The sequence below is a fragment of the Solanum dulcamara genome, chromosome 9 (genome assembly GCF_947179165.1).
Source record: "Solanum dulcamara chromosome 9, daSolDulc1.2, whole genome shotgun sequence".
Classification (NCBI taxonomy): Eukaryota; Viridiplantae; Streptophyta; class Magnoliopsida; order Solanales; family Solanaceae; genus Solanum; species Solanum dulcamara.
In genome coordinates, this window is record NC_077245.1 from 71483055 (window position 1) to 71537785 (window position 54731).

At 34.8% G+C, this 54731-nt stretch overlaps 2 protein-coding genes across 2 annotated transcripts; one reads left to right on the forward strand and one right to left on the reverse strand.

The window, feature by feature from the left end:
* Positions 1-1293: 1293 nt before the first annotated feature.
* Positions 1294-35901, forward strand: LOC129903214 (tRNA ligase 1). Its single transcript, XM_055978722.1, has 27 exons — positions 1294-1577; positions 3801-4244; positions 4328-4378; positions 4702-4784; positions 6934-7033; positions 8980-9058; positions 9709-9832; positions 12285-12391; positions 17039-17167; positions 17946-18007; positions 18088-18252; positions 20169-20329; positions 20436-20467; positions 21604-21761; positions 25662-25741; positions 26381-26446; positions 26531-26817; positions 26961-27068; positions 28190-28287; positions 28626-28686; positions 29433-29509; positions 29618-29689; positions 29809-29885; positions 31821-31901; positions 33574-33676; positions 34352-34510; positions 35243-35901. Exons 1-27 carry the CDS (start codon positions 1413-1415, stop codon positions 35633-35635), a joined length of 3522 nt encoding a protein of 1173 aa, XP_055834697.1. The 5' UTR covers positions 1294-1412; the 3' UTR covers positions 35636-35901.
* A 414-nt stretch (positions 35902-36315) lies between these two features.
* Positions 36316-39122, reverse strand: LOC129903215 (adenylate kinase isoenzyme 6 homolog). Its single transcript, XM_055978724.1, has 3 exons — positions 38863-39122; positions 36743-36888; positions 36316-36649 (listed from the first exon to the last, which is right to left on the reverse strand). Exons 1-3 carry the CDS (start codon positions 39061-39063, stop codon positions 36463-36465), a joined length of 534 nt encoding a protein of 177 aa, XP_055834699.1. The 5' UTR covers positions 39064-39122; the 3' UTR covers positions 36316-36462.
* Positions 39123-54731: the final 15609 nt, after the last annotated feature.

Below are 54731 nucleotides of genomic sequence, written 5' to 3' on the forward strand. Positions count from 1 at the left end.
GGGGAAGACACTATACTCGATATTATAGCTCACATAGTTTATGTCGATTGGCGATATCTCTCACTATGACTCATGATTCTTACTATGCTATATTCTCATGATGACTCTTTCATGATTTTCGTATGAATATTGCATTGACCATGTTCTATGCTTCAACCGATGTTTTAAGGGATTTCATTATGTTTTAGCTTGGTCATTGCATTACCACGTTTTATGTCATGCATTGCACATTCTCCACACTCAGTACATTCTATAGTACCGACACATACTTTTGTGCCCATATTGTATTTACAATATAGGTTTTGACGTTCCTCCTCCCACACGTGGCTAGAAGATCGATTTTGCGTTGCTTTATAGTTTGGCGAGTGCTCATGCTCCAAGAACGTTGCCATGATACTTACATTCAGACAATATTTCTTTTAGTTGTTGGTAAGTTAGGGCTTGTGCTACACCTCATCTATTTACATAGAGGTTATGTTAGGCTAGTATTGTTTATTTCCGCTTTTCAAGTGTTATTTTTAGATTCTGAGTTTGATTGAGTTTGCTATGATATGATGGTTTTAAGCTTGATATTACGTATTTCTCTTATGCTGATTTTATGTTATTCTAAGTCATGCTATGTTATGCTAAGAGACTTATTTAGAATTTCTCGAAATCCTATTCGCCGTGTCACGTCTAGGATCTAACTTGGATCGTGACATTTCAAAATTTAAAATTTAAAATGAGAGGAAAAACTTTTCAAAAATTTTAAAATATTAATATACACTTCAAAATTTATAATTACTCTAATCAAATTTACTTTTTATTTAATTTTATTTGACCAAACCAAAGTCACCAAAAACAAAAACCAACCCTTAAAAAACACCTTTTGTTCAATTATCTCAACTAAACGAATGCCCAACCTAATTAAGCCCGTTTGGATGGGCTTTAAGTCGGTTAAAACTAAGTTAAAGCCCCTTTTTAGTTTTTGGACGTGTTTGTCTAATGCTAACTTTAAGCCATAAAGTTCTTAAAGTTAGTCAAAAATGAAAAGTTAGGATTTCTAACTTTTTTTTCTAAGTGCTTAAAGTCATTTTGTTTGACCATGAAAATTACTTTAATATCCCATATATTTTAAATAAATTCCCAAACTACCCTTTTTATTCTTTTAACCTTAAAATTCAAACACTTATTTTCAACATAAACACTTTTATCCAAACACTCAACTACTTATTTAAAAGCACATCATACATAAAACTTACTTTTTTTTTTTTTTTAAGCCCTGTCCAAACGGGTCATTGTGCCAAACTGCCAAATAGTTTACTGTGTTGCCCGTGGAACCCATTGATTCAAGACTGCCTCAAGGCGGTAGCCGCTCTTCTCCCCCCTGAAATTTCTGGCGGTTCAGTCTTCCTTTTTTGGTGTAGTACTGAATGTCGGTTTCCCATAGGATCGTTTACTCTTTCACTTCCAAGCTCTATCTTCCTCTTCATCCCTCTTCTTCTTCTTCCTCATCCTCACCTTCTAGAATCTTCCTTCGCTTTCAATCTGGTTCATTCAGTACCATGCTATTCTCTTCACTCATGCCCAATAATCAGGTATTTTATTACTCTCAATTTATGTTATGCTTTACGCTTAGTACTAAAAATTCAGATATTAAAAGTATTATAACATGTAATTCCTTCCCTCATGTAAATGTGATGGAATACATTTTAAATGTTTGGTCAAATTTCATACAGTTTGAATCTTGAGAAATCAAAAATGTCACATTAATTGGGGGACGGAGGGAGTATGTTTTTCTACATTTATTGGGTCATTGATGTAAGTTTTGATATTGGTATATTGGCCTTCTTGTTTTTTGAGTTTTTTGGGGTATGATTCTGAATGTCCAATTTTGAGATTGCATTATAAAAGAACGATTTTTTTTTCCACATAAATTGGGAGGGACAGAGGGAGTACTACATTTACTGGGTCAGGTGATAAAGTTTTGATATAGGTATATTGACCTTCTTGTTTTTTGAGTTTTTGGGTATGCTTCTGAACGTCCAATTTTGAGATTTCATTCTAAAAGAACGATTTTTTCACATAAGTTGAGAGGGACAGAGGGAGTACTACATTTATTGGGTCATTGATCAAGTTTTGATATTGGTATATTGGCCTTCTTGCTTTTTGAGTTTTTGGGTATGCTTCTGTATGTCCAATTTTGAGATTGCATTATAAAAGAACGAGTTTTTTTTTGTTTTACGTAAATTGGGGGACAGAGGGGGTTTATTTTTCTACATTTATTGGGTCATGGTTCAACTTTTGATATTGGTATATTAGCCTTCTTGTTTTTTGAGTTTTTTGGTATACTTCTGTATGATCAATTTTGAGATTGCATCTAAAAGAACAGCTTTTCACGTGAATTGGGGGACAGAGGGAGTTTGTTTTCTACTACATTTATTGGGTCATTGATCAACTTTTGATATTGGTATGTTAGCCTTCTTGTTTTTTGAGTTTTTGGGTATGCTTCTGAATGTCCAATTTTGAGATTGCATAAAAAAGAACGAGTTTTTCACGTAAATTGGAGGACAGAGGGAGTTTGTTTTTCTAGTGCAAACCAGAAGGACTGGGGCTGTTGGATGTCATTTGTTGGGTCATGGTTCAACTTTTGATATTGGTATATTAGCCTTCTTGTTTTTTGAGTTTTTGGGTATGCTTCTGTATTATCAATTTAGAGATTGCATCTAAAAGAATGAGTTTTTTCATGTAAATTGGGGGACAGCGGGAATTGTTTTTCTATATTTATTGGGTCATTGATCAACTTTTGATATTGGTATATTGGCCTTCTTGTTTTTTTTTTCCTGAGTTTTTGGGTATGCTTCTGAATTTCCAATTTTGAGATTGCATTCTAAAAGAACGAGTCTTTGATAATCTTAGGCGTTGTCACTAAGATCTTTTTGGTTAAATTTAAAATATTCTATTTATGCAAATGCAAATGGAAAGGGTTGAGCTTGTCACACAGGGATTGCCTAGTGCGGTTTACCTCTCGCGTGTGATTTGCGAGCTATTGCACAAGAGTGGGGTTTACCTTGTGTGCACCCAAAGAGTAGCGGCTGCGGGTTCATAATAATTAGAGATTGGTATAGCTGATCCAATTTGTTCAGGATTGAGGGGTAGTTGTTGTTGTTTCCTGAACTATTAATCTTGGATGTTGCCATTATGATCTTTTTGATTAAATTTTTAAACATTTCTATTTCCGTGAATGCAAATGGAGAGGGACATAGTCTGAGGATTGGTATAGCTGACCCAACTAGTTCAGGATTGAGGGGTAATTGTTGTTGTCTCCTTATGTGTTAATATTTTTCATTAAGAAATCCAATAGTTTCTCGAAATTGGAAGTCGTATTACTACTGGCTAACTAGGAAGGAAAGTTAAACACCAATGTGCAGTGTGTTCTCTTTTTATTTTCTCTTATTTTATATTCTGTTTTGAAGCTTTGTTTATGTTTTGTGCTTAGATAGAAACCCCTCTTTTATGTGTGGTTCGCTGATTTTATCTAAATCTTGCTACTTCCTTGAGGAGTTTCAAACCACGGCAGTTGTGTCAAACCTTTTCTTTTTCGTAATTGTTTCTCTTTGTGACATCATCACCTCCACCTTACATATGTGAGCTTCTTGTGCCACTATACTTGTGTTTGTAGTTTAGTTAATTATGCAGGACTAAGATAGCTGTGGAGTATGCATTCCGGCAAGTTTGTTCAACCTTTTTTGTCATATATGTGTCTGTAAGTGCATCTAAAATTTGGATGTAGTTTAATCACTTTAATTTCTGATTTGCAGAGAAGGGGTGGTTATAAAGAAAGAGAATCGCAAGTGAGGCCAAGTTCCAATAGTGTACCTGGCTCGTCTTCAAATGTCGAACCTGTATCTGCTGCAACTACTGAAGCCATTACCGACCATCTAAAGTCGTTGGATATTACTGAAAGCGGTGCACAGTCTAGTGTTCCAGTCGCATCTCTTCAGTTTGTCAGCATTGGATTAACACCCCAGTCACCTGTGCAGCATCAAAAAGTCATCTGGAAACCCAAATCATATGGAACAGTGTCTGGAGCTGCGACGGTTGAAGCTGAAAAAACACCAAATGAACAAAAGAGTGCTCTTTTAAGTAAATTATTCAAGGGTAATTTATTGGAAAATTTTACTGTAGATAACTCAACATTCTCGAGAGCCCAAGTAAGGGCCACTTTCTACCCAAAATTTGAGAATGAGAAGTCAGATCAGGAGGTAGTGATCTCTCCAACTTCCCTCTCTCTGTGGTTCATGCCGCTTAAAAGTGGCAGTTCATGAATGGTAGTATGGTTTTTCAGATTAGGACAAGGATGATAGAGATGGTCTCCAAAGGCTTGGCTACAGTGGAGGTATGATTCAAGCTTGTTTGGCTTTTGATGTTATGCTAATTTAATTTTTCGTTTATTCTTTTTTATGGGGAAGGTACATTTTCCTTGAACAGGGCTGATTTTGAGTTTAGTTTTACCTTACAATTCTCGGTCCTTCATGAAAACATCAGTTAAGGAAGTTGGATGCTTATAAGATGAAGGCACAATTTTCACTACCTTGGTCATCATTGTAGCTGGGTTATCTTGTCATAATCTCTTTTTGTAGTCCTTTCTTTAATTGTTAAAGCTTGTTTCTAATAGGTATTTTTTATGCTAATTATGCGGGGAACTGGTTTTTTTTCCAGGTCACACTTAAGCATTCTGGATCTCTTTTTATGTATGCTGGGCATGAGGGTGGAGCATATGCCAAGAATAGCTTCGGGAATATGTATGTTTTGCCTATGGTTACGACATATTTTTTGGTTTAAACATCTTCCTCTCCTTTATGAACATGCAATTGCGGATCCAGGATTTGAAGTTTATATATTCCTACAATGATCTCAAATTTATTTACTATATTAATTAAGTTCACAATCAAAAGCTAGTTGGTTCCTATGAACCTGTAGTAAAGCTTTGGGTCCGCCCCTGGGAAGAACTTTGAACTTCATTAAAGTAGTCATTCATCCTTTGTTGTTTTTGATGCAATTTTTCTTTGTTTCTTTGTTAATTTTCTTGTTTAGTTTGCTTCTTTCCTTCCTTCTACTTGCCCTGATATGAGCCATGTGGCTATAGTCTTTCTATCTAATCCCTCTAATTTTCTAGTCTCTTAAAGGGTGAATTGTATATAATTTTTGTCAAGGATGAGCTTCCCTTTTTGAGTGGGAATCATCCTATATGATGTATGTTAGGTCTCTAACTTAGATCTCACCTTGCTAAGCACTAGCTATGGTGCTCCCCTGTATTTTGCTATAGGAGGTAACGTCTAAGTCTCCCTCCTATGTATTTCTATGTGATTATAATAAACATGGTTAAAAGGGCAGCCCGGTGCACTTAAGCTCCCGCTATGCGCAGGGTCCGGGGAAGGGCCCGACCACAAGGGTCTGTTGTACGCAGCCTTACCTTGCATTTCTGCCAGAGGCTGTTTCCAAGGCTTGAACCCGTGACCTCCTGGTCACATGGCAGCAACTTTACCAGTTACTCCACATGCCAATTACCATCAACAATAACATATCCAGTGAAATCCCACTAAGTGGGGTCTGGGGTGAGCAAAGTGTACACAGACCTTACCACTAACTCGTGGAGGTACAGAGGCTATTTCTGAAAGACCTCCGGCTCAAGTGCATCAAACCCAATTAAAAGAAGAATAAAACAATGAAAAAAACATATCAATTAATAAGAAAAGCAGTGTAAAGTCTACAAGAAAGAACAATAACAACATCAAAATAGTGTGATAATCGAAACACAATTAACAACATATGACCAGAACTACAAGGTACAATTAGTAATACGACATGCACTAACAAGTCTTCACAAGTCAAGACAACAGTCTACCCCTACTAACCTTCTACCCTAATACGCGACCTCCACTCTTTCCTATCTAGACTCATGTCCTCGGTAAGATGATGCTGCACCATGTTCTGTCTAATCACCTCTTCCCAATATTTTTTCGGCCTACCTCTACCCCTTCGCACACCTCCTACAACTAGCCTCTCGTACCTCCTCACCGGGGCGTCTGCATGCTTCCTCTTCACATGTTCAAACCATCTCAATCTCGCTTCCCTCATTTTGTCCGCCACAGAGGCCATTCCCATTTTTTCCCGGATAACCTCATTCCTAATCTTGTTGCTCCTAGTATGCCCACACATCCATCTCAACATCCTCCTCTCCACAACATGCATCTTCTGAACATGTGAGTTCTTGACTGACCAACACTCTACCCCATACAACAAGGACAATCTGACCACCAATATGTATAACTTACCTTTAAGTTTTGGTGGTACCTTTCTATCACACAAGATTCCAGAGGCGAGTCTCCATTTCATCCATGCCGCCCCAATGCGATGTGTGACGTCATCACTTTTGTATACAAAGATTATTGGTGTAACTAGTGTTTTTTTGGGTAATCTTAATTGTACGCTCAGTGGTGGTTGCTTCAAACAATTTTATGGAGTCATGGCTGTGCTATTGTTAAAAAGCAATGGAGTTTGAGGGACTTCCTATGACATTCAACTTCTGCTTTTAAGTGTGATAAACTGATCAACTACATTCTGGATGGTTTATATTTTACACCGATGCTTCTTATTTTGTGCAGAGAATGATATAGGCCTGTGGGCTATGTCGCTCGGACTCTTCAAAGTGCTTCCCTGGGTGCATATTCGATCCTCCAAAAGTAGTGAATTTTTGGAGGACCGACATGGGTGTGGGAACTTTTTGACAAGTCTGAACAACATAGCCTGTGGTACCATTTACAGCAAAATCATCCATTCTACATTTCCCTGGCCTTCCATATTGTTGGTCATCTATTACCTGGCAGTCATTATGGTGGTTAAACTCTTTGAATCTCAACTAAGGCTTGCTGTAATATTTGCATTTTGTAGCTATACTGCCGTTGGTGTTTTTGTTCTTGGTCGGATGTTTCGTGAGGCATGGGGTACTCAAGCAAGCAAGAAGCAAACAGAGTTCAATGAGTTTCTTGAGGTATTGAACTAAATCTTAGTCCCAATGTAGGAGTATTCATAGTACATACTTTATAGACATTGCTGATCCTTTCAGTTCAATGTTTTCTGATCATGAATGAGCTTCAAGAAACTCATCAATGATAAATATAGTTTGAACTAAAAGAGCTTGCTGCTGTACAGTTTCAAGGAAGACTTGGTGTAGTTTATCAGTAGAAAATAAATTTGCCTTTTAGTTTATTTTCAAAAACTTTAGCTTTTTTCAACCCCATGTACTTGAAAATCCTCTTTATCTGACTACTACTGAAATGATTTCTACTGCTTTCTTCTATTGTTTTTACTTGTAGTAGATCGTTCCTCGAATTTATTGTCTTTTCTGATCTCCTCTCTGTTCTATCTTTTCTCTTTCTGGCCTTTATTCTGTTTAATGTGCAGAATTAATTGGATTCGCTGACTGATTACAAATTATATGCGTATCCATTGTCTAGATCAGATAGAGTGTCCAACCCTGTTTTTCATTACTTACGAAAAATGTTATAAAGTCATCAAATTAGATTTAAAAGGATCTGCTTCCAAAGACTGGATCGGAAGTCTAGGGTTTCCGTCATCGTGGGCAGAAAAAAATTTCTGCACCTCCACCCTCATTGAAACACAATTTCTGGGAGTAGATGAATTCATATAACCCAGCCAGCTGAAACTCTTAGTAAAGTGAATCCTGGTGATCATCTAGTACTCCTTAACAAGCCTGGGATCTGCAGGGTTGACACAAAAAGGGGAAAGGTTGAAAGAGTTTGTTTGGTCGAGAGGAAGAAAGTGAAACCAATATTTTGGGTAAAGAGGAGAAGATCGTTTCTTAGTTGATGGAAAACACATCCTCCATGGTTCAAAATGCCATAGAATATGGGTAAAGGATAAAAATTGGTTGGATCGAAGTGCTTCTGGTTAATAGCTTGTGTGGAAAACTTTGAGCATGAATAGAATGTGCAGTGATGAGCAAGGTGGAATTAGGATTGGAAAAAGCCTAGTTTTGTATGAGAAAACAGAACAAAAAGACAGAAGCCCGTGGATTAGTTTGATAACATGTAAAGCCTGAAAGCTATTCCCATTCATGTCGCAGTTAATGGCAACCGTCTCCTCTTTTTCTATTACAAGAAGTGGAATTAGCCGCCCCCATGGCTTTGGTCAGTGGTAACCAGATTTGTCCATTGACGAAGTGTGTTATTTAAGTGAAGAAGGGTATAGGGGCAGACCCATTATCTATTGATTTTCAAACCGTGACTATTTCCCCTCGGGGATTTTCTCTGGTTATTAAAAAAAGAAGCTTGAGAATTAGTCTACACAGGAACTGATTCAAATTCCTAACTAGGAGTTGGGCACACAATCCATTTTTTAAACAAATTTCAAATTTCTGAACTGTGTCTAGACCAGGATCAAATTGCCTTTTCCAGGATTTTACCTAAGTATGTTACTCTGTAAAAGCATTGAAAATGCTATCAAACTTGAAATACTAGAAAATGATGGTTATTTGAGAATAAAAAATAAAAGAGTCTGAGATGAGACTTTAAAAAGTTTACTGGCGTTGGTAAACCTCTATGTGTGAGCAGCTGTGTAGAGTAGTTGCACTAGAGTCTGAGGGAATAGTTTTGTTCCCTATATTTTAAATTTTGATAGTGCAATCATTTTATTGGTGCGATAATCTGGTTAGTGTGGTTGATTAGGTCGCATACTATCACTGTTAACAGGATATCACTTTATTTGGAACAATTACTCTGAGAATATTACTAGGATGTAATGCCAATAGTCAGAGCTCTATCCATTTCATTCTCAACTGGTGTTAATTTTACTCTCTTGCATCTTGTTTCATTTTTCTCTCTACATTTTTTCACTCTAGTTGCAAAACCATTGTGAAAAAACTCTTGCTATGATTTCTTATAGAAGATCCAAATTAATAAACCTTGGATGTTGCAGCGCAATCGCATGTGCATATCAATGGAGTTGGTCACAGCGGTGTTGGGGGACCACGGACAACGCCCACGAGATGATTATGGTGAGGTTTCAAAGGAAGCTTAACAATTCCATGAAATTATATCCTTGAAAGTGGTCATATGTCTTGGTTTCAAATGGTCTTCAGTCTTCTTCTTCTTTATTTTTTCCTGATAACCGTGGTGTCCGGATCAGCCTGCAGCTTTGCGCCCACCTTGACTAATTCCATGGGTCACATGTATCGAGTAACTCTGTCCCCAAGGCTGGGACAGACGGGAAGAAATCACCTAGTGTTTTTGCTTTTGGTGGGATTTGAGCCTGAGGCCTCATGCTCCGCAACCCACTTCATTGACCACTAGGCCACTCCTTTGGGTGCTCTTCAGTCTTTCAAAAGAGTACTTGACTATCTTTTGGGTGAAACTGGCTCTCGTCTATGTGTTGGTCTCGAGAGATGAAAATATTAGTTGTGTTGAACTTTCACAACTTAAGGATCTGTAGGTGCTTGCTATGTAGGAGAATCCTTCATAGTTTTGGAGGTTACATGAGAATGTGGATTTATGTACAGTCTGAGCACCACATTCTGATTTCCAAAATGTACTTGCTTGTTGACAAGGTTGTTTATGGTCATGTGTTTGTAATTGACTGTTGTGACTTGCGACATCTATCAGACTGCCACCTGTTGCTGATACTTTTTTCCTATCTTTCTTTGAACAGCGGTTGTGACTGCAGTCACGGAGTTGGGATATGGAAAACCAAATTTCTATTCAACACCCGATGTAATTGCTTTTTGCAGGGAATGGCGATTACCAACAAATCATGTATGGCTGTTCTCAACAAGGTATGCTTTTAAGTGTGTTCTGGTTTCATTCTTATTGTGGAAAATATTTGTGTCACAATTGATACAAGCAACCATTGGGTTTATGACATTTAGTTTGGCAGTGAAAGTACAGCAATTTAGAACTGACTTGTGGAAGGAATATTGTAAAAAAGTTAACTGGACATTGAAGGTTATCTAGCAGCTGCAAAAAACAAGATTTTGAGGATAATTAGTTGAAGACTTGAAGTATGGATGTCTTAGACATGGATCTTTTTTGTAGTATAGCAATGTAAACAGTAGGGCAGAGGAGGAGTAGGTCTATGAATACTTGCTAGTTTTCCATAAGAGCAGAATATATAACCTCATAGCAGCAGGTTTGCAATAGGAGTTGGCTATCCAGGTATCACATTGAGGCCCTGTATGGGGTTGACTGTGAGTGGCGTAAGAACAAAGCTGTGAGACTATTGGCTGATGAGAAACCCCATGCAGCATGATGGCTTTGTGCTGATGATACTGGTTATGGAGCTATCTTTATGCTATGTTACATGGCTGTTCAGATACGGGTACTTCAAATTTTAGTATTGATTCTTTTTAAGGAATCACACGAAGTAGCCATATCTATGTTGCACTCATTTGACATAAGTCCATCAAGACAAATCACAAATGAAGAGTACATATATTTTAGGCTATAAGAAATGACAGTTAGCAGTACACCAGACTTTTAAAAGGACATTTAAAGGTATCAAGCTTTCAGATGCTTGTTCTTAATCTGTAGTGGGACCATGGTCTTCTATATTGGGCTATCTGTTATCCTTTAGGGGTCGTTTGGTGTGAAGGATAATACCAAATAATCCCGGGACTAAATTATAGTGGCACTTAAGTTGGTGTGTGGTTGACAAGTCTGGGATAACTTATCCCGGGATTAATAAATAGTACCGGAATAAGTTATCTCTCCTCTTGGGTGGTATACTAATCCCGAGATAAAATAGGTAAATGACAAATATATACCTTTAAATGTTTTTTATACCTCACTTTTCACATTTATATATATTTACATTATTTTTAATACCATATATAACAACATTCACTCATTTTTATGATAATTATTCATTTTTTCTATTAAAAATTACACTATATAATATAATTTTTATTAATAAATTTATTTGACTATTTTTAAATACATACGGACATCATGAAAATGCACACATAAAAATATAAGGTAAAGAAGATGAAAGTTTTATTTTAAGAATGAATATTGAATAACTAAAGCTTGCAAAGAAAATATAAAAAACTAAATAAAGTGAAGGGTATTTTTGTAAACAAACAACCTATTCTTAAAATTTATGCAATGCATATTATTTTGAATACAACAACCAAACACTCAATAAGAAATAATCTCAGCATAACTTCTCCCATCATAACTAATCTCATCATAACTAATCCCATCATAACTTGTATTCAAACCAAACGACCCCTTAGTGTTTTACTAGTATTAGGAGTAAACTTCCTTTCTCTCAGTTCGCAACACTGTTCACTGACATATATCACAGGTGCTTATAACTAGAATTTCTTTTAACCTTCAAGGTTTACCTAACCATGTCATGTTGCTTTGGTTTGAATTGTTTTTTATAGGGTCATTATTTTATTGATATAGATGAGATAATCCTGCATAAAAATAGTATATGAGAAGTAGAGAGTGCCACACAAAGATATGATTCTCTAAAAACCACATCCAAGTTATTTCCACACCATTTGCCATGGTAATAATTTAGAAGTGCTTCACAACTTTCTCAAACTTTTTTCGAATATAGCTCCAAGTAAAGTAAATTATTTTCATGTTTCTCAAATTCTCTGCTTTAATGACAATTTCTCTCACTGCCAACCAATCTCCCCACGAAATAAATTGTGGGAGCTCTAAGAAACCACTGCCCTGGTAAATTATGCTCATATTATCTGTCCTCAATATTCTACGGTAGAATGAATTCACTGAGAAGAGGAAACTGTTTCAATCTGCCTACTTCGAGGTGTTATGAGTCATCTGTGGTATTCTCTACTTAGATAGCAGCTCAAGAAGAGTATGGAATTCCCTCACCTACTGAATCCAGCAAAATTTCTTCTGATTTTAAGGTCTCAGCAGACTTTTACTTTCCCATAAATGGATACCTGTGCAATGGTCATCAATGTTGACAAAATATACACAAGATAACAGGCTGTAGCACCAGTTTTTGTCGTTGGCTTCTGTGAAAAGCTAGGTCATGTGGCAACTCTAATACCCATTCTGAATTGCTTTCTTACTAATTGAAGATGGTTGTAATCCATTTATTCGCTCTCTCTGTCGATTTCAGAGGGTTGTTGTTCCACATTGTCTCCTTTTCATTAAAAAGAAGAAAACATTTAATTTGGGTATGTTTCTGTGTTATTGGAGTATGAGAGACTGTCTATTTCTGAAAGATCCCTTGGTTTCCATGTGAAGGAAATCAGTGACTTCCTTCTTTGCTGCGTTTGATGCACTCTGTGAGGAAGGTACTGCAACCTCCGTTTGCCAGGCTCTTGACGAAGTTGCTGATATTTCTGTACCTGGTAAGTTTAACATTGTACAAAACATTATTTAAATTGTTCAGCTGATTTCACTTGATTGGTCATCTTCTCTGCCATTTCTGTGGACTGTTTAATGCAGTCTGATTCCTGTTTTGTGCGACTCTAATTGTTTTAGTTAGGTGGTTTTCTGTATGAGTGTATTCTCTTTCACCCACCCTCCACTGAGATGATGTAGTTTGACTAAGAGTTGGGTGCAGAACTGCTTGGAACATTAGTTTGAACTCGGAAAAAAGTGGAGTAGGTAGTTAAAAAGATGTCAGATGATCATCAGGATATAAAGTTGTAGTTAAAAAGATGTCAGATGATCATCAGGATATAAAGTTGTAGTTATACTTATGTATGTCGCTGCACTTTTATAGAAGGAAAATGTTTCTAAGTAATGAAGTAACTTGTATTCAAGTAATCTGGAGGAAGAGTTTGGTTGGATGCAGTGCCATGCATATTCCAAACTCCTTCATATGCCATATTGTCGTCATGGCATCTCATAATCGACCATGGAAATCACTGCTGTAGTGCTGTGATTAGCAGGGTCACATTAAGACTTAATATAGACATACTGTGCAAGATTACTACCAAGTTAATTGCCAAAATTTCCTTGCCATAATGAGGAAGGAATGAGATTGTTGGAATCTCGTATTTTCTGTTTGTCGGTGATACATTTTTGTTCAGTGATGCAATAATTTCCAGATGCAATAGTTAAGGCAAGTGTTACTCATATATATATATATATATTTTTTTTTTTTGGTACCGATAAATTCATATATTTCTCACAAACAGGACATAGGTTGTACTGAAAACTGTACAACCATATTTACAATATTTACTTCAAAATCCTGCTAACTCCTACCTAAAGTGAATCTAGAACATCAATTATGGAGTAGTGTCATTTGAACATATTTGATTATACCAAAAACATAGTATGTCACTCATCATAGATTATTTGTTTGAAGATTAATTGACAAAGTATGAAATCATAACGACATAAAGCATGACACAAATTGAACATGTAACTGCAGAAATCACATTTGCTTATTTGAGAAGGTCGAAGAAATGTTTAGCGGGGTGGTACAATATTTACTTGAAGGTGTTATTCGGATATACGTTCATCTTCTCTGTTATATGCTATCTTCATCAAGTATCTGTTGTTACACCAAGAAACTTGAGAGGCTTCAAAAAAGAACATTTTCTGGAAACAAATGCCGAGATGAAAATTACGTTATGTACTAAAGGAGATCACATCTCTTATGAAAGTAGGGGGACCAAGAATAAGATTTGACGGGACTCGAAAGTGGATTTGAAGATTCGACACCAATAAAGGAGCACTATGCAGGATATTCACCACAAATAAATGCAGAATTCAAGTATATAGTAGATACAGGGACTCTATTATAGTTTCTAGAGTCTTCAGATTTTTTGCTAATTAAATCTAGATGTAGCTTGTAATTATGGCCTCATTGGCTTTGGAATCAATATAAATTTTAGCTTATCAAAATAAATAAATAGAAAATTCAAGTAGGTTGGGCAGAGAGGAGAAGACAATAGGATCTATATGGGGGGAGGGGCATGGAGGGGATCATTTTGATGAAAGGTAAAAATATTATTAAAAGACGGGCATCAAGGTGTTGAACATGGATTGGTTTGACCTAGACCTCCGAAATGTTCGACTATTTAAGGCACAACAATTCTAACCATATCAAACTAGAGACCGATGATTATTGCACAACTACATCTACACAAAGTAGAGGATAGAGGATCTTTTTGAAGTTTGTGGAGCTCAGAAGACATTTGTAAGATTGGTGATTTAAGAATTCCAACTGAAAATTATGATCATTGGACCACATAGAGGTGGAATAAACAGAGTGAACAGTTTTTTCTTTACCATAAAGCTTTGAGGATATTGTTTCCCATATGTGGCTAGCTGCGTAGTGAGCTATTGTTTTATGAATATAGATAGATTCATATATCATATGTCTTATGTGTTGGGTATGTATTGTGTGGTACTTGTACTTCAATACTTTGTTAAGTTTCTGTGTGTTTTGAGGCCTGTGTGAAGACCTATAGTCTTGTCACACCCACAAAAAAAAAGTACGTTAAGGAAAATGAAGGATTTTATATAACGTTGTTCTCTTCTTGCATATGAGAATATGAGTAAGATATCATATATTATATGTGTAAGAAGTGGAAGAAGAGGTAGATTATTTACTTGTCTATTACTAATTTAAATGCAGATTGTTGGGATATAGTTTTGGATCTCTTTTTGGCTTGCTTATGGAGCCTGAATGCCTTCAAATGTTGGTTTCTTAACTGGGCCTTCAAAAGGTAGAAAAAGAAAAAAAAAAGGGAAATTTTTCTGTAGAAATTGAAATAGATACAACAATTTAAAATGTTCTCAGGCACGGATACCGAGAGTCTGACCTAAGGACCCTTCTGGACTTGGGCACCCTTTTCCGGTGGAATTCCTCTGCTAGAAACTTCCTTTGTGTTTCTATTCTTCCTACCCATCCGCATGGACAAAAGGATTTACTTCAGATTAGGGGGAAAATCCTATGATCTGACTGAAACTAGGTCAACCCCACAGATTTTTGGTACGAATGGGTGGAGAGTGCAAGGCTTTATATGAGAAGAATGAAGCTTAGCAGGTGTGCACTCCTATGGTTATGCAATAGGCTCAAAGAAGCTTCAACCATTAAAGGAAAGTCATTTAAGACTTGGAAATGCAAAGATGCAACTACCAGCTTTTATTGTACCTGAAAGTTCAATAAATATGGAAAGTTTATCTCTGTTGTCTCAGTAAATGGCATGGCCAGAACAGTGATTATATTACCAGAAAACTCATTTAATGAGGTCCCACTTCTATGGGACTCAGGGGTAAGGATAGTTACAAAGAAATAATTCAAAGAAAGAAATGGAGTGCTGGAGAACAGAGCTCAACTCAGGCGGCTTTCTCTAAAGGTGAAAAAGGACCCCTTAGTAGTTGTTTAGTGGGAAGATTCCCAGGGTGCGACGAGATACCCACCAGAAATGATGTTACGAGCTGGGCGTAAAAGGCAATGGATGGGCATTCACAATCTGTAGATCTATGACATGAACGGAAACCAGTTCCTATTTGAGTTTCAATCGAGACGAGATGCAGAGCGCATACTCATGGGAGAATGGAGTTGGAAAAATCACATTCTGCTTCTAGAATGGTGGACACTGACGACAGGAGCTTTTTCGGCAGAAACTAACTTCGAGTGATTCTGGGTTCGTATTCTAGGTCTACCACTGCAGCTTTGGAATGATAAAGTGATGAAACAAATTGGAGATCTCTGTGGGGGATGGCTGGAAACAGAGGAAGAGACTCAACTGAAAAACTATCTACGATGGGCTCGAATTTGAGTGTGAGGACCGCGAGACAAGATTCCTTCTTCGGTGGAGACTAATGATGGCGAAATCATATTTACACTGCCGCTATGGGTTGAAGCTCTGGCCACATATAGGAGGAAGGAAGAGGATGAGCCCAATATTCGAGGCAGCAATATGAGAATTGAGAAAGGAAAGGCTATAGAAAACCCTAATCTGCAGTTGATAAGACATATGACAGAATAGGGAAATCTTTTTCAAAAGATTGTCCAGCGGTCCTTAACAAGGACTTTGGCACTTCTACTAGTGGGAGCCACACGACTCTTGAAGGAAATGTGTCAACACATGTGTATGGAGTGGACCCGGACAGTCATAACAATTTTATAGGGCAGCAGCTTTGTCGGAATGGTTGTGGGGCTATTAAAGCCCAAATCTTGATTCACCAAATTTCATTAAAGGGAAAAGTGTGGAGCCCATTTTAAAATTCCCCTAAATAAATCATGAACACACTCTTTTCTCTCCAAATTCTCTCGACTAAACAGAGCTGGAGTTGGTTATGAGAATGGAGAGAGAGAAAACACACTGGAGCCAGAATTCAAGCAAAGAACAGACGAAAATTAACATGCAAAGTAAAGGAAGAAGAGAAGAAAACGACCTTACCCTCTCTATGGAAGATGCACACGAAAACAGTGAGGAGTCTGGAGAAGAACAAAGAGAGATAGATGTCAGCGAGACATCTTACAGTATATGGGGAGCCAATGGCAATTCAGATGGAAGAACCTTTGTCAGAAACTATCTGGGTGCAAACCAATGTTCTAAAATTCAGCAGGAACCTTCACTCTCTTGCTCTTTAAAGGCCTTATCTCTATAATCCATCCTTGCCCTCTGGGTATGTCGCCAGATTCATTCTCCTACTACAGACAATTGTCACGACTCAGCATCTTTCTGTTTATTTCTTTCAATGAGTAGTTTCATTTTGCTGTTTCTTTTCTGGATCTCGAAGAGCATTTTAATTAGAGCATTGATTGTGTTGCTAAAAGCAAAATGCTTCATGTGCTTTTAAACTTTGATTGCTGCTAAAAGTTTACAACCTTTTGGGAAGTGAAATGACAATCTTAAAATAGCCATTCCTTCATGCTATTATCGGTATATTTGCGATTGCCTTTTGGATATCTTGTAGCAGTTTTTCTTTCAATCTGTTCATTTGCCCTCTGCAGTATTTGTTTATGTTGTTTGTACTCGTCTTTGAAGTAGTATTTTTCTCCTTCATACTTCGGTGATGTGCAGGATCAAAAGACCATATAAAAGTGCAGGGTGAAATTTTGGAGGGCCTTGTGGCACGCATTGTAAAACGTGAGAGCTCAGAGCATATGGAGCGGGTTCTGAGAGATTTTCGTCCTCCGCCATTAGAGGGTGGTAAGCTGATTTTTTCTTATATGATCCTACTAAATACTCTATACTGTTATTTGTTGGGGTTAACATGTTTTATTTGTATGCTTAAATGAGTAGTGAGAAGATTGTTTTATTCGTGGTGCAATTGAATGGTTAAAGAAACCTAAATGACAGTATGAGTGACCCACATCACCTTGTGACTGAGTTTTGAAATGTATCTCCTATTCATCAACTAGTCGTCTTAGTCTCCTGTATTACACCCCCCAAGTTGAACCGTGAATATATTGCAAGATCATATAGAATATGCTTCATCAACTGCACGAACAAATGCATGACATCAATGTTGAAGTGGCTCAAGTGGACTTAAGGCATCAGATGAACTATAGAAAGAAGACGTACCTAGTAAATAGAAATAAGTAATAGAAATATCCCCTCTCGAATAATTCATGCAAGGCAGCTACACAAGTTCAACTCTTTCAAATTTCTTTGGTTGTGTCTGCTTTTTATCTTTTTCTACTTTTGTGTGTCCTTGATGTGAATTAAGTTTTTACATTTTGCTAGATATTTGGAACATAGGTCCTTCGATGGGAAAACTTTTGCAATTAGTGGATAATCCTGCCAGAGATGTAAAGAGCTCCTAGTACTTTTTTATTTTATTTTGTATAATATTGGTCTAAGCCTTTATGGAGCGACATAGTCAATGAGGATTCATACTCCCAACTTAATTGGGATTCAGGCATAGTAGTTGTGAGACAATTGGGTTTAATATTATTTTTGATGTGCGTTTGTTTCGTTTTTCCAGAGGGTTTGGACCTGGGACCTACGCTACGTGAAGTTTGTGCTGCAAATAGATCAGAAAAGCAGGTAAATGTCAATGTGCTTCAGCAGCAAAGAGTAGTTTGATGTAACCAAAGTACCAAACTCTATGTCTCTTCTCTGTGCAGCAAATAAAGGCACTTCTTCAGAGTGCTGGCACGGCTTTCTGTCCGAATGATTTGGACTGGTTTGGAGATGAAGATTCTGGCTCACATTCAAGAAATGCTGATCGATCTGTTGTCTCAAAGTTCTTACAATCACATCCTGCTGATCTTTCTACAGTAAAAATACAGGTTTGGGAAAATTTCTGAAGTGAATCAATTAAAAGATCTCCTAATTAATTTGTCGATGTTACTGTTGGTTGTTTATTTCTTGATAGTCATTGCTGACCTAACCAATAGTCATCACTGACCTAACCAAATTAGTCTCTTCTTACAGATGTTATTACAACCATATTATAGTGGTATCAGTTTTGAGAAAGAGAGCTAGCTAACTTGCTACCTAGTCGTATATTTACCCTAGTTTTTCTTCCCTAATAATCAACTTATCAGATCACCCTCTTTTTGTAGAATGTTCAACAAAACCTCATTTTAGCATAATTGTTTTTACGATGATGATTGCTAATTGTTTCATGTTGACAGAGATTTCATATCTCCCACATGTGATTCATCCTAACAACTATCGATTAGGTTAAAGAAGTGCCCTTACACATGAAAAAAACTAATTAAAGGGGCAAAAGAAACGAAGGCCAACACATTGACTCAAGAGGGGGGCAAAGAGATATTCGCCTTTGACTTCTTCTCCGCCTAGTGGTGTATATTTTTGCTAAAGCAGATGAAGAAAGAATACAGAAACCATGTTTGGTAGTGTAGGAGAAATAAATTGTAGTATAGGAGATAAATCCAAAATGGAAGACGTGTGAGAAAAATTCACCAGAGTTTGTTATGAGGGTGATTATTTTACTTGTAAAAGAAAACCAAGGGAGATAATACATCCTAAAGGGAAGTTATAATAGTGGAAGTGTAAAGTTTAAGGACGTTACAATATTCTGGATTAACATGTAAAACACCCAAATCTAGTTACTCACAGAATACCCTTGTGTTTTGTTTTGGTTTTAGAGACAAAATCATACTGCTTTTTGCTTGGTCCCAGGCATTCTTGTGGTGCTTAATAACAGTAGTGGGAACATGGGGAAACATTGCAATTCAAGTAAATTTGGAGACATAAGAAAGTGAGAATAACTGCCCCTTCAAAGGAAATGTTGTGTAACTTGGAAATTAAGCTGATTTGGAATTTGTGGCGCACTAAATGGATTTCAAATACCTGACTTTGTATTTCATGTTTTCCTGTCACAAAATCCTGTAGCTTTACTTCTATGTTCTCCCTTCTTAAATCATGTTGTGGTTTAATCTGACTTGAGTTATAAATTGCAAACCATTTTATGGTTGTGGTAGTACCCAGAGTGTGATGATGAGTCCTTAGTTTTTGGGTGTCGTGAAGGAGCCAAAGTTGAATATGCAGGTTTTCATTGTCCTTTTGGTGGAGTGTTCCATTAAGAAAGCTTTGATTACAATCAAAAAAGGGAAGCACATCAATCAATTTAACTTAGGGAGGAGTATTATTATGTTGTAAATTTGCTGTTGATTGTTTTAATCTTCCTTTACTTTTGCTCCCTATTTTAGATGACTTTTGAATCTATGTATATGTCTGAATTCTCTATCTTACATCGTACTTGGTCAAGGTGAAAATGAATGGTTGCCAGAGGGGAAGAAATATTTTACTTTCTTTTACTTGCACAAATCAACAGGAAGGGATGAATGAATAACTTCCCTAGGATTAAGTAAACAAATCAATGAGCCCGTCTCTCTCTTCTTGCATCATCTTCCCATCTTTCTGTGAGGTTGAACATGGTTTTCGGGGACAAAAATTGTGATATTGACTAATTATATGTATCTTTTATTTCATACATGAAAATGTTTTGGTTTCTTCCTCTCTCTGGCTAAATTGGTCCTGTCTTTCCCCCCTTATCGTTTGGAAAATACACTGACATTCTGATTATGCTCATGGAAGTATGTGGATTAGTCTTGGTGTGTGACTTAACTGTTTTGTGACATTTTCTTGATTCCAAAGACCTGATAGATAGTTGTAAGATTTTAGTTATCTCTTTAGTTTCAACTGTAATCATCATTTGGGATATATTCATCTTCAGGAAATGGTTCGTTTGATGCGGGAAAAGCGCTTTCCTGCTGCTTTCAAGTGTCATTATAACTACCATAAAATTAATGATTTATCGAGTGATAACCTGCCTTTCAAAATGGTGATCCATGTTTATAGTGATTCAGGCTTCCGCCGGTACCAGAAAGAGATGAGGTCTATTTTTAACTATTTCAATAGAAATTTGTCTAATTTTTAGCTTTTGGGTTCTGCTGCATATCTCGTGTGATTTTCTTGATTAAAAAAATTCTTGTCATGTCAGGCACAAACCAGGAATGTGGCCTTTGTATCGAGGTAATATTTGTTCATTTATTAGTCTCAGCCAAAACTGGAACTGATCTGCTCGCTGCTAACTTGTAAAGCCTTTAACATTGAAATGAGACACCAGGTTGGTCTAATCATGTATAACATTGAAATCGAGTCTTTGGTTGGTCTTTGCGTCCTGCATAGCTAATCATGTATAATTTAGTACACCAATTACCAATTGGTATCATTTTTTAGCTAATAAAACATGGATAGCAATATATGGACTAAACAAAAAATATAAAATTAACCTTTATCTTTCCTTTAATCCATCATCAACACCCTTTCAATTTTTTTAAGTTTAAATATAAATCCATATTTTAAATCTTCCCCTATATATTCCATTTTTAGTACAAACAACCAAACAACAACTACGCTTCAGTCCCAAATATGTTGGGGACGGCTATATGGATCCCCACTTCTCCATTTAAGCTCATTTCATATCATCATCATTCTAAATAAAATAAAATAAAATAAGAAGTTTCATATATATATATATATATATATATTCATTCTCCAGCTTTAATAGGAATCTTCTTCCTCTTTTGGGGAGTAAATGAGTGTTTTCTTGCTGGTGCTTGAGCAGAAACTTCTGTTACTCCTATTTAAGAACAACATTATGGTATTTAAAAAGTCATATAAATTTTGACGCAAGACAATTTTAGAAGTCTCCTTTGGGGGAACACAGAGTTACATAGTCATGTCACGTCTGAACGATTTTTGAGCCAATTCATCAGAGTGTATCTGCTTTTGATTTTTGAGTTCCAATTCAGAAGTAAATATATTTTATCGCCTGTTCTGCAAATTGATGGTGTCAAAAGTAGAAAAACTATTTTTTTTTGGTTCTTCAAAAAAAGAGTGCTAGTTGAAATTGTTGGCTTTCTCATTCCTTTCTTCTCTTCTAGGTCGTGAGCATCAGTTTGCCTAAATTATTTGTTTTATAGCTCCGCTTTATCCCCCCACATCTTTATCCTACTTCATGAATGATATCTCATTCCAGTTCTTCACCTGCTATCTTCTGTTATGTTCATTAGAAAAGGGTAGTCTCTGCTCAGTGAGAGTTCCCCTCGCTCGTTGCTCATAGCATCATCTTTTGTACTCTGAGTTGCTGATGTAGCTGTTCACAGGCTTTTTTGTTGACCTGGATTTATTCAAGGTCAATGAGAAGAAAACTGCTGAAATGGTAGGAAGTAACAATCAAATGGTAAAAAATAAGGAAGAGGACAGCAGTTTAGCTGATGAAGATGCAAATTTGATGGTCAAGATGAAATTTCTTACTTATAAGGTAATGTAGTTTTTAAATAAGCTTTCATTAACAGAGACTTCATGTCACTCTTGCCTGTTGGTTAGTTGAAACTGGTTGTGCTGCTGCTACTAGGGGCATACTTTTTCAAGTTGTGGTTATCTTTTATATCAATTTTATTTCTTTACTGCATGGCTCATGCAGAATAGAGCAGTGCATGAGATAAGTGCCCATTATTTCGTGATTACCAACTAAAACCAAAACAATAGGCTTATATGATACTGGAACATGTTGGCTGCTAGAAAATGTCGAGATACTGTTCTAGATTTAACCATAAACGATGCAGATTAGGGATGGATGTTGCTTTTAGGATCCTTTCAACCTCTTATGAGAAATCAAAGCTTGTGGGGATGGAGTATGTCTTCAAGGCTAAACTCAAAGGAATTGGCAGAGAGGCACCACTAGATGTCGAGCCTGCTGCTCAATTTTATTTTTGTAATATACCCTTTGGGGATACTGCATCAATCATGTTGATAATCTTCTGGTTGTATTAAAAAGAATTTGTGCAAAGATGGCTATATAGAAGTAGGTTTTGAATAACGGAACTCCAAGATCTAAAAAAGCATTTACGAGAATCTATTAGTATGCACTGCACAGTACCAAGACTGCTATGGAACCTTTTTCGAACCTGTTCAATCTGCCAGTTATGTTATGTTATGTCCTTATTTCCCATGCCGCCGTGTGAAAAAGAATTTGGACAAGTTCAAAGGAAATTTTTTGTGGAATCGAAACAAAGAAAAGCGAGTGGTAGATTTGGTGGAATGAGGTAGGGTGGTTCAAGTTAAAAGAAGAGGTGGACTCTGGATTTAAAACTTGAATGTAAGCTACCAATAAAATGGTTCTGGAGATATGGCTGCTCACTTACGATGCTTGTCTTACTCAAAGCAACTTGAAGCAACAGGGAATGATGATATGCAGGAGATGGTATTTATGTAACAAGGAGGAAGAGAGAAATAATCATATTTTATGCACTGCACAGTAGCAAAACAGCTGTGTAGCCTTTTGTTCAACCTGTTAAATCTGTTATTTGTGTTGCCTCTTCCTGTGAAAGATTTGTTGTTAGGTCAGGATTGTGGTCACTGAAAAGAAAATGGGGCATAGGGCCAGTTTGTCTGTTTGGTCTTGTGGGAGAGGAATTCCAGGTGTTTTAAAGGGAAAGACAATCCGGTATAGAGGCTAAAGTACAGATGTTCATAGTTTTGGCTTTCTGGTGCATCATTCAAGATATAAATTATGAAGACACATGTTAGACAGAGACGGTCCTAGGATTTAAAGACGACGGGGCACCAGCAGAGGCGGATGTATGATAGTTGAAGCAGTGTCATGTGACACCAACATTGCTTCGTCGGAAAATGTTGTTACACACACATAAAACCCAATGTACCAATAAATATAAATTAAACGAGAAAACTTGACACAACTCACTGTGTGGTCTAATGGTCCTGGCTCTTTACACATTGAGGTTCTCAATTCGAAACTCGCTACCTATGCAATTTATATGCACATTTTTTGGAAAGATGAAAAGAAAAGTGCAACCACGAAGATTCAAACACAGGTCATCATGCTTGCGCAGAGGGATTAAGACGCGTGTTGGATCAGTGCACCAAATCGGCTCTTGTGTTTCAGGGTGCCTAACAAAATATATGATCCTTCTATAGGCATACATACATATATATGCATATTTCTTTCTGAAGTTAACAGGTGCACAGGTTTACGTGCACCCCCACCCTTCCACATAGGTCCGCCTCTGGTATTAGAGTGCATCAGCTCACTGCTGGATTAGATTTTCTTTTTTGTGTCCATGGGATCCCTTCTTTTTATTTTTGTGTAAAGGGATCTCAAACCTGTAACTAACAAGCACTATTGATTTCCATTTGTAAAATTGAGCATGTTGATCTGACCCTTATTTTTGCTCCAAACCTAGTTTTAACTTTTCATCAGGAAGTCCTTTAGGTGTGGAAGATACCTTGTTGGAGGATGCTCTTGAACATAATCATACACGTATAGTATGGCCAGGGCATTTGTAGGTGTTGGTTATCCATGAACAACATCTGCGCTTCTGGCTGGGACATACCTAGGGGTGGCAAAATCAAACTCAACCCACTCAACCCGCCCAACCCGTTTATACAATAACCCGCCCATTTATTAGCTCAGCCCATTAAAATTTGAGTTGATATGTAACCCAAATTGACTCATGAGAGATCTTGTCAAAATAGTTTTAAAAAATATTTTTTTTAATTTGATATGTTATATATATCCCCAGACCCCACGTGTGGGATTTCACTGGGTATGTTGTTGTATATATAGCCTTAATAAAGGAAACAAAATAATTTTATTAGGTACTAAAATATTTTAAAAGAATAAATAAAACAATTAAAACTTAGTAAAAATTGGGTTGGGTTGGGTCTTGACCCGTTTTATGACCCATTACCTAGCCTGTTCTAACCCAACCCGTTTTGACCCAAGAAAATTTGGGTTGGGTTTGGGTATTGACCCATTTATTGTCTTGACCCGCCCAAATTTGACCCAACCCACCCAATTGCCACCCTTAGACATACCCACAGCAAACACATGTTCTGATCTCATTTGTAGTGCCTTGGCGTATTATGGAACTTATCAAGCTAATTAATGCATTTTGCTTACTAGTTCAAGCTCTGTTGCACTTCACTTTCCAAAAGAAGAGCTGCTTGTGTACTATTTTTGGTACCACATATGTATTTTTTGGCCGTCTGAGCTAAATGTATTATCATATCTATATATTGTCTGGTCTTGACCTTCTCAAAAATAATAATATTGGCTGGTCTTGAACAAAGTCTCTTGGGTTGTACATGAAGGATAGAGAAATGACGTGAAGACAAGTACTTAGAGTTCCACCCTAGTAGTCATTGAAGTTGGTATGCAGACCACTGGAGATCAAGGCTTTAAAATTTCAGTGGAGGCAAAAAAAAGGAAAGTTAAGTGACTTCCATCTGTATAAGTGTTCGTGAGCAAAGTTACACGGTATTTGTACATGTAGGAGAATGTTGGTAAATGGTACCAGTGGAACAGTAGAGGTACATACAAGCTGGCCTGAACAACACATCTTTTTCAAAGAAGTGATGTGAAGTCGAGAAGGGGTTGGAAATCAATGCTCTCATGCACCTTTCCCGATGCTAATTTCCTTCCGTTTTAGACACCTATATTGGGGGTGTGGGTGGGTGGCTCCAGCAGTCCTCAGCTGTAACTATAACAATTTTTAGTATTCAAGTTAATTTTGTTTAGTTCAGTTAATTTGGTGTAAACAAGAATTTTTAGAAGATCCTGAATCTATTTATGATGTATTAGATTCCTTGTGAATACTTGAGTCGAGGGTCTATTTGAAACAACCCTTCTACCTTCACAAGGTAGGGGTAAGGCTGCATACTTCCCCAGACCCCACTTGTGGGTTTACACTGGGTATGTTGTTGTTAGAATCCTGGTGAGAAGACAAAGGATTAGGAGTTTTTTTTCCCTTTATTTATCTTGTAATTATTGGTGATTACTACACCCTTTGTGTAGTTTATTAGTATATAAATATGTTACCTTTTCAAAAAACAAGTCAAGGAAGGGATGATATGCAGAGTTCATAGCTAATATCATATAACTGGAACTTTGATGTGCCTAACGCTTTTGCTGTAAGGTTCTTTATATGTTGAGCTTGAGCCTGCAAATGGAATTAAAATAGTGAAAGTGACTGCAGTGGAAAACTCAATTTCTTATTTTTTTTTGTAAAGTAATATGATACCCGGTTATTTCTCCACTTAATAAGATCTAAATTTGGAACATAATAAGTTGGCATGTTTCTTTGAAATTTATCATGTGTTGATCTAAGAAATTGCATGTCAATTTTTGTTTACTGTGCAGTTGAGAACTTTTTTGATCCGTAATGGCTTGTCGACTCTTTTCAAAGAAGGCCCTTCTGCGTATAAGGTTTATTACCTGAGGTGAGGTTTATCTGGTTGGTCCTTTGTTCTTCAATGGACAAGTTCTAGTTGAACTCCTTGGTGCCTCATATGCATTGTGTTTGCATTTCAATTTGTTCAATTAGGAGCTGCTGCTACATTGTAGTCGGCATAATTGTTGTTCCATCCACATCTTAATTGGTCTTGAGAGGGGTGTTTGTTGTCATATAATGAAGTGCTACAGTTCTAATGAATTATCTAAGTTGTCTTAGATGCTCATAATGATTTGTCATGATCAGCCTTCACATTATGGTTTTGAAAAGTCACTTGATTAAAAAAAAGCGATATATTCATTGAATCTATTAGGCTATTAAACTATTATCGAATTTATAGTTTTCAGATCTTATAGGTCCAGTCTGGCTAGTGTAACTACTTTGAATCTAGACCTTAATATTTTTTTAGTAGTTGTTCTTTTTACCCAAGTTTGAGGTTAACTTACAAATGTCTTTATTCTTACATTCTCAAGCTTGTGTTTTTATGGCCTACCTAATTCAGTGATACAAGGACATGTTTCTAGTACATTTCCTCTCAAAAAGAGAGAATGTTGGCTGTGCTCTTTTATCAATTCTCAAGGATGAATTCTAACGTATATTGATCTCTATAACAATATGATCGATCTAGGCAAATGAAAACTTGGAATACTTCAGCCGCCAAGCAACGAGAACTCAGCAAGATGCTTGATGAATGGTAATACTAAATGATCTTGTGATTTTCTACAATGAGTCGCTTTTATCTTCCCAGTGCAGCATCTTACAAGAACTAATTTTTCAGGGCAGTATATATACACAGAAAATATGGGAACAAACCATTGTCATCATCCACATACCTAAGTGAAGCTGAGCCTTTCCTTGAACAATATGCAAAGCGTAGTCCACAAAATCAGGCTTTGATAGGATCTGCCGGAAATTTTGTCAAAGTTGAAGATTTCATGGCAATTGTTGAAGGAGAAGATGAAGAGGGTGATCTCGAGCCGACCAAAGATATTGCTCCTTCAAGCCCTAGTATTTCCACCAAAGATATGGTTGCAAAGAATGAGGGTCTCATTGTTTTCTTTCCAGGTAAGATTGAACTGGTTATGAATATTCAGATTGTATACAATATCTGAAGTCTTTTATGTATTATATATGTAATGAATCTCTTCTAGAACCTCCTGCAACCATTGAAATAAGCATTCTTTTTGACATTCAATGCTAAATTGCAGGAATACCAGGTTGTGCTAAATCTGCACTTTGTAAGGAAATACTGAATGCTCCAGGAGGGCTTGGAGATGATCGACCAATTCATAGTTTAATGGGTGATCTTATCAAAGGTATGAAGTGCTTTTCAACAACTTTTTGGTATGTTCCTTATTTATAAAGGAATTTTATTTTTGCATGTCCATGTATCTTGTGCCTTTAGGTTGTTGTTGGCATATCATGTACTCACTTTGTCTCGTCCTGTATGATGGGTGTTTGACAAGCACAGGATTTAGGATGTAAATTTTCCTTGTATATCGGAGCAGTAATAGTGGAAGAATATCTTAAAAGTAATGGTTGGAAGTTAGTTGATAGAAAACAACAGCATGAAACTTTTTAAAAAATTGGATAGTTTGAAATTGAATTCTTATAAGTTGTATAGAAATAGAAGGGTGTTGAAACATTTGGGACATCCCATAACGGAAGAAGTTTTTGTATATTATTGGGACAAGGGAGTATTGATTAGTTGTTCTGACAAACATTTGCTCTTTAATACAGGTTGAAACCAATTGAAAAAAGTGTACTTAGAACTTAATGCATTGTCATCATATTCTTTCTTGCCACAAACATCTGACACCTGAAACTTCTATTACTCCTTCCGTTTCAATCTAGGTGTCTCAGTTTCATTTTAGTTTGTTTAAAAAAAGACTGCATCTTTTTATATTTGGTAATTCTATGATTCCCACATTCTACATGGCTTGTTCACAAGATTCAAAGGAATTTTGGTTTAATGCACACATCTTTAGTTTAAGACGACAAGATTCAAAAGTCTCTGTTACAACAACAACAACAACAACCCAGTGAAATCCCACAACGTGGGGTCTGGATAGGGTAGAGTGTACGCAGACCTTACTCCTACCAAGGTAGGACGGCTGTTTCAGAGAGACCCTTGGCTCAAAAAAAGCATAAAAAGGGGTCAGATAAGGTTAAGAAATTCAAAGCGATGTAGGAAAATAAATAACGAAAGCGTCGCAGATAAAATAGAGTAATAAAAGTACACAGAAAGTAATAAATAATAACAGAAATACCAGAAATTTCAAAAGTCTCTGTTATTTTTCCTAAATTATGTGCGTAGTCAAACAAAGATACCTAAATTGAAACGGAGAGAGTAATAATTTGCTTCTTTTCCTTGCTTGAAGAGCTTAACTTTCTCTCAGATAATAAAGTTTGATCTCTGTATGTCTCATATTGATAGGTAGATATTGGCAAAAGATTGCTGATGAACGTCGAAGAAAACCTTACTCGATCATGCTTGCTGATAAGAATGCACCAAATGAGGAAGTATGGAGACAAGTAAGTTTTTGTATTTGCTAAACTGTTCCCCTAGTAGTACAAATCCTCTGATGCAATTTTTCATAGACGACCCATTTTGAGGTTATTTTCAGTTCCAAATTAACATAAGAACAGTGGTAGTGTTTCAGGTCTTGATATTAAACAGTCTATTTGTAGCATCAGTTCTCTTTATGTTGCGTACTACTTCTTATAATGCCACAGAATGCATCTTCTAGTTTTAGGTTGGCGTGGAATGCATATAAATAACTTGAGTTTTAAGGTTATTTCATTTCGGAAATAACATAAGATGTAGTACTAGTGCTTCATTGCCTCACCGGGTTTTATTCTCATCTTTGCAGATTGAGAACATGTGCCTAAGCACCAAAGCATCTGCTATTCCAGTTATACCTGATTCAGAAGGTCTTGAGATAGTTCCTTTATAGTTTCTCTTTTGATTTAGGATGCTCAGACTTATCTATAATGTAGCCGGGTGCGTGTTGGATCCTCCAAAAGTAGTGCATTTTGGAGGAGATCCGACATGGGTGCGGCAGCAATTTTGGAGAGTCGGAGCAACATAGATTGATAATCTGTTATGCTGCTTCTCATGCAAGTTTGCTTTAATTTATGAAAAGCTGGGGCAATTGATTTGGTAGTTCATCCAGTGGCTTTATTTTGCTCTTCTTGTTATGTGATTTGTGTTATTGACAATTCTTGTTTCTTGTTGAGTGAAAATTATGTCTGATTCAGGTAGAACTCTGACTTTGCAGTTGTCTTGTCTGTTTAACTTACAGTGGTGAACCCTCATCATCTGTATGCTTTTGTTTCTTGGGGATGATACAGATACTTCACCTACACTCCTGGCATTGCAGTTGTGTCATCTTTTACTTAGAATGGTGAAGCTCTGTATTCTTTATCAAAAATAAATAAATGGTGAAGCTCTGTATCATCTTGTTATATCTTTTGTTTCTTGGAGAACAATTGTAGGCTAATATGTTTCATGGTGCTTGCACTATTGATGTTTGACATTAACTTTCTTTATGGTCAGTGATGTTGGTAGTGGTAGTAAGAATTGCTTGTTAGAAAGTTCATATGCTTTTTTCTTGAGGTCATACTCATCTGTGTATGCACTATATGGGGTCTTATTTGCTGTGTGACTAATCATGCAGGAACTGAAATCAATCCATTCTCTATTGATGCACTTGCGGTTTTTATATTCCGAGTCCTTCACCGTGTTAATCATCCGGTACTTAATTCTTCACGTTACTCTCCTTGTTAAATGCTCTTCACCCAGTTACTCCATTCAACTTGGATATTGATGCGTTAGTCCTCTCTTTTCTGCTTGATGCTGAAGGGAAATCTTGACAAGTCATCTGCAAATGCTGGATATGTGATGCTTATGTTTTATCACCTTTATGATGGAAAGGTACAGAGCCTTATTCAGCTAACAAGATTATCTGAGTTCTTTATCCTGTATTTTATTAGTCATAAAAAGTAAATATATAAGTCATCTGTGTCTGATTCTGTTGGTACACTTCCATTCAGAGCCGTCAGGAGTTCGAGAGTGAGCTTATTGAACGTTTTGGATCGCTTGTCAGGATTCCTCTACTGAAACCTGAAAGGTTGGTTAGATTTCCTTCTTCTGAACCCTCCCCCAAAATAATATGGGTGGCCTCTTCAGCTTGAAGTGATCATATTGCTCATAAGGGTTTAAGTGACCTTTTACTTCCTCTTTATTAGTTGGTATGCTGGATTGGAGTTCAAAGTTTCGTCATTATCCACCAAATTTTGAATCGTGTAGGGATTTCTCAGTTATAAAGATAGTGTTAATGTTGGACCCCCATATCATATTTGTTGAAGACATAGCCAAGCAATAAAAGTGTGCTCCCTCTAAGAACTCTCCCTTTTTGTTTAGGGAGCCGACTACTTCATTTATCACCAAAGCCGCCTCTCAATTTTGCCTTCCACGAGGGCATCTTGAAAGATAAAGTTGAAAATAGATTTTGTGAGAACTTATAAAAAGAAAAAGTTGGCAAAGGTAAAATTGTAGGAAAAAGGGAAGGGTAAATAATTAGTAGGCTATATAGCATTGGGTTTGATATTATAGTTGAATCTTCGCCATAATCTTTGTTAATCCTTTGCTTTCTTTTTTTTCCACACAAGTGAGTGTGGTATTCGTAATTCAATTTAGAACAAGAGGGTGTTAATATTACTTTTAGGGACAATTTAAAATATATACAATAAACTAATTAGTTTACAACAAATATAGCCATGTTTTATTTTCATAAAAATAGCCAAAATCATAGGAAATATACAGTGACTATACAATATAGCTTGTCAAAAGTCATAGAAAGTATACATTGACTATACAATATAGATTACTTATACATGAGTTATACACTGAATATACATTATGATACACTCAAAAACTGAATATAGCTTGACTATACATGAAATATACACTGACTATACATGTCTATACAACGAATATACAACGAATGCCCATTTTGTTTTGGTAATTACTTTTGCCGAATGGCCATGTGGCGTAATTACCCCTTATTTTTCTGCTAGTGGAACTGTACATAATGTTGCTGAACTTGAAAAAGTACTCGTAATTTGCTCTGAATTTATTTCAAATAGAAGACTTGATAGTTTAATTCCTCGTATTCCTTGACGAACAACAAACTAAAGCCGTTCAACACAGTGATGAACTTTTGTGAAGTATCTAAAGTGGTTTAAGAGCTAAATTAATAAACCCAAACATTGAATATCTTCATCTATTAGCGAAGTCTTTTCCAATTTAGGGCTAGGTTGTTCGATATTGAAGTATTTGTTTGATCATAAGCTTCATTTACTTAGAAGAAAATGAAATTTGATTTTTAAAACTTATTTTCAAGCAAGATGGAAATAAGAACAACAATTGTTGTTGTCTAAGACGTGATGCAAAGGTCCTGCATAGTGTCATCATATATTCTTGTTTGACACGTGTCTGACTGGCATCCAATTAGCAAGTATGATTTCAGTGTAGCTAATTTGGTTGTATGTGTCACCTGGTCTCTGATTTTCATTAGCTAGAGTGAAGATAGATCTAATTTAGTTAAGCGTAAATTCTAACACGTTCATTATATAAAACAGCCTTCCACAATCTTGAAGGAGATAGCTGACTTTGAAGACAAACCCAATACTTGTAACCATGTTTTTTCGTGACCGAAAAAAGAAAAGGGGAAGAAAAAGAAGGAAAAGAAAAGCAGAAAGTGGGTGTTGTCTAGAAATCCAATTGTTTTATATAAAGCTGGAGTTCTGAATACATGTATGCTAATTACAGCATAGCTATTTGGTCCAAAATGTTCAACCTAGAGGATGTTAGACAACTAGAGGTTTCAGTGATATAACTGATTGATAGGAATGCAACCAACAACATGCCGCAGGTAGTAGTTGCACTGATATCTATCATGTTTCATGGCAGATGGTTTTTACCTTAATGTTTTGAAAGTCTCTGCTCTGTCCTAGTTCTATTTGCTTTACTTGATGTTGATATTGTTTATGATCATATGAAGGTCTCCTCTTCCGGATTCTGTTAAGTCTATTATTGAGGAGGGAATCAATCTGTACAGGCTTCATACGAACAAACATGGAAGGTCAGTATTACATTCAGCAAATGCAGTTAATGAGTTCCTCCAAACCCTATCCCCTTTTTGCTCGAGTCATACTGTTCATGGTAAGAAGCAGCATTATGTCTTCTGATATGTTGCACGACATGGAGCATCTCTCTATTGCATCCTCAGCTAAAAAAAATATTTTCAAAGTAATAGTTTATGTTGAAGCAATTATGAATTGAATTTGAGATTTCCACTTTCTCCCGAATGCCTTATCAGAAGTAAGGAAAAAAACAAGTACGGATATTATATGTGTATCTTTCTTCCATCTTCTTCATCTGGGAGGCTTTGAATCTCATATCTTTGTGATGATTGAGTTGTATTATGATGCAAAGAGGTCTTGATACATAGTGTTTAACTGTGAATACTTCTGGTTGGTGAAGAAGATTAGAAGAATATTGCACCTTAAGACGGTGGTTGCTTTGAATCTCATATCTTTGTGATGATTGAGTTGTATTATGATGCAAAGAGGTCTTGATACATAGTGTTTAACTGTGAATACTTCTGGTTGGTGAAGAAGATTAGAAGAATATTGCACCTTAAGACGGTGGTTCTCCACCCTTAGGGTTGGGTCTAGTGGTAAGAGCACAACATGTGATATGTGGTGCGGTACACATCACAAGTTCAAATCGTGTCACGGGAAAAGGCATAGTATTTAAGTGGAGGATAGAGGGACTGGCCCATTATCCACCAAGTTCCGAACCGTGCGCGGTTAGCCCTAGGGTATATCTCAGTTCTTATGAGAAAAACAGAAATTCTGCAGTTAAAGTAATGGTATGTCATCCTAAGTTTCCTCTTTCTTTAGTTCAAGAATTTTCTATTCCTTTTATAGGTTGAAATGGTCAGCCCCTTCTATTCTGTTGTTTATCTTTTAATTACTGTTTTGGTGTCAACTTTTAGGATGGATTGAATGGTTCAAAGTAGCTCAGATTTGGGGTTTGGTCAGTGTAAAGAAATTTAGGGCTGAAGGGTTCTATGACTTGTAATGGCATTTGGAACTTTCCAGCATCATATAGTTGTGGAAAAGATGGATATGAGGGGGCTCTTATAGGCTGACAAAGCATTAAAGAAACTCTGATATATTCTTTGATTTCCATGTCTTGCTTCTCCTGCATAAATTTGAGCATGATCTGGAGCTATATAGCTCCTTTTTACTCTTGAATATATAATTCTGCTCTTGTTGTGTTACTTTACCCAGTAATAACTTTGTCTATCCACATATATGTACTGTACTAAATTAACTGCAATACGAATATGAAAACCTGCATTTTCTCTGCATGTTTTAATGTTTTAATAGGGTTCCGAACAACTTATATACTTTTTCTTGTGGGGTTAAGATGTCTTTTCTCAACCATGTACAATAAAAGAATAGATCTCCACCAACCAAAGTTTGGGTTGGGGGTATATATATCGGTATGGCCAGCTTTCTCTAGCAAAATCATGTCATTTTTCTAGTTATACTCGGTACTTGGAGGACAAGAAAGTCTGATGTTTGGTTACACGTTGACAAAGTTCTAATCATGAAAAATAGCTAAGGTCACCGTCCTATATATACAAGTTTTCACTCCGTTAAAAATGTTTTGAGGTAGCCGTGTTTTCAATTGATTGATTGTGACTGATGAATTTTTTCCTGGTGTGTGATTGTCTCTGGTAGATTGGAGTCTACAAAAGGGACATATGTAAAAGAGTGGGTCAAATGGGAGAAGCAATTGAGGGATATTCTACTTGGAAATGTGGACTATCTCAACTCAATACAGGTAAGTTTGTGCAGCTCAGCGCAGTCCTTTTAGATCTCTCAAGGCATTTAATATCTGATCTTACTTTCCACTGGACATTTAAATTGCTATAGATTCATTCAAGCCCTTTACTTCAAATGTTACCCATGACATGTAGGAGCACTACATGCATACTTTATTTGAGTTGTCATACCTGTGTAAGAATTGTAAGACTGGAGTACTTCACACGGGTTCTTCAAATACACTAAATATCGGTAACAAATTTTGGCATGCCCATAGTAGATCCTTATGCACACCCTAGAGGATATATACACTCGTAATGAGTCCATGTAACATATCCAAGCCTTTTTACCTGCGCTATTTGCATAAGTGTTTTTTTTCCCTCTATGTATCTTTGACATGGGAAGGATGCAAGGATTTGGGGGGGAAAGAGTGGCTTCAAGTAGGAAGTCGTGTCTAGAAAAAGAATGAATTACTTTTCATTAAATGAGCTAGTATGCCAAACAAGATCATAAGTGCTGCATTAACAACGTCTTTCTAGTTGGAGGGGTTTGTTGGATGGTTCAGTATTCCCTGATCAGCAACCCCCCAGGAACCCCCTAGCTCAGTTTGAACAGAGAGTAGTGACTGCTCTAAAGAAAGTTACCACATTGTGGTGGGCGAGCTTTGGAGTGATTCTGCAAAGTTTTATTTCAGGTTCCATTTGAATTTGCCGTTAAAGAAGTCCTTGAACAACTCAAAGCTATTGCAAGGGGCGAATATGCAGCGCCTACTTCTGAGAAGAGGAAGCTAGGATCCATTGTGTTTGCCGCTATAAGCCTGCCAGTTCCAGAAATTCTAAGTCTTCTGAATGATGTAAGTGAATTTGCAAATTTATAATTATGGTCTTGATGGGCTGGAGATTTTATGTCTTGATGGTTGTAGTTAGTGTCTATATTCTTATTGTACTTGTTAGTTCATGCACAAAACATATAATTCCTTGTGGCTGGATTATTTTCTTGGCAGGTTTTAAGAGACTGATAGTAATTCTTGTTTATTTGTTTGCTGCCTTCTTTTTCTTTCAATTGACAATTTCTTTATCCGAGAAAAAAAAATAAAGATATACTCCCTCTGTCCCATATTAGATGGGTACTTTCTATTTTACCCGGTGACTAAAAAATCACTAATAGATTGGTCGACTTTACTATTTGGCCTTTGTTCATATCAATGAACATAAAAATAAGTTAGAAAATTTTTGCATAGAGTAAAGTAATAGCTAGTATTGGGAATTGTTTAAGCTTAAAGGCCATATTAATTGTAGGGGTAAAATGAAAAAAAATTAATCAATTCTATCTTGATTTAGTAAGTGATCAAGTAATATGGGACACTTACTTTTAGTAAGATGCCCATCTAATATGGGACTGAGGGAGTACTGCTTTCACTCTTTTGTCCTTCCAATCGTTAATGATTTCCCTATCATCTGAAATTTCTGCATTTCGTTTAAAAATTCTTTTGGGTGAACGGAGAAGGGACTAAAGAGAGGAATTATACTGTTGCATGAAGGGACTCAACTATGTTGTCTCATCCTTCTCATTATTTTATGGACAGCTAGCCAAGAAAGATCCGAAGGTTGGCGATTTCTTGAAGGACAAAAGCATGGAGAGCTGCATTCAGAAGGCCCATTTGACCTTGGCTCACAAGAGAAGTCACGGTGTCACTGCAGTTGCCAATTACGGTTCCTTTCTTCACCAAAAGGTGCCAGTAGACGTGGCTGCTTTGTTGTTCTCCGATAAATTGGCTGCACTAGAAGCTGAGCCTGGCTCTGTTGAAGGTGAAAAGGTCAATTCTAAAAACCCATGGCCCCATGTCACATTATGGACTGGGGAAGGAGTTACAGCCAAAGATGCCAATACACTACCACAATTACTTTCCCAAGGGAAGGCTACCCGCATTGATATAAATACACCGGTCACCATAACTGGCACTCTCGAATTCTTTTGATCTCTACTTGTAATTCCTCTTCTTGTGTGGATTTACATAATGTGAACCCTACATGGGTTCTGAGTGAATATCATGTAATGATTCTCCTGAGTTGTAGGAACAATTTTGTAGCATCGTGCGCTTTGGCTGGATAGCAGTCTTGCAGTTGCAGGATAGAATTAGATCTAGAGAAAATGTGAAGATGTTGAAATCCCCGGTAGCATTGTTTTTTTGAATAAAGCACACCGTTTTCTACCCATGTTTGTTGTACTAGTTGTCATTCCTGATTTGTGTGTGTATTTATTCTGCAACAGCTGTGCTTGAATCTGAAGGAAGTTGAAATCAGAATCTTCACCGTCTGTTGTTCCGTTAAATTATGATGGATTGAAATTGTATTTCCAGATTCATTTGTTTGTAGAACAAGTAGCAAAGTTCTTAGTAGTAAGATCACCAAATTTTCCCCGCCATCTACTGAGACATGCTCAATCCGGTCTAATTGCAATTGCGGCGTGAGACTCTACTCATCTGAACAAAATTCTGCATGAATCTTCAAAAGATCATAATCAGTGTTCAAACAGGAACTGTTCAGGGAAACTTGGTGGTCCAGACACGACTGAAAAATGAAAGGCACAATAATGCATTTCTGCAGATTTTCTGTTTTATAAAAAAGAGTACTTCACCAAACCACCAAAAACACTATGAAATGGAACTATCATGCATTTCTGCAGAATTCCTGTTTTATATAGAAGGGTACTTTACCAAACAACCAAAAAGACTAACATAGAACTATCATTTGAGTACATCAAAATAATAACTAAGCAATGGGAAATTCATTTGTGATATTTCAATCACGAGACTGGGTTCCAACTACTAATCCAATTGGACATCATCTCCACATTTTTGCTAATATCCTCAACAGAATCACTTCTTAGTGCCACTACTATATCCTCTGGATAACTGTCTTTTGCCTCCTCCAGCAAAATTTGAAATATTTCGCATTCAATATTATTGGTGAGCTTCTGACCTGTGTAACCCCTGGGGCACTCAAGCAAGTCAAAACGGATCTGTGTGAGCAACACCAGATAGGAATATATTAGAAAACAAAAAAGATGTCAATTAGTAGTGTACCTTCTACTTAATCTATCATACAAGACAGTATTGTCAGTTTGAAGAACCACCACCCTATCGAACCAACGTTCAGGAAAGAAATCGCAACCATGATGATCAACAATGTTTCCACCTGCTTCCATCATGTCCTCAAGCTCATCACATACCTACAGGAGCCACATCATGAAACTTGTAACAACACAATTTCTTCAACGTTAATTGTAGGAAACACAAGGTCAGTCTCCTTTAGAGTTGGCAAATAGCTTTCATTGCATTATTACATAATAATTTTATAACTCAAAGCAATAAAACCAAAGATGAAAAGTGCAATTTTAGTATCTCTGCAACAGTGACAATACCAGTTTAACCACAATGGAGCAATATGAACATAAATTATTTGCATAACACCAACTAATGTAAAATTTCCATCGAGCAGTTGTATCGTAATAGGCAAAGAGCGTTCATTTGATTTCCTATCAGTTGAATAGGATATGGTGGGGTGATTATATGGAAAGATCAGAGCTGGAGTAATTGGTAAACTATATTCTGAAAAGTGATAACGAGTGTGAGGCATATAGGGAAGAACATCCAGAGGGTAGACGCTGCAAAAGCTCAAACTGCATCAGTAACACAACAAAATTCTCTGTTTTCTGTGACGATGGAAATCTGATGTACCTTATCCTTTTTCCTTTATTTTGTTTTGATAAGTAAATGTGTTAATACAAAAGCAGGCATATGGGCTGCAAACCATGTAGGGAAGTTATATGCAAAACAACGCATGTATTACCAAAGAAGCCGAGAACTTTATACCAATGCACTACTGTCCCAACAGAAGTTCTCATTTTTATTGCTAATCTTCAATTACCATAGTTTATCCCACATTCAGCCATCTCATCTCCTTCCTTAACTTGCCAGAGGATTTTTGAACTTCCCTTTTTCTCTGTCACTACCCTCCAACCAGTTATATGTTATGATGATCATGGGCATTACCAAATACCTTTACAGCATTAAAGCACCAGAAGGGAGGCAATGAAGAAGAAGTAGCTACCATAACTTAAATTGGACCACCTGATCCAAAGGGATAATGACTTATACTCCATTAATGAAATTTTGTTACTTTGAAACCAATTATAGCTTAAATAAAGGTCCAGTAACACCACCATTTCATTTCTTAAAACCAATTGGACACACTGAATCAAGTTCTCCAAAACTGCTCGTAAATCAAGAGAGTTTATATGGATTTCAACTTTTAACATTATAAACAATCAAGAGCAGTTTAAGAACCTCATTAGAGGTTCCAAGACCTTATTAGTCATTTTCCTATTCAATCCTAATCACCACAACAAAAATATATAATGACCATTTTTTGAGGTCATTTAGCATCTTCATGGTTTGGAACCACAAGTAACTCAAAACTTGACAACAATAATGATATACTAGAGGTTTTCTGTACATTTTACTTAAATATAATTCTCTAAACAAATTAAAAAGATTCTTAACAAACATCAGACCTGATATCTGTCATTCCATTTTGTTATGTTCTATCACCAGTCTTCAAAAAGAAAGGTACAGTCTTCTCTTGAGACAACTCACTTGATGTGATTTTAAGTATACCTTCTCTCGAAAAGTGACTTAAGTATACCTCATCCTCTAAATAACTCTTAAGCTTTAAACCCGCAAAAATTAGAGGTCTAAATAGGACATGGCCAAACTATCTCAGACAACATATGAGCTCCTTGTATTGTTGAAGGGGTAGTCTTGGCGCCGGTAAAGTTGTTGTCATGTGATCAGAACAACTCAAATTCAAAACATAGAAACAGAGCAAGAAATGTAGGTAAGGCTAGTACATTAGGCTCTTGCTGTCCGACCCTCGCGCTATAGCGGGAGCTCAGTACTGCCAAAACTTGAACAACCCAAAAAAATAAAAATTGAACAGCAACAATTCTCTCAATTATCACTCTATAAAGAATCAAAAGAATAGCAACACCAATACAAAATCTGGAAGTAAAAAAGAGTAACAGCAGATTCTTTTGACATTTTAATTCTTCTATTGAATTGAAACCAAACCAAAATAAAAATCAGAACTTTCAATCCTTAGATTAAGAACTAGGGTTTAGTATTTTCAATGTTAAACGACTTACAAGGTCTTCGTTGATGATGTAACAATCCAAGGTATCGTCCCATCCATCGTGCAACTTCTTCTCTTTAACCAGTTCGCCGACGTTGACATGCCGGAGCTGCGTCGCCTCCGCCAGTGCAGACGACGTCGTCGTTTTTCCGGTGCCCGGCGTTCCGGTAATCAGTATGTTAGGCCTTCTTCTGCTACTGCTATTGTGCGCCATGGTAATTAATGTGTTTACAGAAAATAGTGAAAAAACCAATTTAGTGTGTGAGAGTATCTGCAGAATATACTTATTTGCTGCTCATAATATTAAATATTAAAATTCTCTAAAATATTATTTTTCACTTTTAGAATTAAGTTGGACAAAAAATAAAATCCTAAAGAGATTGGAATTTGAAAAAAAAAATCTTCTATGAAATAAAAACTAATTATTTTTTTGTAAAACGCTTTGTCATAAATACCAGTATTAGATGACCTATTAATATCAATTCACAATCTTTGCCGAACTAAAAGTTAAATCCCTATATTTAATTTATTTCAAATTTTAGAAGATGAATATTTTCTTAATGATAATGATCTGGAAAATTCTTATAGTTGGGTTGGATTGTTAACTAGATTCTTTTACTCTATGAAGTTTCAAACATCCATTTAAACTCGTTCAAAATAAGAACTTTAAGTTCCTTTGTCACTATGTGTTCCTCACTTAATTTGACATGGAAGACACATCATATCTTAATTTAATATATACACTCGCTTTTATGAGTGTGTTATCACACACTTATTTGATTGAACAAAATATATTTCACATAAGCTCGATCAATGGTCAAAGATCGAAGGGGTTTAAAATTCTTATTTTGAACGAGTTCAAGCGTCTAGTTGAAAATTTGTAGAGTAGAAGAGACTTCAGTTGACAATTTGAGCCAAGCATAAAGGTCTCTTAGGCCATTCCACCAAAAATTATTTTTGTTAACTCTACCATAAAGACAATGACGAATGTAGAATTTCAATTCAGAGGGTTCAATATATAAAGAAGTAAAGAAATGAAAATCAAAGCATCTATCTCCGCTAAATTTTAACCCACCTTATTTCTTTCCATTTTTTCTCTACATCGCGAGCTTTTTTAAAAAAGCTATTGTGTTTTTTACTTTCACTTTGGAGTGTCCTACTTTATTTCAAATTTTCTATTTTTCTTTCAAATTAATACCCCACAAAAAAAATAAGTTTCTTAAAAAGGTGTAAATATTGAATTATATTTTTAGTACTCAATAATAATAATAATAATAATAATAATGAACAACATCAATATATTAATATAGAATGATAAAAATATAGTTGAAAGAACGCACTATGTAACTTGATAAATAATATGCAAAAGTTAACAAAATGATATATGCATATTCTGTTATTTTTTTTCTTTTGGTTGAAAAGGTGTTAATATTGAAAATCAGTTAAAAATTATAGAAATTTAGCTAGGGCTTTAAACTAGTATGTGAGAATGAAAAAGAGATAATTGGAATAATTTTTATTCCAATTACATAAAAAATCTGTATAAAATTATTTAAGCACAACATTTAAACTTGAGGAAAAATAAAAATAATTAACTATTAAGTAAATAACAAATACACACAAATAAATTAAATATACTAACTAATTTGGATAAATCACCTAAATGTACAATATTCAAAAAATATTTACCACATAGAGCAACATAATTATTTTAACCATATATAGCAAATTGTTTGAATTAAATTAAATACGGTCTTCTAAAACTCTCACCCGCTATTTTCTCTTCTCCTGTCTCTCTCCAAATTTGCTACACCAATATTCTCTCCGATCTTCTCACCCATAATTTTTTCCAAAATTAGGGCAATACTTAGCTTTATAGCTTCTCAACCATGACTTTGTACAGTATTTGTACTCCAATTTTGGAATTAAGTGATGTGTATTCGGTGGAATCTCACTTCTCAGAAGAAAACTTTTTGTTCTCCATAGCCAAAAAGAGGAAGAAGCAAACATGAGCAACGAATAGTACGATATTCAACGAATAGTGCGCTAAAGTTAATTGGTTTTGGATCATGTGAGAAAGTTGATGAGCAAGAAGAAATACAATCAGACATCATTATTAACCCCAATCAATCTCTTTTTGAGAAAGATCAAGTTTACAAAAATAAATATGTCCTTACCAGTGCACTAAAAAGACATTCCATTCTTAAACACTTCGAATTCAAGACATTGAGATCAAGCTCAACATGGTAAGACTCAAATTCAAGTTAGTTTATATCATTGATTGTCTATTAATAAAAAAAAATCAACAGTTATTCAATACAATGCCTCGGAGAAAATTGTAGTTGGAATTTACGCGCGAATAAATCTCAAATGTTCGCTATTAGAGATTTTGAAAGCGAACACACGTGTTTGTTGCTACATAATTCATTATCGAAAAGACAAGAAATAAAGACAGTTGTTGGGAGTATTATTGTTGCCAAATGTATTGATCAAGATGCCAACTATACACCAAGAGATATACAAAATGACATGTTACAGGAATATGGTGTGCGGCTCACATATATGCAAGCTTGGAGAGCTAAAGAAAAAGCTTTTGAATTAGTCCGAGGTGATCCAGCTCAATCATATGCAAAGTTGCCAAGTTACTTTCAGATACTAGAGGCAACTTACCCTGTTTCTTATATAAGATTGCACAAGTCAGAGGATGACCATTTTCTATATGCATTTGTAGCTCTATTTACATCGATAAAAGGATGGGAGTATTGTAGACCAATTGTAGTTGTTGATGGAACTTTTCTAAAAGGAGCATACAAAGGGACAATGCTAACACCTAATACCTTAAATGCAACAGGTGAGACTTTTCGAACACAATACTAATGCTTCTATAAATGAAATTCTAATTTGTATTAAAAGTCTGCACAATGTATTAAAAGTGTATTACACATGAAACAAAAATGTATTAAAAATGGTGGAGAACAAATGGAGACAGTGTGGGTCTACTTTGTGGTATTAGTATCAATGGTACTCAATCAAAGGGATACACATTTCATTCCTACTTCGAAATCCACAGGACACAACAACCATGTTCACAACTAGCAAAATTACAACACAGGACAGATGAGAATCAGAAAGAAACCAGCAAATCAACGGGTCTCGTCATCATTTTCAACAGTAAGGGGAGAAGAACACAAAAGCAGAAAAAGAAAGAAGACAAGGAAAAATTCAAGGCAACACACGCACAGAACAAAGAATCGAGTAAAAAAAAGCTAGATCAAGTGTGAATCAGAAGGAAACCATGAGAGAAACATTGGCCTCTTCATCATCTTCACAAGAACAACAGAAATGACGAGGAAGAGAGAAGAAGACATAGAGCAATTAGGGCTTCAATTGGGAAAGTAGAGAGTAGGTAATTACTTTTGTTTTTACCAATATACTACTGTACTCCCTTTATTTTTACAAATAATAAAAAGCCCAAAGGGCACAGTTAGCTTAAAAAAAATGTATTAAAAATGTATTAAACATTATATCTGATGCAGGGAGTATACTGCCTATTGCTTATGCCATTATTGATTAAGAGAATGATGCATCTTGGAGGTGATTTTTTGAACAATTCAGAGAGGCATTTGATCAAAGATCAGAGATGTGTAAGTTTCGGATAGGCATGCAAGAATTATTAAGGCAACTTCAACTGTCTATGATGAAATACCTCATTTCACGTGTATATGACACTTGTTGCAAAACATAATGAAAAACTTCAGAAAGAGTCAGCAAAAGGTAACATAATTATTCTACTCTATGGCAAAAACATACACCACGGTAGAGTTTAATCAACATATGACAATTGTTAAGAAGATAGACAAGAGGATTAAGGACTACTTGCTGAACATTGGATACAACAAATGGTCACGTGTTCATGCTCAGGTAAATAGCACTTGGATGATAACATCAAACATTGCAGAATCAGTCAATTCAAGAACAAGACATGCCAAAGTTCTTACAGTTTTGCGCCTCCTAGAATTCATGAGACAACTTGTTCAAAAATGGAATAACAATAACAGGTCAAAGACAATATTTTCAAGATTTTACCTTGGGAAAAAGTATGAAAAAATTCTACAATGTAACAAAACTGCATCGGAGAAATTAAGAGTATGGTATCTGTAAATTTCTTTTTGCTAATATTTTTTCTTTTGATTCACATGTAACATCTCTCTTGCTTATATTTCTTCTTATTTTTCATAGGTTAGGGAGACAAATGAATATGTGTATATAGTACTTGATGGCATTACACGATTCACGGTATGTCTTCAACAACGTACATGTACATGTGGGAGATTTCAATTGGATGAGCTGTTATGTCCACATGCTTTGGCTGTTTTAACAATAAAACACACCGATTATGAAAAATATTGCTCGGATTACTATACAAAAGGGAATTTATTGTGGACATACCAATTTTACTTGAATCCCCTTCCTGATGAAAACACCTAAAATTTACCAACACACGTTCTTGAAGAGGTTGTACTTTCACCACTTGGAAAGAGACCTCCTGGGAGGCCAAAATATAAAAGACACACGCAATTGAGAGAAGATGGATTCAAAAAATCAAAAATAACATGCAGCAATTGTGGATAATAAGGTCACAACAGGAAGACTTGCAAGATTGTTAGGCCTTTAGATTAAGAATAAAGAATGACATTTGAAATAAAGAATAAACTCTGTTTGTTTTAGGTCATTAGCTTGCTACAAGAATTCATTTTTTAGTTCAAGTTTAATTCATTTTTTGTGGTCTATAGATCACTGAAGGCTTTTTCATTAGCTACAATTTTTATTCGTGTCTAATTCTCTTCTAATTCAACTTTAGTGTGTATGTAATTCATTTTTAGTTCAAGTCTAATTCATTTTTGCGTTCTATGGATTACTGGAGGCTTTTTCAATAGCTACACTTTTCATTCGTGTCTAATTCTATTTTAATTAAACTTTAATATGTATGTAATTTATTTTTCATTCAAGTTTAATTCATTTTTCATTCAATTTTAATTCATAATGCAGGTTTCAGTTTGATAACACTACTGAAACACATCACTGAAGGCTTTTTCATTAGCTACAATTTTCATTCGTGTCTAATTCTCTTCTAATTCAACTTTAGTGTGTATGTAATTTATTTTTGTGTTTCTATAGATCACTGAAGGTTTTTCCATTAGCTACACTTTTCATTCATGTCTAATTCTATTCTAATTCAATTTTAATATGTATGTAATTTATTTTTCATTCAAGTTTAATTTATTTTTCATTCAAGTTTAATTCATAATGCAGGTTTCAGTTTGATAACACTACTGCAACACTTATACATTAACGTAGCTATGTATTGCATTATAAAAAAGAAGAAGATATATTTTACATGAACAAAAAACTATATTAAAAGTGTATTTTACATGAACAAAAATTATCTTAAAAAAGATAGCACAAAACAATCTTTAAAACCTAACTAATACGTCAGCTATAAATTGTTTTTAGACAACATAGTTTTCATAGACATTTAACTAATATAACTATATTTATTTATTTATGTGGTATTTTGTCTTCACTTTGAAGGTTACTCTTTTGCTTCTTAACTGCATATTCTCATAATAGAGCCCCAAACGTTTTTAGGAGACTGTCTGCACTTAGTTGTTGATTTGCAATATCCTGACCATTGCTCACTAACTCTGCAAATGCAGCCACAAAAACTTCATAGTCCCTTTAAAATTTAACATATAAAATTATTATAAAAATACTATTGAGTTTAATAAGACCAATACAAAAGATAGTATTTATTTGATAAACAAATTAAACTTACAATGAATCTTCTTGTTGTCTAGGAATCCCTTCAGTTATTAACTTAGATTCAATGAGCTCAAACTCTTTTTTTCCATTGTATTTTGGTGATTTCTTCAATTTAGAACGCTTATCATAGAACTTGACCACACTCAAGTAGTATGGTAAAACCGATGAAATCATGCCAGCAGCGTTTTGAGTCAGAAAATTCACCCCTCCTCTAGCCGAAAATGAATCATACACCTTCAAACACCTTTCAACAATATCAAACACAACAAAAATCCAATGATAACCCTCTTTAATATTTACTGGAAAGAGAACATAATTCATTTTGTCCCATGGGGTGTTTGCCAACAAACAACGTTTGCATATATACTCAGCAATAGCATCCAAAGCTTTGATTCCAAATTTCTTCTTATTTTGATGAGCTTCATAAAATTAAACCAACAATATATACCCAATGTAATCTGACAAGGGTGATGTGTACACGGTCTTACCCTACCTTTTGAAGATCAAGAGATTGTAACTGATAGATCCTCGGTTTAAAGAAAGCAAAAATGATATATTTGAGAAAAATGAATTCATTCCCTTATAGCAGTAATCAAATATTAGATGTGTTGTCTGTGATTTGCACCAAAAAGAACAGAAGCAAAACTAGCAGGCTTGCAACTCGTGAACATGTATAATTTTAACTGAATACAGATCGAGTAGAGCCACATTTTAATCAATTCATCAACTACGCCTCAGAGCAAAAACTGAATACATTCCTCTATACTCGTGATAATAGAATCAGTATACTTGTAGAATCTTAATATCATATGAGCATGTTCTTTAGAAATATCAGAAGGATGGTTATACAGTCAAATTAGATTCCAACACTATCTTTGGAAACAAAGCAAGACAGACCTTTGGTGAAACATCCTAATTCTATGCTAATTCAACTTTAATGTGTGTGTAATACACATTTTAGTTCAAAGTTAACGCAATTCAACCTTTGGGGAAATAAATCAAAAAGGAAAAAGAAACCTCTGTAAAACAAAAGAGAAAGATGTTAGTATAAAGCGAATAATCGTTGCTTTAATAAATCAATTAGGCAAATAGTATTGACAAAGAAGGAAGCATGTATCACACAGAAAATAAATCACATAGTAAGAGGGAAAATAAATAATACAAATGCGTCCTAACATGCACGGGGCCTCTTTTATGCCAAAGGTGGGCCTAAATGCCAAATAAACGAGATTATGATAGGTTTATCCAAGCCATTAAATTGTGATAATTTGAGTTTGGAAGACAAAAGACCCAATTTTCATAACAATAGAAAGGTACAATAACAAACAAAAATATATGAAAATATGACATAAAAATTAAAATAATCCCAAGACTCGGCCTAATTTTTGCTCTTAGTCAAAATGGTGGAATGAATGAAGATGATGCTCCAACACTGTTAGGCCCTGCTCTCGCATTATCCAGAATATGCATTATATTTGCCATTTGAGCCCACATCTCTGGTGTAACTAATTTAGTTCTGAGATGATAGTGTCATATCCAAATTTTCGTCCTAATATCCTCAAAATCTTGCTCACCTTCCGGCCTTATGCTATTGTGATCCTCTCGAAGCCATGCCTGATATTCTAGAATTCTTCTTATTGGTCCATCTCCTACCTCCAACATGATAACATTATCCCATTCATTAAGAATCTCATCAACTCTAGGGACTTTAAAGTCTCATTCGAAGGAAATTTTGGAAAAATTCATATTTGCTCGTAGAGGAATCATTTGTGCTTGACCGAATTATTAGAGCACGCGTATCGAGGTATATGGCTGGAAACCTTCTAATCCGATGAGCTCGATGTAGTAAAATCCTCTACATCTTATGTAGGCAATAGGACATGAGAGTAGTGGATATTTCCATTGAATTTGGTCACTAGTGCGGAAAATCAAGAACTCGTACCAATCATTGGTATCAGCTGGAGACACAAACCTTTTCATCCTATCATAAAAATTGTTAATATGATTTGTATTACTAAATCATACATCTACCATGTTATCACGTTGGTAAAAATGTTCTATTGCCCACATTTGCATAAAAAGATATCAACCTTCAAAGAAGCTTGTTTCTCCTCTTTTACACTTTTCGAGGGCTCGAAGTATTTCAGCCAAAATTATAGGAACCAAGGTGATTTTCTTTCCGTCGACTCCTTTGAAAAGTTCTTTAGCCACATAGCATATACAAGTGCTAATCTTCCCACGTTCTCGTGGGAATACCAAGGTTCCTAGTAAAGCCATAACAAATGCAACAAGACGGTTAACTTGCCAATGGGTAGAGGTGAAAGCGAATTCTTTTCTGAATAACTTATAACTATCCGAACATCCATACCTCCCATATAAGTAATCCAAGGAAACCCAATTATGTTTAAAGTACCCGAGTTCCCTAGTGTTTTTCAATCCTAAGTATTGAAGAAATTTCTTCCCTGATTGCTGTGTAGAATAATCTGACCTCTTCCTCGATACTTCAAACTAGTGAAATAGTGGATTTCCTCCAATGTAGGTGTTAACTCAAAGTCCTTGAATGCGAACACAACATGATCTGGATCCCAAAATGTAAGTAACGCACTAACCACATGTTTATTCGGGAGATCTTGAATAGTATAGTGAGAAAACCCAATTTTTTTGTCATTGCTAATTTCTCACTAGGGTTAAAAATTTCCCACCATTTCTCCAATTTGTACGGGACACCTTCGACCATCCTAATTTTAGGCACTTGGGGAATTAAATGTGGAGTTGACTCCTTGGGTCAATCGACCTAAGGTGTATGCATGCATGACTTAGATCGAAGGGAAGCAGAACTCTATTTTATGTTTTTCTAAGATTTGGATTATTAGAAAAAGGTTCCCGAGCGGACAACTCGAGTGAGAAGGCTATGCGGCCACACGGAAAAAGATTCGGACACTCCGCGCATATGCCAACTCTCCTAAATTTGGGTTTTTTAAAAAAAATTGTGGATGCGCAAAACACACCTCACGTGTACGTATGATAGTTTTAATTTTCCAGAGTTGGAGAAAGTATGAACGGAATGACAACTTATAAAGCAGTAACAAATATTCAAATACATAAAACAATAAAATAATTGTAAACATACAATTAATATCAAGCAATAGCAAATAAATAACCACATAAATAAACCATCAAACAATTAATGTAAAAATATAAAAAATATAAAGAAAATTCTAATCATTAACCTAAGTCTGTTATGGCTTAGAACTCAAGTTCCCCAGAAAAGTCGCCAAACTGTTATACCCCATTCTAACTCGAGGTCAAACGGTGTACAACATATTGATGATTCCTAAATTATTTAAATTTAAGGTGTCGCCATCTAATTATTTTTAAGGTAAATTAGGATACCTAAATTTAATGTTAAAAAATAAACTCTAATTAGTGGTCTACTTAACTTATGTGATTCTAGGTAAGGGTTCTAGTTCTCCGGGTTAAGCATCCTTTAATATTTATAAAAAATAATTACCGGCCAAACTTATGTTAAATAATTAAACTAGAAAAGGTTGCTCAAAATTTTTGAAAAACAAAGATAAATAATTAAGTGAGAAAAAGATTTTTTGAGCTTGAAATTAATAGACGAATATTGCTTTACGCATAAAATAAGTGCATGTTTAAATGGAATGTTTTCTTTTTTACTAATAGCCTTGACTTAAAGAAAAATATTGGTCTATTTTATATATATAAAAAAATGAAAAACTACCATTACGATGACCCATTTTAATTAGAGGTTCCCAAATCCAAACATATATATAATGACAACTATTGCATGAATAAGAATATATTCAAATCATATAAGCAAGTTTAACATGTAATAATAATACTAATAATAGTAGTAATAGTAGTAGTACTAATAATAATAATAACAATAACAATAACAATAGTTACGAATGATAACAATAATAATAATAATAATAACAACAATAATAATAATAATAACAATAATAATAATAACAATCATAAAGATAATAATAACAAAATAATAATAATAACGATGATAATAGTAATAATAACAAATAATAATAATAATAATGAGAGTAAATAAAAATACAACTGCTACTAATAATAATAATAACGAAGATAATACAAATAATAGTAATAGTAAATAAATAAAAATATTAATAATAATGATAATAATAATAATAATAATAATAACAGTAAACAAAAAAAATACTACTATTACTACTAATAATACTAATAACGATGATAATAATAATAATAATAATAATAATAATAATAACGACAATGATAATAATAATAATAATAATAATGATAAAGACAGTAAATAACAATACTACTAGTAATAATAATAATAATAACGAAAATAATACAAATAATAGTAATAGTAAATAAATAAAAATACTAATAGTAATGATAATAATAATAATGAAAATAATAATAATAATAATAATAATACTAACAGTAAACAAAAAAAAAATACTAGTATTAATACTAATAATACTAATAACAAAAAAAATAAAAAAATAATAATAATAACAACAACAATAATTATAATAATATAATAATATAATAATACTAAAAGTAAATAAAAATATCAGTACTAATAATTATAATACTAATAACGAAAATAATAATAATAATAATAATAATAATAATAATATTAACAATAAATAAAAATATTGATAATAAGAATAATAATAACAATAGTAATAAATGCTGAAAACATAAGCAACCGGAATTGACTCTGATTAAGAGTATCTTGTTTGTTTGCTATTCAAAAAGTCTAGAATATCGGCACCAAGTGAGGGTATGATGATTACATCGAGTCTCAAAGACTCAAATTATTTAGAGTCCCAAATCGAGACTCCATTTTTGCTCCCAAAGTGTTCATGCAAACAAGAAGAAAATGAAGAAATTAGCAAGATAACATTTTTTAGGACAATATTTTATCATAATGACAACAAAAAACAAATAGAGGAACATGGAGTAAACATTAACTGTTGCGGGGCAGTGAACGGGGATGCTTTGGTCACGAATTTACCCTTTGCTCGTTAAGTAAAATCGGATATAGTAGAGAGAAAACTCAAAAAAATCTTTTAAAAGATATGCAACTCTGTCTTTCCAAAAAAATCTCTCGCCTCCGTTTCGTTTCTGTCCGCTCCTATATATAGGAATATGCAGATGAATAAAATAATATGAAATAACGGATGAATAAAATAATGCAGAAGGGACGGATAAATAAAAAAATGCGGAACGGACGGAAATATCAAATAATGCAGAACGACGGAGATATAAATAATGCGCGATGGATAGAAAAATAAAAAATAAAAAATAATGGCAGAAAAAAAAAAAAATATATATATATATATATATATATATATATAAAGGGTAGTCCGGTGCACTAAAGCTCCCGCTATGCGTAGGATCAAGGGAAGAGCCTCACCACAAGGGTCTATTGTACGCAGTTTTACCTTACATTTCTGCTAGAAGATATTTCCTACGCTTAAACTCGTGCAGAGACAAAGGGTGATGAGCGGAAATATAAATATATTATTTTATTCAATTAATTTTTCGGATGAAGAATTGATTTTATTTTTTATTTTTTATTTTTCTGAAGGGGGACAAAGGGTGATGGGCGGGAGGCACGCGTGGATTATTATATCATTATTATATTTTTTTATTTTATTTTATTTTTATTTTTTGGATATAGAATATTTTAAGAGGCGACAAAAAGGTGTGGGCAGGAGGCACACGTGGATTATTATATCATCATTATTTTATTATTTTATTTTATTTTTATTTTTGGATGAAGAAAATATATTTTTATTTTATTTTTATTTTTCTGAAGGGGGACAAAGGGTGATGGGCGGGGGCACGCGTAGGTTATTATATTATTATTATATTTTTTATTTTATTTTATTTTTATTTTTGGACGAAGAATATTTTAAGAGGGGACAAAAGGGTGTGGGCGGGAGGCTCGCGTGGATTATTATATCATTATTAATTTATTTTATTTTATTTTTATTTACGGATAAAGAAGATATTTTTTTATATATTTTTTTATATATATATATATATATTATTATTATTATTATTATTATTATTATTATTATTTGTTTTAATTTATTTTAATAGGACGGATGATGGGTATTAATAATATAGTATTAATATAGGTTTGGACGGGGGCACGCGTGAACTTAATTAATAATTTAATTTGTTTTATTAAAATAATCATATTATTATTATATATATATATATATATAATCGCATGAATGTATATTTTATTTTATTTTTTTAATCTGGTTATTTATTTATTTATTTATTTATTTTTTAATAGGAAGGGATGACAGATTTATTATTTATTATTTTTTTAATTTATTTTATTATTATATATATTTTTCGGATGAAGAATATACATTTTTTATTTATCTATTTATTTATTATTATTATTATTTATATATTTATATTTTTTGAAGAGAGGATGCTATATATATTTTGTATGATGTAGTATTAAGGTTGGAATTAAAATGTTGTTAATATAATATTAATTATGTGTTATTTAAGGAAAGAAATGAAAACGTAAAATTAATCAATTAATTTTTGAAATAATTATTAAAAATAAATAAAATCTTTTTTTATTATTATTAAGAATGAATATATATATTATAGTGTAGAGACAAAGGGTGATGGACGGAAATATAAATATATTATTTTATTCATTTATTTTTTCAGATGAAGAATATATATTTATTTATTTATTTGAAAGGGGACAAAGGGTGATGGGCGGGAGGCACGCGTGGATTATTACATTTCTTTATTTTATTTTCTTTTTATTTTTTCAGATGAAGAATATTTTAAAAGGGGACAAAAGGGTGTGGCGGGAGGCACGCGTAGATTATTTTATCATTATTATTTTTATTATTTTATTTTCGAATGAAGAAAATGTATTTTTATATTTTTTTTATTTGTTTATTTTTCTGAAGGGGGACAAAGGGTGATGGGCGGGGGGGGTGGGGGGGGGCACACATGAATTATTATATAATTATTATATATATATATATATATATATTTGGATGAAGAATATTGTAAGAGGGGACAGAAGGGTGTGGGCGGGAGGCACGCGTTGATTATTATTATATTATTATTATTATTATTATTATTATTTTATTTTATTTTTATTTTTGGATGAAGAAAATATATTTTTATTTATTTATTTATTAGTATTGGTTGTTTTAATTAATTTTCATAGGAAGGATAATGGGTATTAATAATATAGTATTAATATAGGTATGGCCGGGGGCACGCGTGGACTTAATTAATAATTTAATTTTTTTATTAAAATAATCGGATGATTATATATATATATATATTATTATTTTTTAATTTATTTTATTATATATATATATTTTTGGATGAAGAATATACATTTTTATTTATTTATTTATTTTTTTTTGAAGAGGGGATGGTATATATTATTTGCATGATGCAGTATTAATGTTGGAATTAAAATATTGTTAATATAATATTAATTATGTGTTATTTAGGGAAAGAAATGAAAATGTAAAATTAATCAATTAATTTACGAAATAATTATTAGAAATAAATAAAATCTTTTTATTGGTCAATTTTGAATATTACTAAAAGGGTAATAATTATACAAACTATATACATTATCTTAAAACAATAAAGATGACAAAATTATTTTAAAATAACTTAAAAAATATTTCGAGTTTTATAAAACATAATTATTTCAATTTATTTAAAATTGAAAGAAAGCCAAAATTAAAATAAGATAAATAAACATCAATTAATTAACAGACTTCTTAATTTTGACAAAGTAGACTATGCCAAGTTGCATAGCAAGAGTAGTATCAATACAAACAACACGTACTGGTAGGCATCATCGTTTAATCTGCTACCCACCGCATAATATATGAATAGAAAAATAAGAGATATCATAATAATTAAACTTTATCATATTGTTCATCCCAACCAAATAAGTAAACTCCTTAATCCCACCTTAAGGTGTTCCCCACTCTAAATTTCAAAGTTCCACAACCATTCTAGTTACAATTTAATAATTGTGGGTTTAAGGCCACCATACCACTGTTCATTTACTATAACAGTCCCCACCTAACAACCTTAACCACTCAATGATTTCACCCACCCATCACTAGTCCTAGTTCAATTGTCTTACAGCATAAAACATATCCCTCTCACAATCACACTCTTCCAACTCACCTGAATTATAGGTAGTCACTATCCCTACCTCAGTTATTCATAGACATCACAATGGTAAAGCTCTCTAGCAACTAAAAACCACAACTTCTACGTGTAAAATTATAGAATACGATTATACCATATACATCACATCTAGGTATAATAGGGCTCATTCTCTTATTCACAAATTAGTTTGTTTCAAGATCATCACCCCTAATAACGAATACTCCTCAACTCAAGTTTCGTTTACAGGTCCTTAGTCCACGGCTCGTTTACCACTAACCTTATTAGTTCATGGAAGTACAGATATCACCAAGTCCAACCACGTTTAGTAATATCACAACTCAATAGTTTCCACATGTTAAGCTTCACACAAGGGTCCTTTCACGAGACTTACAAGCAATCAACTTTGTGTCGGAATGTGACCTCAGATCCAATCTGATCCAATTATGTGTTGAAACGTGACATCCGATCCAAATATGTGTCGAAATGTGACACCCGATCCAAACATACCACAATCATAATCACATTCAGTATTTACAATATTTATATCCCCAAAAATCGGTCAGTAAGTGATCATTTCATACATAATCTAGCATGTTTCACTATATATATACACACAAGCATATCATGAAGCAATTTAACGAGTATATGAACACATACGAAAAACTAGACCATCACCTACACTACCAAACCTTTAAGGTTTATGAACAATCTCTACTTAGTTTATAGTCTTGTATACAACATTATGCCCGTTATCAAATAACCATCTATATGCCATAATGTCACCACTAAAACACTTTTCCGAATCATTACAACACCTTTTTACCAGGTCACATTCGAATTAGATACCCACATGACCAAATTTCTAACCGCGACCCGTGACCCACAGCTTAGTTATATGATTTCTCATTAAATTTCTTTCTACACTACGCAGTAGGTATAGACTTACTACTCAGAAAAGAAAAGCCTAGCCTACCTGAGCGCCAAGCAATCTGTGGAGAGATTTTTTGAAACCATTGATCCTCACGTCCTATGGTAAGACCGGATTGAATTTCACCGATTGAAGCCTTCCAAATGCAGAGATTCCCTTTCCTCTTCTCCCTAAGTCAAGAGCAGTCTTTTTGGAGAGTTTTGCAGAAACCCTCGCCTCTAACCTCCACTTGAGAGACGTGGGGAAAATAAAAAAATTCACGACTTAAGTTCTGCCCCACGACTTCCCGCTCTGACGGTCTTATTCCCGCTCTGGCGGCGCCGCTCCGGTGGGACCATCCCACTTTAGCGGGGTGGTGAGACCCAGTCAAGTCAAATTCTTGCGAATTTCTTTTTAATCATGATTAACGACGGCTCAGGTCATTACATAAATCGAAGTAAAAGAAACTACGGGAGAAATACTACGATTACTAATATGAATGGATAATAAGACAATGCACAAATACCTACTAACCTTCTATCATAATTCGTATCCTCCGAAACTTTCTATCTAAGGTCATGTCCTCAATAAATTGAAATTGTGTCATTCCTTGTCTAATAACCTCTCCTCAATACTTCTTTGGTCTACCTCTACCTCTCCTACATAGCTAACCTCTCACATCTCCGCACTGGGCATCCATGCATCTTCTTTTCATATGCTCGAACCATCTAAGTCTTGCTTCCGCGTCTTTTCTTCTACCGAATCCACTCCCACCTTGTCCCGGATATCCTTATTTCTAATCATATCTCTCCTAATATGTCTACACATCCATAGCAACATCCTTATTTTCGCAACCTTCATCTTTTGAACGTGAGAGGTTTTGATTGGTCAACACTCCATTCCATACAACATAGTTGGTCTAA

Bases quoted from the DNA above. Each gene is read 5' to 3' on its own strand.
- LOC129903215 (XM_055978724.1), bottom strand. From the start codon at position 39,063: ATGGCGCACAATAGCAGTAGCAGAAGAAGGCCTAACATACTGATTACC. The intron at 36,889-38,862 runs GTAAGTCGTTTA...TGGCTCCTGTAG, and splicing joins ACATCATCAACGAAGACCTT to GTATGTGATGAGCTTGAGGA. The intron at 36,650-36,742 runs GTACACTACTAA...TGAGTGCCCCAG, and splicing joins TATGATAGATTAAGTAGAAG to GGGTTACACAGGTCAGAAGC.
- LOC129903214 (XM_055978722.1), top strand. From the start codon at position 1,413: ATGTCGGTTTCCCATAGGATCGTTTACTCTTTCACTTCCAAGCTCTAT. The intron at 17,168-17,945 runs GTAAGCTGATTT...TCGTTTTTCCAG, and splicing joins TCCTCCGCCATTAGAGGGTG to AGGGTTTGGACCTGGGACCT. The intron at 20,330-20,435 runs GTCTATTTTTAA...TTGTCATGTCAG, and splicing joins CGGTACCAGAAAGAGATGAG to GCACAAACCAGGAATGTGGC.